This window comes from Choristoneura fumiferana, chromosome 16 (assembly GCF_025370935.1).
Source record: "Choristoneura fumiferana chromosome 16, NRCan_CFum_1, whole genome shotgun sequence".
Lineage (NCBI taxonomy): Eukaryota > Metazoa > Arthropoda > Insecta > Lepidoptera > Tortricidae > Choristoneura > Choristoneura fumiferana.
In genome coordinates, this window is record NC_133487.1 from 6,756,047 (window position 1) to 6,813,733 (window position 57,687).

The 57,687-nt window shown below is 35.8% G+C and overlaps 5 protein-coding genes across 5 annotated transcripts; 3 read left to right on the top strand and 2 right to left on the bottom strand.

Moving 5' to 3' along the window:
- Positions 1-256: 256 nt before the first annotated feature.
- Positions 257-1,486, top strand: LOC141436554 (uncharacterized). Its single transcript, XM_074099557.1, has one exon. The coding sequence runs from the start codon at positions 257-259 to the stop codon at positions 1,484-1,486; it is 1,230 nt and encodes a 409-aa protein (XP_073955658.1).
- Positions 1,487-4,502: 3,016 nt separating this feature from the next.
- Positions 4,503-5,762, top strand: LOC141436556 (uncharacterized). The gene has a single exon (XM_074099558.1). It carries the CDS (start codon positions 4,503-4,505, stop codon positions 5,760-5,762), a length of 1,260 nt encoding a protein of 419 aa, XP_073955659.1.
- A 5,528-nt stretch (positions 5,763-11,290) lies between these two features.
- On the top strand, positions 11,291-12,466 carry LOC141436557 (uncharacterized). The gene is made up of 2 exons (XM_074099559.1): positions 11,291-11,446; positions 11,975-12,466. The coding sequence occupies exons 1-2, from the start codon at positions 11,291-11,293 to the stop codon at positions 12,464-12,466; spliced, it is 648 nt and encodes a 215-aa protein (XP_073955660.1).
- Positions 12,467-16,661: 4,195 nt separating this feature from the next.
- Positions 16,662-20,977, bottom strand: LOC141436018 (protein takeout-like). Its single transcript, XM_074098853.1, has 5 exons — positions 20,693-20,977; positions 20,185-20,404; positions 19,439-19,563; positions 18,680-18,832; positions 16,662-17,125 (listed from the first exon to the last, which is right to left on the bottom strand). The coding sequence occupies exons 1-5, from the start codon at positions 20,772-20,774 to the stop codon at positions 16,962-16,964; spliced, it is 744 nt and encodes a 247-aa protein (XP_073954954.1). The 5' UTR covers positions 20,775-20,977; the 3' UTR covers positions 16,662-16,961.
- Positions 20,978-21,912: 935 nt separating this feature from the next.
- Positions 21,913-44,912, bottom strand: LOC141436558 (uncharacterized). The gene is made up of 8 exons (XM_074099560.1): positions 44,800-44,912; positions 40,871-41,237; positions 39,520-39,644; positions 36,080-36,138; positions 34,563-34,770; positions 25,030-25,405; positions 24,328-24,545; positions 21,913-22,244 (listed from the first exon to the last, which is right to left on the bottom strand). The coding sequence occupies exons 1-8, from the start codon at positions 44,828-44,830 to the stop codon at positions 21,988-21,990; spliced, it is 1,641 nt and encodes a 546-aa protein (XP_073955661.1). The 5' UTR covers positions 44,831-44,912; the 3' UTR covers positions 21,913-21,987.
- Between the last annotated feature and the right edge of the window lie 12,775 nt (positions 44,913-57,687).

Below are 57,687 nucleotides of genomic sequence, written 5' to 3' on the forward strand. Positions count from 1 at the left end.
TGTATTTTGTGAATGGCTACTCGACGATGATTAGCTGTGCAAAAATTACCCTGGAACAAATGGTAGAATTGTGTTTTTTTAAGTAATGTATTCGCGTCGGTATGGCGGGTTGTAAGAACCGCCATACTGGTACAAATCATCTTATATTTTGTGTCACCGTCTCCCGGTCTATGAACTTCACTACACCTGCGTGTGCGTAGTGAAGTGTAGTGAGAATTTAAACAACTTGAGAGAAGACGCCCGTTTAGTTACGAAAATGGCTGCCATTAACGAAAACGATAACGGCGACCGTAACAAATTAAACCCTACGAAGTCCAAAACCGATAATATCATTAATTGTATTGCTCCAGTTCTTGTTCTGGAACATGTTCTTGGAATATTCCGATTTCGCATCACGGACAATAATTTGGCACCTACAACTTGCGTAATGAAAATACTCGGACTAGTCATAACTATTGTAGTTGGTGTCGTTTTTGCCGCTGTTTTCAAAGAAAATGTGGATGTATTTGACGTGATAGAGGATATGCCGTCAATCGCGCTCCTGATTCAATACATCTCCTCCGCCATTATGACGTCTTGTCTACTAAATAAAGCTAATATTCTAATCATGACGTTGCTAGCGGACCTCGACTGTATACTTCACCTCAACACATGTGACGGATTTTATAAAAAATCGAAGACTCTTACCATTATTGCACTTGCAGTGATATCAAGTATTCGTCTCATTTCTAGTATTAGCGATTATATCCTTGCGGGTGACAAAAACAACTTTGTTAGCGTAATATCTGATATGCTATATTACTTGCTTAATTTTGTACAAGATATTGAAACACTTCTTTTCTTTTTGATGATTAACATGTTGAAATCAAGGCTACAAGTTATTAATCATTACCTAGTACATTTCATTCATAATGACTGCCAAGACAAAACCTCTGTTTATACTATTCGTCAACGGAGCGCTAAAACTGAAACTAAGTTCAATTTGTTTGGGATTATCCGTGTGACAAATCTACATGAGTTAGCTTCTTCATACGATATCATCGGTGAAATTTGTAGCTTGATTAACATGGTCTACAATTACCAAATATTCATGACTCTGATATCAGTCTTTATTTACATTGTAATAGCTTTGTGGACTGCGGTGTACTACTTCCGTACTGAGGAGTACGACAGCGATAACTTATTTACTATAATTTTATGGTTTTTTAGCCAGATTTTGACTGTAGCTTCAATGTCGTTCGTTTGTGGAGCATTGCTATCGACGCGCGATGACACCAAAGTGTTGGTGAACAAGCTAGTGATGGACTACGGGCTGCCCGCGAGTGCGCGTGCGCAGGCGAAGGCGTTCATGGAGCTGATCGACGCGTGGCCGCTGCGCATATTCGTCTACGACTTGTTCTCTGTTGATATAACTTTGATTTTAAAATTTATAAGCGTGTCGACTACTTATTTAATTGTAATTGTACAAATTTCTCTAGCGAAGTAGAAAAACCACGAATTGTCTGAATTTTGTGTTTTGAATCACGATTAAAGCAAAAGTACACTCAGTAGTCTGTTTTTTTTTTAATAAAAATGTATATTTTTCAGTAATTACTGTTTTTAGGGTTCCGTACTCAACTAGGAACCCTTATAGTTTCGCCATGTCGGTCCGTCTGTCTGTCTGTCTGTCTGTCGGTCTGTCCGCGGCTAAGCTCATAGACCGTTAGTACTAGAAAGCTGTAATTTGGCATAAATATATAATAATTCAGTATGGTAGTAAATACATCAAATTAACAAGGAAAGTTATAACCGCCCAGATTTCTTGAGAATTATTAGTAGTTTAAGAGTAAATAGCCATCTAAGGTATAAAATATACCTAAACTTGGAAGATTCCGTACACCATACCAAATCCTTAAAAAAATATTACTTTGTTTTTTCGTAATGGCTACGGAATCCTATCTTGGGCGTGTCCGACATGCTCTTGGCCGGTTTTAATGATATAATTGTCAGCGTAAACTATTTATAAAGTTATTTCTGTGGGAAAGGAAGATAATTTAAGTGAGAGTAGGTACTTCCATAAATTATTGGCTAGCTAAATAGCTTTGCTTGTTTGTACGCAACGTTTCTCAACAATATTTCATAAAACTTAAAGCTATAACCAAAAATGCCTAAACAAGTTAAAGTAATAAAAAAATGAGGATAATAAATAGGTACTCGGCCATCAGAAAAGTGAGAATGGGAGGATCAGCCTTCCGGTTCAAAAAGGCAGCTAAACTTTGTATTTCTCTCTAAACCGTATTATTAGAAAAGCAGTTCTAAGGGGAAGGTGACTTTTTTAACAATAATCAAAATAATATTAGTTAAAAAATATGTAGATTTGGTTGATAGGTATGTGAGGGAATCGACTATACAAAGAAGCAAAAAAAAAAAACTTTTGGTACCTAATTTGCGGTATACAAAATTATCTTGAAACGTTTAGAAAACCTGCACATGGTATTTCTTGACCGCGTTACGACTTCGAAGACATCCACAGTTGAGCCTTCCCGTTGGAATGGATACTTAAAAAAATATCTCTACCATCTAAGACGACTATACACAATTAAAAGAATTTTACAAATATAAAATTTTCGTCGCAAATGTGATGAAAAACATTGAATGTCGCACGGGCGGTACTAGAATTACGAACATCGACTCATTAAAGCCCTCAGTCTTCGGGCTTCTAATAGAATCTCGTTTGTAATTCCTTATTTACCGCCCTTACGACACAATGTACTATTCTTTTACAAATATAAAATTTTACTCGCAAATGTGATGAAAAACATTGTATGTCACACGGGCGGTACTGGAATTACGAACATCGACTCATTAAAGCCCTCAGTCTTCGACTTCGGGCTTCTAATAGACTCTCGTTCGTAATTCCTTATTTACCGCCCTTAAGACACAATGTACTAATAATCGTGTCAACTACTTATTTAATTGTCATTATGCAAATTTCTCATGTAAAGTAGAAAAACCACTGTATCGTCTGTATTTTCTGTACCTACTTATTAAATCACGATTAAAGCAAAAGTACCTACCTACTCAGCAGTTTGATTTAATTTTTTTTATAAGTTTGGTATGTTTAAATACTGGCTGTTTTTTATGATATAATATATATGTCAGCGTAAACTATTTATAAACTTTTATTTCTGCGGAAAATGTAAATTTAATTATGTGAGAGTATATTAGGAAAGTTTTAGGTAGGTACATAAATACATTTGTTTGTTCGAACGCAACGTTTTTGATAATTTTTCACAGAACTTGAAGCGATAATTATGCACACCAAAACTGCCTAAACAAGTTGAAATAATAAAAAAATGAGGATCAAAGGGGGGCTTTTGATCATCAAAAGGTCAGCAAAAATTGACTTTTTAAATCAAAATCCAAAAAATATATACTTAAGTAAAAATAATAACAACTTGAAAACTGTCCCATGACCACGGGAGAGTTCGGGGTGTGAAAAGTAGGACCAAGAAAAAATATTTTTCGAAATTATTTTCTACGAACTTCAGAGGATAGCCATCTACAAAATAATGTCAAGTACGGCAATTCTTAGTAAAAACAGGCATATGACTAAGGCTATTCTCTATAGTTCGTAGAAAGGAATTTCGGACAAGAAACTATTTGGTTTCTTGATTCATACTGCGAATGTTTCATATTCGTTATCGTTTTTAACACAGTTTTTATGTAAATTATTTATTTTTCATGTTTTTTTATATAAGAGAGGGCAAACGAGCATGCGGGTCATCTGACGGAAAGCATTCACCGTCGCCCATGGACACCTGCCAACACGAGGGGTATCACAGGTGCGTTGCCGGCCCTTTGAGAGACTGATAGGCTCGTTTTCTAAAGAATTAAAAACATGTCTATGAAAAACTTCATGCCATCGGCAAACCTTAGAAAAAAAAATAATCTACAAATAGGCTGCAAACTATCGAGTAATTATCGATCTATGTTACCAGCCACCTTTGAAGCCCAATTTAGATCTAGTCTAATACCCAATAGACGACACCCTGCTATCATATCTATTGCTAATGACATAGCATTAAAGATGCCAAATATATATATGATTTTAAATTAAAAGTCAGAAACTGACTCACCAACGTCTAACCCGAACTCTTGTCTCTAAAAAGCAAATAATTTTTGCATAATAGTTTTCCTTTCTGTAAGACGGATTTTGTAAAATCCACGATAGCATTTTGTAATGCGAACAAAGCCATGGGCGCAGGCTAGTCAAATAAGAAAATATGAATCAATATTTTCCGTACAGAAGGAAACTCAAATTGATTAATAATTTATCATTCTTTGTTTATCCATTAGTTAATTAGATTACTTATATAATATTATATGAACGCACTACTGTATGTACGTTTTAATTTATTTGAAGTTAACATTTGTAGACGATTGTAGTTTTAAGGTGTGTTTGAATGTAACTGTAACGTTTACAGTTAGCTCTTAAAGAACTCGCATTTATGATCATAAAAATGATTGCTGATAAGGAAGACGAAACAAATGAAAAAGAAAATCCCAAACCGACGAAGCCCAAGACTGTGAATATTACTAACTGCATCAATCCAGTCCTTGTTCTTGAACATATCTTTGGAATATTCCGATTCAGGATTACGAACCAGACGCTGAGACCTACATCCGGCCCAATGAAACTCTTTGGATTATTCATGACTACAATTGTTACCATCATTTTTATTATATCTTTTGATGTGACCAAGATACTCCTATCAGGAAAGCTGGAGTTAGTTGACGTAGTAAAAGATTTTCCGACAGTCGTGATTCTGATTCAATACGTTTCATCAGCAGTTATGACTTCTTGCTTGCTGAGTAAAGCCAACATTCGTATTGTGACGCTGCTAGCGGATCTCGACTTAACCCTTCATATCAACACTTGCGATGATTTTTACAAAAAATCCAAAAACTGTTCCATTATTGCACTTGTAGTAGTATTGACAGTTCACTTCATATCCAGCATTAGCGACTTCTTCCTCGAAACTACTGATGCGAGCGAAAATGTTACTGAGATCATTGGCAGCTTTGTTTATTACCTACTTAATTTAGTGCAAGATCTAGAAATATTACTTTTCTTCTTGATGATACACATGCTGAAGTGTCGGCTGAAAGTTATAAATCACTATCTTGTCAAATTTATTCATGATGATGATAGCCAAGACAAAATATCCGTTTATACTATTCGTCAAAGGAACGCTAAGACCAAAAATAATTTCAATCTGCTTAGAAATTTCCCAGTGTCAAATCTAGGGGAGTTATCTTTGGCATACGACATCATCGGTGATACTTGTCGCCTCATCAACACGGTCTACAACTTTCAAATATTCATGACCCTGATTTCAGCATTTGTCTATATCGTAATAGCTTTGTGGACTTCGCTTTACTATTTTCAATACTCAAACTACGCTGGTGCTAACATAATTGCTATATTCTTGTGGTGTTCTAGCGAGATGTTAACCGTAGCTTCAATGGCGTTTGTTTGTGAAACCTTACTGTCGACGCGCGACGACACCAAAGTGCTGGTGAACAAGCTAGTGATGGACTACGGGCTGCCCGCGAGTGCGCGCGCGCAGGCGAAGGCGTTCATGGAGCTGATCGACGCGTGGCCGCTGCGCATATTCGTCTACGACATGTTCTCCGTCGATATTACATTGATGTTAAAGTTTATAAGCGTGTCGACGACTTATTTGATTGTTATCATACAAATTTCTCATTTTATGTAAGAAATAAGCAACTTAGTATGGTTCACTAATAGAAAATTGTAATACGGTATTTGACTATTTTGTATATGTTTCATAAATTAAAACTACACAATGCCTGTTATCGAATAGAGAAACAATTTTTAAGCTACCTTTACAAATAACAAAGTTATAAAGGTTTGAAATTCAAGATTAGACAGAGAAAGACATACTGTCATGTGACGTCACACGCCAGTACCGCCATACTTGCTGCATAGAGAAAAGCGTTTGAGAAAAGACAGGTATATATATAGATTTTTCAAAAAACCGCTATAAATCCAATTTTCAACCGATTTCAGTTTTCTATTCGCTAAACACTGTCTGTACATCTATATTTTCATAAACATTAAGATATGGCAAATTCAGGAGTTTTCAAATACCGTATTTACGACCACACTAGTTTTTGTTCACGACTTCATTCGATAATTTATCTATTATTATCATGAACTTCTAAAATATAATTTAAAAAAGGGTTAAATACTCACGTCGTATGACTACTAACTGGTCGAGATGGTCCATCAGTTCAGAAGGACAGGACAGGAAATGATTAAATCTACTTCTATGCTATTTCCTCCACCGGCCAGTTTTGTCAAAGTCAAAGTCAAAGTCAAAGTGATTTATTTGTAAACATATGTATAACTAACTGATTACAGTGGTGGAAAAATTTGGCATGGAACATTATGTTTTGCCGGTAGGCGTACAATAATCAAAGATGAAATTAAAATTAAAACTAGGATTAAAATAAAATAATATTATAGGTACCTATACAAAAAAAGAAATAATTAAAATATAAAAAAAGAGATTTTAAGTACCTATGTCAATGCTAATAAAAACTAATTATTTAATTTAAATTGTCTGTAAAAAAGTCTGAAATTGAATAATAGCATTCAGAAATTAAGTGGCAGCAATCTCAAGGCAATAGGTACTTTGTTATAAATTTTGCTTGCTAAGCAGAATACGCTTTTCCGCATTAGTGCGGTGCGTGCTATTACCGAGCAGACGTCATGGGTGCGATGGATATTCCTCTCAGACACTTTGGATACCCTCTGCCAGGTTGTTCTGCCAGGGTTGTTCTAGAATATTTTAATATTTAAACGGGCTGTTTCACCATCCATTGATTAGTGTTAACTGGCGATTAGGTGTGGTGAATGTGTTCGAATAGACGGAGACGGCATCACATTTAACCGTCGGTTAGCGCTAATCAATGGATGGTGAAACAGCACCTAAATGTTTTTTGCACGTATTTGAAGTTTTATAGTATTAGGTATGTGATATGTATGAATAATCGTTAATTAAGCTCTTGTTTTGGTCCTAAAAACTCAGTGCTGCAGTGGTATTACTATTATTACCCGACTGCCCGAAGCAGGGTTATCTTTTTCGAGCGTATGTATGTATGTAGGTATGTGGGTATGTATGTCCATTTCTTTGGTCCTCGCTGCAGCCCTAACGGCTAGACGGATTCTAACATATGAGGTATCATTGGATTCGTCATAACTGTCGGAGTGACATAGGCTATATAATATTTCAATATGGCGAATGAGGAAGGAAAAAATATATATTTTGTATTGTAACAATATGGGTATCAAATGAAAGCTAATAATTAGCCGATTCTACATATATATGAGTTATAATACTTTTAATCTACCATTTTCAACAAAACTAAAACATTAAAGTAAAAAAATCAAAAAACCCGACTGCCAAAACTAAAAGGAAGAAAATAAGTCTAGTGGTCTAAAACTCTGTTAAGTAGCTAATTTAAAGTTCAACAGTCGGGACCCATTTCAATCGTGACGCTCAAAAACTCTTAGTAATGGGTCCCGACTGTTGAACTTTAAAAATTTTTTTAGCAAACAAGTTTTTTTGGAGTCGGTTTTACTTTTTTAAAAATGTTCTTTATTTCTCACTTTTTGATTGATTTGTAACCAAAGTACAACTCAGAACGATTCCATTAAGCCCAAACACGACTTAGTTGCTTTGTTTTATAACAGGGTTCCGTTGCCTACCTTCTGGCTTCAGCATCAGATCAGTTCGAAATAATCATTAACTTAAAGCTTCTTCTTAGTCGCTTATCTAGGTATATTAATCATGTTTGTTTATAGACGTGCGAGCATTACTTAGCTTTGATGAGTTCCATTGATCATCAATGGTCTTCTTCATCAGGTCCAGATTACCAAATGATACTTTCTGAATGTTAATGCTCATCTTAATGCTAAAAATGCCAAAATCGTCATAGGTGTGCCTATAAAATTTGAGGTTTGCCTTCGATTTCTCTAGGACTCCATCATCAGATCTTGACTTGGTGACAATAGGACCACCTCAAAAAAAATACCCTTTCGATAAAAAAAATACAAACATTGGAACATAGAACCTCCTCCTTTTTTGAAATCGGTTAATTAGCTACTTAACAGTTCTAGACCACTAGACTTATTTTCTCCCTTTTAGTTTTGGCAGTCGGGTTTTTTGATTTTTTTAATGTCCTATTTAGCCTAGATTTTTATGTCATACCTTCACTCGTATATTAAGAACCAGCTGTTGCCTGCAACTTTTATCGCCAGGATCAGAACAGTTAAGGATACTTAGTTAAGTTTTCGACCTTTAACGAATTTATAAAATAAATTCAAAACAATGTATGGCCAATCAACTTCTTTACCCACACTAATCTGTCCGCAACATTTTTCAAACAATTGCAGATTTTTGTAAGTTAACATGTTTTTTCTGTAATTTAATAGATGGTGTACATGAATACATGCCATCCTACGCAAGCTCAACCTATTAAACCGTGAAATATCTTGTTGAAAGTATGATTTTTTGGTAACGCCAGAGACAATTTTGGTAACGCAGGAGACTCCCAAAGTGTGGGTATATGTATATATACATACATACATATATACATACATGGATGTAAATAAGTTCGGTAATGTATTATTACAACCCAATGTAGGTTAGAGGCATCTAGCGTTAGCGTATATTAAATACACAAGTGTGTTGACAGACAATACACCATTAAATAGATTAAATGTTTTAAGCCCACCACGTGGTTGTTTTCTTTCATTTGACATATTGATCCATTTTACGACATAAATTAGTGATCAAAGTTCATTTGTTTCATGAAATACGAGTGCTTTTTTGCCGATTAAAATCATCGATTCATGTACTATGGCCTTCATCGAAGACTATGGCTTTAGAAAAGCTCTAAGTGCATTAATTTATGGAGCAAAAGTACCTAACTAAGTATATGTAATTAATTATGAAGTTTATGGGCATGAGGAACGCCATGCAGTAGATAAAGTTACCTTGTGCCTAATAATCGTTCAAGCTCATTATTTTCTATCATTGAAATATACATACATATCTTAATACATTAATATAACTAATCCATATCTGGACACACAATGATATAGGGTCTCTATTGTTTCCCATAAAACTTAAACTCCGATTTTAACAATCCATAACGTTATTCATCATATTTTTTGCAAGTCATATTATCTTAAGCCATAACATGAAACATTATAAAGTGAAGTTCCGATTTTCGCAGGTCATAATTATTGTAAGTCATAAAATTGGTTGGTCAAAACATTCGATGTCCATATAGTATGCCATTCCATAATATTAAAGGCAATAAACTAGTTTTTAATAATTGTTGTAAGGTCTTTTTTCGCAGGGATAATTGATAGTCACCTGATAAGTTACTCATAACATTTAACGTCATAATGTTAAATTCAATAAAAACACTCGTAATAATTATAAGAATGAATTCAATTATTTATGAAATACATAATATTTTAACTACCGAATGTATACCTAACTGTAGTTGTATGCATAATAATCAAAGTTCATAACAAACAATTTTTATAGGAACATCGAAGATCAAAAATCATTTGTGAAGCAATATTATACGGGCTGCTATAAAAAAAATACCTAACATCGAAGGCTAAGGCGGGAGCTACGCTCCGCTTCGCTCCCGCCTTAGCCTTCTAAACCTAACCTATCCGAGTCGCGTCTGCTCCGAACCGTCTTGCTTGCTCGCTTCGCTCGCTCGCACAAATCAAATTGTTTTCAACATAATTTCTATTAGTCATACCTATTGTCTAAAGTCGTAGTTAAATGAATTAGCACTTTCAAATGTATGCCTGGAAATGTTTCTGAGTAATTATCTATATGTCAATCAATATTTTGGATTTGGTTTCTTAGACCTAGACACTTAAGGCATTAAAACGATATGAGTAACAATCATTAGTACGGTGAAATATATGGCCTCAACTATTTCTGAATAATTCTCGTTAGATCTTTGAACGTTATAGTTACAACTTTATGACTTTTGTGCTTATAGAATTTAATATTATATGCCATTAATATTAGAGCTGATAAGCATTATACTGAACAAAAATTATGACTTGTGATGTTTATGTTTATAAATTATATGGATATCAATTTCTGACCATCGAAATTCGGAACAAAAAATGTATGGGAAACAAAGGGATCCCAATGATATTAAGGTCGGTAGTTTTTGTTGTTGTTCAGAAAAAAAACGTTGTTAGTGTCAGAATTATAATTTAAAATGGATTAATATCCATTACCTGCCTAATACCTGCCTGCTTGTGTAAAATGAGCCAAGTCTACGTCTAGGTACGCAATCGATTTTTGACAAATTTCAATTTGATATCTTCTTTGAATATTATTAAACTTTTCATATATTGATGCTCTTCAAAAACTCGTTTCTCTCGACAAATTTTGCATCATTATTCCATCATCCCAGCCTATATACGTCCCACTGCTGGGCACAGGCCTCCTCTCAGAACAAGAGGGCTTGGGCCATGGTTCACGCGTGGGCCCAGTGCGGATTGGGAACTTCACACGCACCATTGAATTGCTTCGCAGGTTTGTGCAGGTTTCCTCACGATGTTTTCCTTCACCGCATAGCTCGTGGTAAATTTCAAATGTAATTCCGCACATGAATTTCGAAAAACTCAGAGGTGCGAGCCGGGGTTTGAACACACGACCCTCTGCTTGAGAGGCGATAGGTCAAACCACTAGGCCACCACGGCTCAATAATTCTTGAATTTTAAATTTTGCATAAAATTCAAGAATTGTTATTTTTAGACTATCTGTATAATTTTTGCTACCATGCAAACATATAGCTTAACTATTAATCAAAGTCCGCTGCTGCCCACGTCTACTTCTGCTTACAAAGTACCTGAATAAAATAATTATTTGAAAATAATTCCTAAAAGTGTTTTGTATTAGTTCATATTCATAGCTAACTCGGCCATGGCACTTGCGTGCCCCTGTTTGTTTAAAGAAAATTGCTAAACATCATTTCTAATTCATAAATACGTTGGTTGTGTTTTTATCGAAGGAAAGGATCTGGACTGGATTGTCATATTGACGCCAAACACTAAACCACGTGCTAGTGAAGGTACTCAAGATATTAATAATATTTTTCAGATATGATTCACAACAGAAAAATTCAACCTCACTCCAAGAGCCGTGAAAAGAATTTCAGAAATTACATAATGCACAGTATCATTTATGTATTCAAACCCATTCTTATGCTGCAACAAATTTTAGGCATATTCAAATTCCGAGTCAAAATCAATGACGTTCTACCGACTGATGGGAAATTAAAATGCTTTGGAATATTCATAGTGTCTGTCTTTGTGGGGCTGCGCGTTACTTACTTTCTACATATACAGTCAGTTTCTGCAGCTACTTCAAATCAACTATTGTATGTTTATGATAATGTGTGTTTAGTATTAATTTTGACTGACTATATTGCTATGCTGGTGATACATACACTCGCAAAAAGTAAATACAACGTTCAGCTATTGTTATGTTTCGTACAACTTGATTTCAAACTACATTACAACGCAAGACACAATTTATATGAAAATTCAAGAAGCTGCACAATGTATATAATTATTTTTGTAATTATAATAAATACAATATTCGCTTTTTGTTACTATATGACAAGTAATGTAAGCTTAGTCCACATTTTTACGGTCAACACTATGTATCTCCTGCAAGATAATGAAACAGCTGTTGTGTGCCTTATGCTATTCATGGTTAAATTCAGATTAGCAACAATAAATATTAACCTTAAAAAACTTATCAGTGAACGCAGAAATACTGAAAAGGCTTTTCCTAGCACCGTCCATCATGCAAATATGAAAATAACATCTCAACTACATGCTTTTCAGTCAAGTTTTGTGAAAAAGCTTCACGATTTGTCACTGGCCTTTAACATTATTGGAGAAGCTTGTAGTCTTATTAACAAACTCTTCAACTTTCACATTTTCATGGTATTATTATCCATTTTTATTTACATTCTCTTTACTCTTTGGACGTTCTTGTATGTCTTTCGCACAGACATAATCAAAACGGACATAGTAACAACAATTTGTTGGTGTAGCAACAAGTTTTCTTTCGTAATAATTTTGTCTTTCGTCTGCGAGAGCTTGTTGTGGACGCGCCGCGATACTAAGGAGCTAGTGAACGAGCTAGTGATGGACTACGGGCTGCCCGCGAGTGCGCGCGCGCAGGCGAAGGCGTTCATGGAGCTGATCGACGCGTGGCCGCTGCGCATAGAAGTATATGACATGTTTGCTGTCGATATATCGTTAATATTAAAGTTCATTAGCGTTTCTACTACGTATCTGATTTTTATCATACAAATTTCTCATGTAGTGTAAGAAACTAATCAAATACCTAATAAACAAGTAAATAAATCTAATTGCTATTACTTTTTCCTACATACTGTTGTATTTTATGTGTCAACTGCAAGCCACTTTGTTATTAGGCCTGGTTCACAAGTACAAAATTGTTAATTCTTGACAAAGCTCTTCGTCCATTCATTTATCACCGCCTACACGGGAACTTTACAATTTTCTGGGATAAATTTGGAAGAAAAAAGATTTGTCTTCAAAGAATTCATCGAGATATTAGAGCGTAGGTACCCAATCTACCTTTTTAGGGTTCCGTAGCCAAAATGGCAAAAACGGAACCCTTATAGTTTCGCCATGTCTGTCTGTCTGTCCGTCCGCGGCTTTGCTCAGGGACTATCAATGCTAGAAAGCTGTAATTTTGCACGAATATATATGTAAACTATGCCGACAAAATGGTACAATAAAAATAAAAAATAAATATTTTTAGAGTACCTCCCATACGTGTGAGCTAACTTTGGGGGCGGCAGACGTGAACTTGCCTTCGAAATCCAAAAGCTTAATGGTTACTTGACCTAAAATGTATATTTCAGAACTAAATTATTGTTATTATTATTTTAAAATTTATGACGGTGGAAGCATTCTACACTTCCACTGAACGTAGATATAGTGTAGATATAGTTAGTTTAGTATTGTAACTAAGGGACCCCATACATCCCTGCATTTTTATTATTATTATTTTTTGTATTTTTTTTTAATTGTATAATATAGTTTTTAAGTATTTTATTTGTAATTATATTATTATGAAAAAATTACTTTCTGCCAAGTTTCTTGCGGCGCATTCTTCTTGGCAATGATGGTCTTTCCGAAAGCGCTGGTAGTTTAAAAAAATGACGTGTAAAAGTGCCCATTACGGCCTATTTACTGAATAAATCATTTGAATTTTGAATTTGAATTTTGCATAGACCGTTTACAGTGGGGGTGTTTTTTTTTCTCTCATCTAATCTTGTAGTGTGGGTATCGTTGGATAGGTATTTTAAAACCATTAGGGGGTTACTAATACGATTTTTCAATTCAATTTTTTTTTCAAAATATAAAGTTGAATATTTAAGTGCAAATTTTCATTAAAATTGAGAATTATTAGTAGTTTAGTTTAAGAGTAAATAGCAGTCTGAGGTATAAAATATACCTAAACTTGGACTATTCCGTACAAGATACGAAATCCTTAGAAAAATATTACTTTTTTTTTAATGGCTGGACGTTTTCAAAAAAAGTGTACCATTTCATTTTTTTTTGAAATTTTGGATAAAAAATAGTTTTCACACACATTCAAAACACTTTTCAAACAACTCAAATACAAACAATTCAAACACTTTTTTTTGAAAACGCCCGGCTACGGAATCCTATTTCGGGCGTGTCCGACACACTCTTGGCCGGTTTATTTATTTATATCTATGACTTCATGCGTGAAAGCGTGGTGGCGCTTCACTTGACATTGCGTGTTCGCGTCGTGCTATTGACATCTTCGTCACTCACGATAGAATTTATATAGTGCATCTCTTTTTCACACGTACTTAAATATTCCAACGAATATGCCGAGTGAAGTGCTAGCATTACAAACAAGAAATAAATAATTAGGATAATAATACTTTCAAGGTAGAAGCCGCCCTTATTCTGATCTAACAAGCAGTATAAATATAAATAGTCAACACATGATTGACGTTGACAAACTGATATTTTCATTAAGCAAGTAGATTTCCCTCATAATAAATTTAAAGAGGCCGAGCCCGTAATATTTTAAAAATGTTTTCTGATAGAACACTTCTTACCCCCTTATTCATAAACGACACTCAAACCTATTTTAGTTAAAATGCTGCTAAAATTCGTTTGTCCTTATCTGTCACTTCGACATTTGTATTTGTTAGAAAGGGACAAAGCATTGTTAGTTAACATAGGCTTGTTAAGTTTTATGAATAAGAGGGTTAGTATATAAGTTAATGTGTCTACTCCAATAATTATTTGAGATAGACTTTTATATTCCTTAAAAACGAATTAATGTTTATGACCGGTTTTTAAAGAAAATAAAAGTCTATAACAAATAATTATTGGAGTAGACACATTAACTTACATATTAAGAAGTATTCTATCAGACAACATTATTAATTTTCATCCAATTTTTATGGAATAATCGAGAAAAACTAACAAAAATGCAACGTTGCCAGCTCAGCAGAAGTTCCATCGTCGATAACCATACATATAAGGATGAACAGAAAAAAATAGATTACTGGTGTAAAGTCAGAAATTCTGACTCAGAACACACTGAAGGAAAATAGTTAGGCATAGGTATATTATTATAGTGCCACGAGTGAAGTCAATAATTACACACACAGCTACAAAAAGAACTGCTTGCACAATAGAAGAATGAATGAAATTAGTGAGTAAATTTCAAAATCCTGCTGTCATTACACGACATGTTGTAGCTGTGTGTGTAATCAATCACTTCAACTCTCATGGCACTACCTTTACCAATCTACTGTCAATATTACGAAATCTAGTTTGATTATATGTAGGTATGTCTATCTATTATTAATGTTAGTATATTTTATTACATAAAACTGACTAACTGACTCGTCAATGCCCAGCCCTTGGATCGAGACAGTTGAATTTCTGCCCTTCCCTTTATATCATCTAGATGTTTTTTTTTTTATTCGACTGGATGGCAAACGAGCAAGTGGGTCTCCTGATGGTAAGAGATCACCACCGCCCACAAACATCTGCAACACCGGGGGTATTGCAGACGCGTTGCCAACCTAGAGGCCTAAGATGGGATACCTCACGTGCCAGTAATTTCACCGGCTGTCTTACTCTCCACGCCGAAACACAACAGTGCAAGCACTGCTGCTTCACGGCAGGATTAGCGAGCAAGATGGTGGTAGCAATCCGGGCGGACCTTGCACAAGGTCCTACCACCTGCAAAGATGCAGATGTTTCTTGCTGTAGTGAAAAAATTATATGTATTTCGCTTTGCAGCAAAGTTTTTTACCGTGCCATGCCCTGAAACCCTCGCCAGGTTTAAAATTAAATATACTTATGCAGGTAAATATATATAAAATTAGTAAAACACAATTCTTAAAATAAGTGTTACAAAAACTTCAATTAAATGCAATGACCTCATTCAATGATGCCTATACCTATGAGATAATAAACATTCTTAGCTCTGCACGCAACGAATTGTTAGCTTAGGTTGTAATTAATCTGTCTATTGAAGGTAGGTGAGGGTAATATTTAATTGCACCGAGTAAAGGCTTGTTCGGACTAGACCTGTGAACTGTACACACGCGTCGCAGTTCGCCGCCAGCGTAGCACTGAATGAGTTTTCGCAACTGACGGTCAGCGCTGACGGTCAGGACGTACGATCAGGACGTACCGTCGGTCGACCTCTGTTTCCAGCCCAAAAAAATAATAGAATAAAATGGATTAACTCTACTAAATTACTAACTAATCTGCTCGCCTAATTTTATGGTGTTCAGACACATTTAGCTACTAAATTACTCGCTACTAGACTAAAATACTAGCCTAGTGCGAACAAGCCTTAAGTACCTATGCATGACGAGTACCTCTATACTCTCTCTTCTAAGTGTACTGTGTACACTACCCACACCATAACCACAAAAAAAAACGTTTTGAATTATGGTTTTTTTTTGAGGCGAAATATCGCTAGATGGCGTTAGTAGTATCATGAGGTCCGTTTGACGTTTGCTTGCGATTGGTTCATTTAATTTTTTAACCAATCACGAGCAAACATCAAACGGACCCCACGATACTAACGCCATCTAGCGATATTTCACCTCTGTGAAAACCCTCATTGTTTTACTGTGAACTTTTATAATGTATTTATATTGTATTTATATCGTCACATATCGGTTTTTTGCGACAAAACTGCGTGCTATCTCCAAAGTTGCGATATTACCAGATGTCACAGTTTTGTCGCAAAGATGCGATGTTTAATTAAATATAATCATAATTGTACCTACTACTTACCATATGTTCATATTAAGGCGTTTAAATAAAGAGTCATTGTATTATGTTGTATAATTTATTAAATAAATAAAAACTGGTTCAATTCATAAATTATCATCACAGATCTATCGAAGTCTGTGGTTAACATTATATCTACTAGGCAAGCAACCTAAGTAGTAGCTAACTTAGTCTGTGATTAAGTTAAACTATCGATTAATACATAACCTTATTGTTATTAGTCATTTAATTATTTGATTCATTAATATAATGAGTCGTTAACTAATGTCAGTGGTAAAATCTCTCGTTCTCACGAGATCGAACTAAGTACAATGCAGATGCAGCGAATAATGTCTTGCCTTCGTATTTTGTAAGAACAGTTCGTATTTCTCTTGCTGTCTCAACTAGCTTACCGAAGTTTACTGAAGCTAATTGAGATAGCAAGTTAAATACGAATTTATCCGACAAAATACGATGGAAAAACATTTTTAATAGATCTGTAGGTATCTTACAAATTGAGCGGTACTGGTGAAAGTTCTTTTTCCGGCATATTCTTAAGCAACATCTTAATATTCTTCAGGATGGCCGCCACACCGTAATCTACTATCGGTTTTCCAAATTCTTCCGCCACCATCTTCCAGTTTCGGTTCATGAAATCCAAAACTAATTTGCCTATAAATAAAAGATTACTTGAGCATGGATCAAAATTTACACGAATAAGTTGCTGGCAAAATATTTGCCAATTCAAAAGCCGTGAATGAAATTGTAGTATGTCACTCTCATTCGCATCTAAGGCATATCATTTTTTTTATACAAAACTGACCGTGATTGACGGTTACCTAATGATTCGCCGACTATTTTTAGGCAGATTATTGATTGGCAGACAAGGTTTCGCCGAGTAACGGTACGCCGATGAATTTGTACGCAGATGTATTGTTTCGCAGATTAACGTTACGTAACTCAACCTTTAGCAGAATATTTACTTGGCATATGAGTCAGTAAGCCGAACAACTATTTACAGAAATTCGTTTAGCCTATTAATCACTACATATTTTGCACATTTGGTGGAACAACATTTCGCTTTTGTAACGGTTGAACTATTATTCAGTGCGCATATCAACTTTACGCATCTTTTCGTTTCGCATGGGGAATGGCATTCAATACCGCGAATATGTGTGGACTATGGCGTTATTGGCATTTTTACACGCCGTGCTGACCGCGCATTATTTATGATTTTCTTATGTACCCTCACAAGTTTTAAACATATAACGCAAGTAATAAACGTATTTTTGACCATCATTTGTATTTATTTTGTATTGGAGTCTAAAAAAACAATGTCGCGATGCTAGCAGTTCGATTCTGGCACTTCGCCGGCCGCTGCCGCGGCACGCTCGCTTCGCTCGCTCGGCTCGTGCGTTGTTGGTCGCAATTCTACCTAACACTCCTCCTCGCTGACGCTCGTCGTCGCACCTAACTTCATTTTGATAAAACCTAGTATATTTATATAATCAACTCAGTAAAAACCTACCTGTCGTTTGGCCGATTTTATCTACGCAGATTACGAAACAAAAATCGACTGAACATTAAATCTACTTAACAATATGAATGCCATATGATAACTCTGCTTATTGTGTCTCGACGAACAGTTGCTCGGTTTACTGAAACAATTACGAAACAAACAATCTACTAAACGTAAATCTGCTTATCGCTGTTCTTCCTGCCGACTACTCGGCGAAACGAATAATAGGCGTAACGAAATTATACCCAACGTTGCTCAGCCAAAAGAAAAATCTGCCAATAGTTGTCTGCGAAACGAAAATCTGCGTAATGAAACTCGGCAAAACGTCAGGTCACCGTGATTGACCCCTGTCTCACCTGATGTAAAGTGCAGATGAGGCCAAAAATGTATCTCACTGGTTCAGTAACAGCCTTGAAAAGTCCTAGGTTGTATTTTTATATATTTGCATATCTTGGCAAAAAGGATCATAAAATGCGATTAGATCTTCGGAATTTCCCCTCAATTACTATGAGCCAATAATAATCTTAGATCTTTGTAACACATCTATTACACATATAAATACCTACTTATATTTTATAAAAATGTTGTTCGTTTATATATGTAGCGGGAAAATCGGCAAGTTACTGATGTTTTTCGCAAAACAAAGATTCTACGCATTTGATTAACTAGCTTATTGCGCATGATATTTAATGTAAAATAATACGTACTCATTTCCGGGCTGTTCTTGAAAAGGTTGGTCAGTTGGTAAAACACATTACCATCGAATCGATGATCCACCTTCAGACTCTTAATAACTACGTACTTCTGCCCGTTTTCCATTCTTGATCCTAACTTGAAGAATGCCATAAATTTTATATTTCCTGAAAATTAAAGTTTTATTTCATTTCATTTTAGGGACGAACGTATAGTTTCGTGGTTAGAGAGAACTAGAAATATATAAACTGCTCTAGTTTTGGATGTTTAATAAGTATTTATTTAGGTATTTTGCAAATTTATTCCTTCTTTAAATTCTGGCTCTAAGATAATAATTTTCATATAGAATTTAATAAAGGTCTAAGTTAAAATTAAATATACCCACATGTACACAAAGATTCAGAGTAGGTAATATGAGACCGCTGAAATTGAAATTTATGAATGGATTAATGATTAAATGAAAAAAACTAATTTAATGGTTAACTGAATGGTAAGTCTGCCTGCCTGGTCCATCATCAGAATCTAGGTAACATTATTGGTCAAAGGAACGTTAAAACGATTGCCCACACACGGCTAGGTTACGTTGTTTTTCCTTGTAGTTTTAGACGTTCCTGTGCACAACTTTCGGAATCATTAGCAGATAACTCGATGGTACATAAATACCATGTCAATTCCACAAAAAGAAGTGGGTGAAAATAAAGTTCAAAGATTCCAGGTGAAGCTTGATATATAAGCATGTTAAAGATTGTTCTGTTATTGATATAAATACTTACTGCATTTAATAGTAGAATCACCCTCTCCGTCAATAGGGAAAATCAGGAGACTACCAGAGGACCTGTACTTTCCTTTAATAGTTAAATTGCAATGCAGCTGCACCTCCAGGATATCTTTTACAATCCTGTAAGCATTGGATTATAGTTAACAGTTATATCTAAGAAAATATTGTATCATACATGTAACTCTTTATTGTACATAAAACACATGAAATTAACAAATAACAAGAGAATGATGTAAAAAGGCGGACTTAGTCCTTAAAGGGATTATGTTTGATGTACACATGTAAATATCTTACGTATGTACATCAAACAATTACCTAAGTAACTAATTCTGCTTAATATCTACCTACCTACTATTTACAAAAATGTTTGCAGTTGGTTTCATTGTTCTGTACAGGACTAGGTTAGTTTTTATCCCGTAAAATTAGTAAATTCAAGCGAAGTCTCGGGTAATTGTTAGCTTATGCTGGGCATAGGCCTCCCCAATGAACCTTCAGTTGCTTCAATTGGAAGTGGTCCGCATCCACCGTGAACCTGCGGCTTCTACCAGGTCATACGTCCATCTCATTGGTGTACGTCCTACGCTGCGCTTTTCGATCCGCGGTCAGCATTCGAGAACTTTTCGGCCCCAACGGCCATCAGCTCTCCGTGCTATAATGTCCGTGGAATGCCCATATTGCCACTTCAACGAGCTAAGTCTTAAATGGTTATTAGTTAGTTAAAAAATCGTAAAATATTCTTACCGTGCTTTGTCAATAATGCAATTCCTGAATCCAGTTGCGACGCCATCTTTGAAATTTATTCTAAGGTCACCAGGTAAAGTCAGATTTAGATTGTCAACAATAAAAGGATCCAGAACTTCGATGCCAAGTTCCGGAATACCTTTAGTAAAACCTGGGACTGTCGCCTGGAGTGATTCTTTAAAGCATTCACGTGAACCCTGGCGGCAGGTTTTGATTAAATCTGAAAAAACAAGAAAAGTAATTTAGTAAAAGTAGATATGGCAAGAGTAGAGCAGATGTTAAGCCTAAATTAAATCCTGCAAGAAAAAGCGTGCAAGTTGCATTACATTGCGGCGCTCGATTGACCACTACAAACTCGTTGGCTTAACGCTTGCTGTAGGTTGAATACGCATGTACCAATATTTGTATTTTAAACAATAAACATTTCTGATTCTGATTCTTAACGGCCTCGCAATGTAATGCAACCTGCACGAATTTTCTTGCAGATCTAAACCGGGTTAATACTTACTAGGTTTTGCATTTGCGCAAGTCAAGACGAACAATATTCCCGCGGCGACGAACGACGTTAAGTCTAGCCGTGAAAACTGCATTTTTACAATAAATTACTTATATTGATATAATAAAGTTTACTTAAAAATAAATAATCTAGGTATTGTTTATTGCACTTGTTACTGTCAATGGTACGAATAATTTTGTGGCAATAGAAATATCAGTGTTCTATATTATAGCAAAAGTAACACTGTTAGTACGTGTGGAACTGTCGAGCAACGGACGTTAAAGAGTTTAATATGCAGCAAATATGTAAATTTAACTGATTCCAAATTAACCATTGACAATTAAATGAACAAAGAGGGTAAATTTCTACAGTACTTTAGTAAGCGCAACCGCCCGTATGTGGGTAGATGTCGGCGTCAATGATGAACTACGTTACGTACTGAGATGTGAGATGAGAATCTCGTACCACTTCTGATTACGTAGTTCCTCATCCCATCATGGGATGGATGCGGTATAAGTCTGCGGTGAACGGTATGAATCAACCAATTAATAAGTTGGTAGGTGGGTGAAGATCAAAAAGTTGCACACCATTAAAGCTACGTTAGCAGGTATAGTTGGAAATTATCCATTAACTTTTTCCATTGTGACACGAAAATTATCTATACAAATGTATGATTAATTATCCTTACAAATGTATGATTAATTATCCATACAAATGTATGATTAATTTTCGTGTCACAATGGAAAAAGTTAATGGAAATTATAACTACCTGCTAACGCAGCTTTAACGGTGTGCAACTTTTTGGTCTTCACCCAGGTACCAATTCAGTCAAATTAAATTTTCTATATAACCATTTTTTTTGTTTTAACTGTAACTACCTGGACGACCGAGCTTTTCTCGGGCTAAGACTCGATAATAAGTGTTTTCCCAGATATAAAACCAAGCTATATAGATTTGTCATCCCCGAAAACACCACATACCAAATTTCATCGAAATCGTCGGAACCGTTTCCGAGATTCTGATTATATTAAATTAAATAAATAATATAATTAATTAATTATTATTATTATATATTCATTTAATATGTTATGCAATTTAATTAAATAAACTGAATCGAGTCAAATCCTTAATCATTTTGACTTAGGTAGTTCTTAATGAGAATACGCACATAGTAATTAAAACAAGTGACCCTTCAAAAGATCACGTGATAGAAATAATAAAGAACACTTCGGTATGCATAAAATGTTTATTGAAGTGAAATCGTATATTCGTTTTGATTATAAAAAATATAAAGTTAAAAGTTAGTTTCAAGGATTCCTCCTATCGATGTTGAATTCGCTGTCTTGATCGTTTTGGATGTTTGTAAACCGAGTTGGTGTCACGGTCGGTGGCAACGTAGTCCGCGCAGCGAGTTCTGATAATGATCTCCCGATTGGTGCGTTGTTCTTGTCGTCAACGACGGGAGAGTTTATGATTGGTTGTTCCGTGCTGAGCGTAGGGACGGATATGAAGTAAGCTGGCGGCGGCGGTTGAGGGCACGGGGATCGACGTTTTAGTGTCACATCTATAAAAAAAAACATGTACATATTTGAATATTTGAGAAGGGCTATTCAAAAATATTAATTTTATTTATTTATTTATATTATAATATTTTATATTCTACAGTACAACAAAGATCTTAATGAAGGAGGGTGACATTTGCACGAAGGATTATTATTTTCTTTATATCACTAGCTGTTGCCCGCGACTCCGTCCGAACTATGCAATTTTCCGAGATAAAAACTATCCCATGCCCTTCCCCAGTACCTTAAATATTATTTGTATTTGTTTACTGAAAGTCAGGTTAGGACACCATTATTGTAACTCAAAAATAGCTAGACCAATTTTGATGGATGGTGCTAAAATTTATCGATGAATGATCTGGGATGATGAAACCAATCGATTAGACAGTTGTAATGAGATGGTATTATTTCCGTACTACCCGCAACTTATTAAATATACTGAAAACATTACCCTCCTTTTTTTTGGAGCCGAGTAAAAAGTAACCTATATATTAATCCAGGGTGTCAGCTAACCTATATAATATACCAAAATTCATCAAAATCATTGAGATGGTACTACGTCGCGGCTTACCCGCAGTTAATAAACTAATAAGATGCACTAAAACATTACCCTCCTTTTTTAGGTAGTTGGGTAAAAAGTACCCTATATCTTTGTCTTGAAATACATACGCATTACAGTTGGTAATAAATAACTGCTATTTAATTAGAGAAAAGTACCTACATACGGTTTACGGTTACGGTGAGTCAGTAAGATCAATTATCACCAAGGGTTGAAAATTATCATAGTAACCACTAATATCGCTATTAAAAGTAAGTGGTTAGTGGTAGAGACGTAAAAATGTAGGGTTGTATGTATGTTTTAGTGTAAAATCATAAAATTTGTCCAAAATATAAAAAAAATTGGGCGGGGCACCCTTAACATTTAGGGGTATGAAAAATAGTTTACGTTCTAATCCCAGACCTACCGAATATACACAAAAAAAAACAAAAAATCGGTCCATCCATTTTGAAGGAGTTTGGTTACAACTTTGACCTGAGAATTTTATATACCTATTAGATTGCTTTAATCTCTAAAAAAAAGACCAAAAACCACGAACAAGAGATACAACCAGCGACATTTACGGTGAACTGTAAAAACTGATATTTTGCAAGATATCCGCATTAGTTCCATTTTATGCCGCTATCATTAAGATCTTTGCCACGCTGTTATAAAATTACAGTGTCAAGTAAAGTATCGTCTTCAATTTGTGACAATTTAGAACGCTTCGGTCTCTACTCGTCCGAACTAAAAACAAAACAACAATATGAAATTCTGGTCGCACCAAAACATATTTTTGGTCGACAACATCCGCCAACCAGAAGCAGTCTCATATGAAACTTATTTCAAATTCAAATTTATCACGACATCTTTTGGTAAACAAATAACATGGTGTGCCTCATGAGTGTACATACGTGTCCATAGCAATTCAACTTACAACAAAACTGATCTGTAAGGGTTAAAATAGTAATCAATTTAATTAAAAATGTTTGCTTTCGTATTATTATAATATATAAGACACTGTAAAAAATCTATATATACATGTGTTTTCTGGACTGCTAACTATGCGTTGGTATTCAATAAAGAGTTATTGTATTGTATTGTATATTGAGATAAAGATAATAACGCCTCAATGAGCGACAACTTGCTGTATATTTGCTAGTCCGACCTGTCCAGTTTTGTTAAGTTGAGAATGTAATATGTGTGTGTGTCTATTACATATACCAAGAAGCGGGCTTTTGTGTTTTTGGATGCACCGGTAGCACGCAACTCTCACGAAGTCGTCAGTCCACCTAGTGGGATACCTGCCAACGCTGCGTGTTCCGGTTTGTGGACAGCAATTGCTCTCCTATCGATTATGAGTTCTTCGAACGATGTGACCTACCCATTGCCACTTCAACATATTCTTCGAGTCTCAATGGACACATGTAGCAAGTTGTTGTTCATTATGGCGTTCTAAGGGGGTGACCTATTGTTCAAGAGTGGATATTTTCGGGCTGATGATGATGAGATATAAATGATAATAAATAATACTCGGCAATACTTACTGACTCCACAGTTTCTATCACATGCAAATTTATTATAGTTATTGTAGGTGACGTTATTTGTGCCACAGACGGGGTTGAACTCTGGAGTGACCGGACAGGCGCGTATGCATCTCACTATGTCTTGTAGTGCCAGAGACGAAATGGTGGTACTCGTTGCTGGAGGCTGCGTCACAGCGGGAGTTGATGATGATGTTGATGATGATGGGGCTGGAGGAAACCTGAGAACATAAGATTGCATACATAAATTTATATTTAAAGAGATGCAATTGAATAAAATATATGTGGATGAAAAATGAGATCGAGTTTCCCCAAAGCACATAACGGTAGCTTTACTAGAATAAAATCTTACAAAGCTCGATGACCGATTAAAAAGATTTAAGTGATAGGTACAATAAGCATCTTTATTATTAATATTTTTTTCTTCAGATGTTACGTACTTACTAGAAGTAGTTATTTACAAGCATGATAGGTAGGTAAATGATTAATGAAAAGATTTAATGTTTCACGAAATGGATCACTGCGCACTGGGGATATATAATTTTACTTAACCCGTCACGCCTCCTAGAGACTACATTAGTCCCTAGACCTAGACTACTGGTAGTCTCTAGGACATTACCCGCACAAAAAAAGTTGGGAACTAATGTAGTCTCTACGAGGCGTGACGGGTTAAAAAAACCGCAGCTGTTTAGTTCAGTGACATACCATGTCGTGCTTAAATCGAGAGTTTGACTATCCTCCGGGAACACGAGGCGGTCTCCATTATTTCTTGGCAATTGGTCTATATTTTGACTATTTTGCGGTATAGGTTGCTTTGTTACTGGGTTTTTCTTCTTAGGCAGTCTTACATTATTGTGTGCATTGCCTTTATTGTTTTGAGGCAAACCAAAACTAGGAGGTACAGGATTTCCAGGTCGACTGTGATGTCCGTGATAGTCATGTTTGCTATCTGAGTTATGATGCGCGTGTTCTTGATAATTAGGCCATTGATGATGATGATATCCATAATCCCCATGGTCCTGATGATCACCTTCATGATTATGGTGGTACCCAAAATGATCAAATTTATCTTTGTCATACCCTCGGTTGTAGTCTTGATAATCATCGCGACTTTCCCAAGATTCTTCTTCACTACTGCCAAAATCATGTCCCCAGCCGTGGTTTGATCGATGCTGAACGCCGTCATTGGGTTCAGCTGCCCATGATTTTTCATAGTGGTTATGTTTTACATCATACGTTGGATCATGACTTCCGCCCCAACTTCGACCAATTGATGGAGTGCTCAGGCAAACAAGTGCGACTGTAAAAAATAATAATAAGTTAGATTGAGCTTTTTGCAATGCACCAAAATTTGTCTGATTTTGATATCAACACAACTCATTTTCGTTGATTCGATTTAAGTATAATAACATTCGATTCGCCTTGGCATTGCTCTCGTGTAAAGGACACTTACTTATGTGCAATGTGCACTGAACTCGCATGCGCCGTCACCGGCAGTGCATTATGTGGTCATTATATCTACCGAAGGCTAATGACATATCAACAAAAATAGTTTACTTAATAATTGTATCCTGCCCAAGCCCTCTCATTCTGAGGGGAGGCCTGTGCCCTGCAGTGGGACGTATATAGGCTGGGATGAAGATGATGAATAATTGTATCCTTATAAGTATTTACCTGATTATTATCAAGTACCTAGCTTAACAATTTATATCTCATCATCATCATCATCCCAGCCTATATAAGTCCAACTGCTGGCCACAGGCCTCCTCTCAGAATGAGAGGGCTTAATTTATATGTAACATACTCGTATTAAAAGTATGTTATTAGTTAACGTATCAACCCAAAGAAACAGGTATAAGAAGTTATACCTAGGTGTATATTCGTTTGCTAAGAAAAGACATCTGTTAAAAACTGTGTTCATAATAAAATATCAAGTTTGACCAAAGAATTTATGCGAATTTGCTAAGTTTTTGTAATTAAAAACGGACTTAGAACTTGTAGGATTCATATTCATTAGCTGATTCGGACATACTTTACGTCTGTCACACATAAGGTGGGCTATTAAAATAAAGATATATATATAATAGAGTGGCTAGAAATTAGTTGTTATATAGGTGAAATGAAAACAAGCGAAACCAACTTACTAAAGTATATATTATGTATAATGTGTTTTTTTTCTTTACTTTAAATTACTAAATATTATAGTAAAGGGCTATTGTACGATATAAATACATAGATTACTAGCTTTTACCCGCGACTTCGTGCGCGTAGACAACATAAGTAATACAAATATTGTTTTTTTTATGGAAGGTGATGTAACAGTTTTTTATTCTAAAAACCCAATTGACCTACCTACAACAAAACAACCACCAATATCTATTGGAAAATATCTTTTTAAAATCAACCCCAATGATGAATTTACTTATTTCGATCCTGCGGGAATTTTGCATTCTTCCGTAGAAAAGCAGCCTATATCAATCAGAGAAACATTACTATAAAATTAGTGAAAGAATTTTTAAAATCAGCTTCGAATTTGGATTGTCTTACTTCTATCCTGCGGGAATTTTATATTTTCTCAAACAAGAGTCATCTATACCAATCAGCAATAGTGTATACAGCTTTATATTAGTGGAAGAATTTTTAAAATCAGCTCTGAAGTTGGGATGGGAATTTTAGATTTTCCGAAAAAAAAACTGGCCTATGTCAATCGAGAATAGTCATATTAAAGAATTTTTAAAAGCAGCTGAATATACTTATTTCTATCCCGCGGGAATTTTTCATTTTCCCGGAAAAAGTATCCTATGTCAATCAGGAATAGGTACTGTAGCTTATTTATGGTGAAAGAAATTTTAAAATCAGACCCGAAGTTGAATTCGCTTATTTCTATCCCGCGGGAATTTTGCATTTTCCCGAAGAAGAGTAGTCTATACTAATGACGAATAGTGTAGCTTTCTATTGGTGAAATAATTTTTAAAATCAGCCCCGAAGTTGAATTCAGTTTTTTCCATCCCATGGGAATTTTGTAATTTCCCGAAGAAAAAGTAGCCTGTCATTTGGGGATAGTCATATCACATAATATGTAAGAATTTTTTAAATCAGCTCCGAATTTGAATTAATTTATTTCTATCCCAAGGGAATTTTGCATTATCCCGTATAAAAAGTAACCTATGTCAATCAAGAATAGTGTAGCTTACTAACGGTAAAAGATTTTATTCAATTCGGCTTTTTAAAATAGTTTCAGAGATTCGACTACAAACAAAGAAACGAAAAAAGTTTAGATATTTACCTATCCCGTGGGAATTTCGGAAAATCCTTCCTTAGTGCACCTGTACAACACTCGAGGTACATGTAAGCCAAATTTCAAGTCTCTATAGCACCAGTAGTTTAGGCTGTGCGTTGTGTGTCAGTCAGTCAGTCAGTCACGGTACTGTTTTATAGGTATAGATAGAAGAAGAAGATAGATAGATAAATAGAAGATGTGACCAAAATATTAATTAGATATTTGTCAAATATGAAGAATTTATATGTTTTATGAAATCAATTATATTGATGAAGCCGTGGTGGCCTAGTGGTTTGACCTATCGCCTCTCAAGCAAGGGTCGTGGGTTCAAACCCCGGCTCGCACCTCTGAGTTTTTCGAAATTCATGTGCGGAATTACATTTCAAATTTACTACGAGCTTTGCGGTGAAGGAAAACATCGTGAGGAAACCTGTACAAATCTGCGAAGCAATTCAATGGTTTGTGTGAAGTTCCCAATCCGCACTGGGCCCGCGTGGGAACTATGGCCCAAGCACTCTTGTTCTGAGAGGAGGCCTGTGCCCAGCAGTGGGACAAATATAGGCTGGGATGATGAATTATATTGATGATAATCTTAAGAGCCGATCAGGCTAAACACATGGGTATGGCCAAGCTAAGTAATTAAGCGGTATTTGTATGTGCTCCATTAAGTTCATAGAGGGTCCAAATGTATTAGTCGAAGTAAACCTACATGTAAGTATGTAGAAAATAATTAATGATTTGATGCCATTCGACTGAAGGTGACACACTTTTGTAAATTACAAACACGATAAAGTCTACGACATAACAACAAACAAACACCCATTTAATTTTACCATCAATATCATAATGTTAAAATCTACTTATATCCCACATATAAATTATTAAGTAAATATTTGTTCCTGATGAAATATTTGGAAGAGTAGATCATCATTACTTTTAAAAATGCTCACTTTGAATAATTATCCATTTTGATGTACGGACTCAAACTATCTGTATACCGAATTTCATCTAAATCGGTTCAGTTGCTTAGACGTGATGAAGTAACAATCAAACAGACAAATAGACTTACACTTTCGCATTTATAATATTATACTGGGATGTGATTTCAAGGGTATATTTTGCTAACGTATGGATTTGAGATACGATGCTTTTTCTAAGTAGTGACGAGATACTGTTTAAAAAAAAACTTACCTAAAACTGATTCAAATTTGAACATTTTATGTTTTTTTTTTTTCAAAACTAAGATACTGTTCACACGCACTGAATTTCCTGGCCTCCAAAGGTCTGTTGTTTCTCGTGACCGAGACTTGTTATAAGCGAGTTTTATATACAAATGTTGAATCCCCACCACGCACGTGCGTTATGTATCATACGGAATCATTTAATCATCATCGGAATCGATTGTGCTCTTAATTCTGAGTAGGAAAAACCATATTTTTTCCAAAAAATCAAAAAAAAGGAAAGGGTACACTTTTTTTAAAAACGCCCGTAAGCGAGTAACTGTTCAGCGCTCGCTCGCTCGCTATGTTTATATGTACACACCGAGTATTCGGCCGAGAGCACTGTCTCGCCCGTTTACTCGGTACGTGCGATCAAGGCATTATAGGTTTCCTTATAGTTTGTGTCGGTCTCTATAGTGTGGGGTATCGTTGGATAGGTCTTTTATTTATTTATTTATTTCATCATTGCACTTTGTACAGTCACCTTAGATCTAAGTACAACCCTGTTTAAGGGCATAGTAATATTAGCAATATGTCATCATCATCATCATCCCAGCCTATTTACGTCCCACTGCTGGGCACAGGCCTCCTCTCAGAACAAGAGGGCTTGGGCCATAGTTCCCACGCGGGCCCAGTGCGGATTGGGAACTTGGGTTTTGGGAGCAATATGTATTTGTATTTAAATATATTTCACTTATTCAAACGTAGCATGAATAGGTTATAACAAATTAATAAAATTCATGCACATCAGGTACCCAAATAGAAATAATAATAACAGTCACATGATCAAACAAAATGTCAGTAAAAAATAAATAAACGTAAAGTTAAAACAGATTGAACAATATAATTTCATTATTTGAATTTTATTCAAAAGTATATCTATACCGAACAAAAATATATAATATTGATGAAATTGAAGGAAAAAGTTTAATCACAAAAAAAAAGAAAAGAATACAAGCATGTCAGTTGAAAATAAAAAGACAATAATAACATTACTAATAATAACATTATTAAGACAATAATTCTAGTTGGGAGGTGTGTCAGATATATAGGTAGGTATATGTACAGTATGCATGCGCGTAAGTTTCATTCAAGGATTGTGTCAGACATAAACTCTTCAATGGAATATTTAGTAAGATTTTTTAATCAAAAGTGATTTAAGCCTATTATGCCTTTTTATTGCCAAATATGTTTTTTTCTTCTTTTTTAATGATTTCCGGTATTTTATTATATTTTTTTATGGACTTAAAGTACGGGCCGCGTTTATAAATATTTAATTTAAGTTCAGGTTCAGGTTAGGTTTTAAAATCATTGGGGATTTTTCGATTCAGTGATCTGTTTGCGGAATATTAAACTTTAAAGTATATTTTTTATCAAGCGTCCTCCCCATCTAAAAGCTAAACTATTGGTTTGAAAAGTTTTAACTAATGCCATGTTGACATCGCAAACATTTCCCAAAGAAATCATAGCGAAATTGATTATGCAAAGGTTCCACCCTGTTACGTGATTCCATTTCCTTGACTGTACTTCCGATCACTAGGTATGTTCTACGCTTTGTTTTACGCAATATAAATGTATTAAAAAAATAGTAGCCACCCGCTCCGGTTTGATACCGGTAAGTATACTGATATTCCTGATGATTGTGTACTGATGTTGTAATTGTAATGCTGTAAATTTTAATTTGTTTATTAATAAATAAATAATAAATAAATATGGAGATATATATTTTTTACTCTGGCTGACAATGTTTTAAATATTGTGCTTGAATACAAACCTACTCCTTACAGGGCAAATAACAAACACAATTAAATACGAGTAATCAACCAATATAGGTGCAGCCGTTCTGAGTGATGCGCGAGCATACCTACATATTTAACCGACTTCAAAAAGGAGGAGGTTCTACGTTCCACTGTTTGTATTTTTTTCATGTATGTTCACCGATTACTCAGTTAATTGTGGACCGATTTTCAAAATTCTTTTTTTATAACATGAGTAAGCCCCTAAGTATGTTGGCGCGGACGGCTAAGTTTTATTGCGCAATAATTGTATTAGTCTATTATATATTCAATTTTCTACACAGGTGAATTACCCCTTAACAATCCCAAAACATTAATATGTATATATGTTTGAAATGCCGTCTTGTTGTTTAAGGATAACTACGATATACAGAAATTCCGTGGAAACCTGTTAGTCCGGATTATGGCAGATTATTTATTAATAAAATCCACTTTATACAGGCGGGATGGACATGGGAAAACCGATGGACAATTTAGACAAAAGTAATCGTGTTGTATTTATTTGATCCTATCATGTTTATATTATTAAATACGATAGTTGGGTGGATTCCTGGATAAAAAAAACAGTTTATATTATATGTATAATCAGTTAAAACACACAAGCTATAGGTAAAAACCTGTTGTAAGTAGTAGTGCACAGAATTGATATGGAGCTTAAGTCATTTTTCGAATTTGGAGCGTCAATTTGTTTATACGGACACGTTACTACTACATACAACAGGTCATATATGTACATACGTTCTTCACCTATAAACCGCCGAGGCTTCCAATTTTGTATAGGACCTACCTACTTACATTTTTTGTTTTGTATGTATTCATTGTCATAGAGCAGGCGTTTTCAACCTTTTGGTTTTAACGGCACACCAGTAAAAAATAGCCAAGTGCGAAGCAGACCGGCGCGTAGAGGGTTCTACACGCAGTTACCTGACAACGCGAATCGCACACGCTACCCCTGTCAGTTGTTTCGTACTATTTTCTCATTAAAATAGCTATGCATGATATCAATGCAGCAAATACTTCGCGGCAATCGCAGCACACCTGAAGTATACGCGCCACACTGAGGTACCGCGCAGTGGCGTAGCCAGGTAACCAATGGGCCTGGGGCCAAAAAATAAACTAGGGCCCCAACTATTTATTTATTAATTTAAGGAGAGCAAACAGAAGTAAGTGTAAACATTATTTTCTTATAAAATAGTTTTAGAGACTAACATGCACTTTCTTCCTACCCAGCTCTCATTGATTTATATAGAGCAGTAAAAACCACCGCTTACTTATTTATTTAGTTTGCTATTTTTCGGAAATCGATTTCCATGGGGAGTCAAGTTAAACAGGATATTTCTGTAAATAGCCAATCACGGGAAATTGTTTATAATGTATATAAATATTTTGAAAAGAAGCTGAAAGTTTCAAGAAAAGTGTTGATCGTAAATGTTTTAGTAAGGTTCAAGACCGAGTTATAGAAGCGAGGGGAATTTCTAAAAGTACATTAAAAAAATATTAAACGAAAGTAGAGCAAAAAATTCATTTGACATACCCAAGAAAAGTAGATACAGTACGAGTATAACAACAGCTCTATATGTATAAGTACTTCCAAATAAAATTAGTGTGTTAAGGCGGGGTATGTTCTCTATTTAAATTAACGATAGCAGAATTCGAAAATGCTGATTTTGTTTTATTTGTATCATGCCAAAAAGTCATATTATGTTAAAATTAGAAAAAGATAAAGAAGCGTAATATTATTACAGTAAGGTTTATTTTGTAGTGATGGTTATTCTTTACACAATTTTTTACGGTAACTTTAAAAAGTTTTGCAAGTTGATAACAGAACAGACAGGACAGGACCGCATATCACGATCGCGTGTCATCGTCAATACCCGAAGCATGCTTCTAAAATCCGAAAGCTCACGGAGTGTAAAGATCTTCTAATATTTAAACGATCAATTCATTTATACTTATTTATTTATCCCCCTGGGACCCGACGTAAAATTTCTGTTTTGACAATTTGAACCGAACATCAATCAAGTAAAGTTCAATTTTTTTTTATGTCCTCAAGTGAGGACCGGGGCACTCAGGAGGTTAATTCAGGAATAACCTGGGAGAAGGGTAGGTAAATTTTTATTCGCGGCCCCTTCAGCTACAAAAGTAAATATTTTTAACAAAATTTTGTACCGATGTTATATAGGTATTTATGTGAACAATATTACATTTTTGTTTAATTGAATTATTCCAAAATGTTTTTCTTTTAAATAATTGAAAACATTATAATGAAATAAAACAAACCAACCTTAACTTGCTTAACTTACCTTAACTTAACTTCGAAAAAAAATATTGGTTGCAAATCAGTGTCGAAGATTTGTCACCACCAACTACCTATTGCGTATTCAAGTTTGAAACAACTTAAACAAGTAGGTAATACAAAAACATTAAAAAACTTACCTGAAACCAAAACTCACCTCATTTTGTATCGTGATTCCACCAACGAATACCTAAAAATACTCCTACTTGACTTAGTCTGTATCTTCATGGGTCAGGAGCCTCACCGCCCATACAGCCTTACACATAGGAATCATTGAGCCAGCCTGTCCTAATTTATCCGTGTTATACATTTTAGCCGTCAATTTCTTAACGATTCTGTGAAATCTGCGCAACACGGCCGAATTAAATTGTTAGGTAGGTACACAACATTTATTTAGTGTCCTATTGTACATCCCCACCAAGCCCCGTTAACCGTAGGTATTCCCAGAGCAACTTGAGATTTGCATATGAACTCAGAGGTCATTTTTGTGCATACATACATACATAAAAATCACACCTGTATTCCCAAATCGTCGGCCTAAATCGCATACCTCGTAACTCCATTTTTTTTGAAAATTATGTTTTGACACTTTTAGATAGTACTATTCTGAACGCATCTAACGGCAAAACTCTTAAATACCAAGAGTAAACCGTTTAAGTTTAAAAAGCAAAATAGAAAACCTCGCAACTCCCGACCTCCATTTTTGTAAAAGATATACCACGTATCTCCCCCCGCCACTCCCTTCAGTACCTACAGTTTGCGATGGCGGTGTGACTGCACGTCAGTTTTGCGTAAAGATTTAAGAAGAAAACGGGTGCAGACTAACAGGTGTGTAATAAGGTTCTGCAATATAAACTGATTGTGTATTCTTGATAGATTGTATCATATTTAAACACATTAGACTATTGAAAATGTAGTTTGTTTGCGTGCCGTGGACATGCGAGGTTTGCTTCGCGTGTATCTTTACGCGTGAAGATAAGTTACGTGGTTTTCTACGCAAATTATTTAATCTAGTACGTAGTTGTGATTGTTCGAATAGGCATTTGTTTTGTTTGTTATTATAATTTATGTACCTACCTACTAGCCTGTTACCCCCGACTCCGTCCACGTAGCATTCAGTTTTCACTATCCCGCTGGAACTATGAAATGTTCCGGGATAAAAACTATCCTATGTCCTTCCCCGAGACTTAAACTATCTGTATACCGAATTTCATCTAAATCGGTTCAGCGGTTTAGACGTCATGAAGCGAAGTAACAAACAAACAGACTTACAAGCTTTCGCATTTAAATTATTATAGTGGGATGTAATCGAACTCGTCCCAGCTGCTTTACTTAAGGTTTTTTACTTATCACATTGTTTTTTCTGCAGGCGGATACTAAAATGAATCAACAAAGGGAAGTAAGACTGCAGAAAATAATTTTTCAAAAATAGGAAAAAACGTATGCATGTTACAATTTAGATGCAAATCAATACGATGGATCTTTAATTTTAGTTCAGGAAGAGCACTATTTAATTGATCTCAACGAGAGATTTGTTTTAGAGCGCAGAACCCTACAACACCTTGTATCTCACTAACTACTATTACTACTACTACTACCAGGGCGCTGTGACCCAAAGTGAGTCTTGGCCTCCAAAACCAGATTACGCCACGGTTTGCGGTGTTGAGTCAGCTCTTGCAAGTATTCGACCCTGAGGTCCAAAAGGTCTTTCAGGACCTCGTCCCTCCAGCGGTACCTGAGACGACCAACCGGCCTCTCGGTCATCCCAAGTGCGCTCTCTTCACGGCTCGACCCTCTCTTAACCTTTCTTAACCTTTCTACGTTCTCGAGCCACCGGAGTCTGGACGCCTTGATCTGTCCTATAACATTGGGATACCAGGTCCTCAAATTCCCTATTACCTCACCAACTGTGCAACATGAAATTTGTGTGTCACGAAATCCACTTATCACGTCATAAACCAGCAGTTCTCAGAGCTTTCCTGAACAAGAAAAATGTCAACAGCCTTACAGCATGAACATTGTGTCGCCCGCTAGTTTGCATCAAATTAATTCAGCCAAAAATAATCATGCTTCATTATCTTCACCTGGCCCAAACTCATGTACTTAATCATGTAAATTATTACCTTGTTCAGATCAAAAGATTACCTCTATTTTTTATAGCAAAACTCTTAACTCCCGATTTGCTTTATAAAATTTTCAAGAAAAACTCTTAACTTCAAAATTTCCAGGTTCAGGTGATTTAAAAAAAAATAGGTCTTAACAATCTGACGGCTAAATTTAACTTAACATCATGTAAAAAAAAACTTAGCAAGTCTTCATGCAAAATTTTTGGTAGTGAAGTTTTTTGTGTCTCCTGTAAAATTTGGTCAGATTGAGTTACGAGGTTTGCGATTTAGGCCGACGAAATGGGGTAGGCAGAGCACACGAAACGTTACCGCTTCGGAGCCACATTTAGCAATTTTAGGTTTTAAGTTTGATAAAAACGGTACAATAGTGACAGGTTGCCAGCCTGTCGCCTACGGTGTACCTTAACCTATGTCCTCAGTCGCCTCTTACGACATCCATGGAAGAAATGGAGAGGTGTTAATCGAACCCGACACCACACGGGCATACACGGGCATTGTGCATACGCATTTGATATTAATTCCAATTTATGTATCAACCGGACACCATTATCCTTTATTCCTACTAATAATAAACGCGTTTATATACCAATCAACAAAACTAAAATTCAACTTCTTATAATGAGGACCCATTCTGTTTTGCCACCCTGGGCCTCGAACAATCTGTTGCCACAACCAGTCTGCCACTGTTGTAAATAAATTAATAAAAAATCAGATTTGGCATCTAATGTCCACTGCCGACTCTTGGTGCAATCAAGATTTACCTTGATGGAGAAAAGAGATTTTTGAAAACAATTTCCGATATAATCCAAAACCTGCTCTACGCGTAATGACTATGAATAGAAGAATCCGAACACGGTTTTAGTAAATTAAAAGGACACAATAATCAAAACTATACATTTAAATTAATGAATGAACCCCAATAAATTAATTGACAAATACAATAAGTTTAAAAACAATTTTATTTTCAAATTTAATATATACACACACAAGAATTATTTAATAACTCAGTCAGCGGTTTTAAAACTACTAATCTATACAGTAGGCGCCGCAGTGGTCGAAGGGGGCGGGCAGGGCGACGACCTCAAGAGTGAGACAGCTGAAAACAAAAAAAAAGAATGTTAAGCTTTTGTTAGAAACTCAATTTTTAATACAGTCATTTTTGCTGACAATATCTTTACTTAACTGAAGGGACACGCATCGTCATCGAAGAAACAGTACAACTAGTTAGAATGTTCATGGCACTCGAGGCTTATCGGTTTCCTTCTTTTTCCTAAAGATTCAAATAAGCAAGAAAAGGAAAACTGATCTTTTGTTTCGAGTTCCAAACGACATTAGCAAACTAGTTTAAGGGTACATTATGTTGGTATTGTTGATACTTATACCAAATTTCAAAGTTCAACCACTGGAAGAGCTAGATAATTTCGACGTCGAGGATTTGCCCCATTTGATTTGACACAGCAACTTCCATAAAAGTTTGTAAAATACCACAGGCCTCCTCTCAAAATAAGTGGGGATGGAAAACTTCACACACACCATTGAATTACTTATGTTTTGCTTCGCCGTAAAGCTCGTGGTCAATTTCTAAAGTAATTCCGCATAGGATTATCGAAAAAATCAAAAAGAGCCCGGATTTGAATCCACGGCCCTCTGCTTGAGAGGCCACAGGTTCAAACCACTAGGCCACCACAGCCAAGAGCAAAAAAAAAAAAAAAAAAAAATTATGTGTCTTTGACTCGTTCGTTTTGACGGGTGACACTCTTTACCGGCCCGGATAATACCGACATGGAAACACCGATCCTGTTTTTCTGTACACGCGCATAGAAACTGACATGAGCTTCTATGGTCGTGTACATGAAAAACAGGGATGTTTTTGTTCTGAGCTATGAAATAACCCGTAACCGACCGGACTATCGTAATTTGGCGGTAAAGAAAACTCATTCACTCATACTTAAAAATCTGATATTTCTTCTGTTAATTAGAAAGGTTATTCCTATCGATAAAAAAGTTACAAGCGTTTCTAAAATTTTTTTAGGGTTCCGTACTTTCGTTGGTAAAAGGGAATACATTTAGGATCACTTTGTTGTTCATATGTCTGTCCGTGCATCAATTTCTCAAGACCCTTTTCCTCAGGAACGCGTCTAGGTATCAAGCTGTTTGAAAAGCGTGAAAAATCTTAATTTTTAAGTATGTCTGTCTATCTCAACCATCTAAAATGACCTCACACTGCGTACATTTTCCTAAGGTTTATTTTGAGAGTAGTTCAATTTTGATCTGTAAGATACTCCAAGCATGACATCTAATCTGGCCTACATAGATGTCAATGAATCTGGTAGTTGTCATGCAGTTACTTGTACCTATCTAAGGCCGCAAAGCAAAGCAACCAGTTTTCCTTATGTGACAAATACTAAGACTAGAGTTATATTTGCGTATAACGTAAGTGCTAAGTGTTCAATCATGTATTGCCATTGTTCGCGCTAATGTCCTATGATATAAATAAAAAAGTAAGACTACATAACAAAAACCCGAAGGTTAACCCACAAACGGAAATACCGTTGCTTCATGTGCACTGCGCTGTAAATTAGAAGCAGTACGAATAAATAATCCCCCTTCGGGCAGTCGGGTAAAAATCCTACTATTATTATAAATGAGAAAGTTTGAGATTATGTATGTAGTGTGTACGTTTGTTACTTCTTCACGATAAAACGGCTGGACGGATTTGGATGACATTTGGTGTGTAGATAGCTGAACGTCTGGAATAACACATCTAGGCCATTTTTTATCCCGATATTCCCTCCGAAATGTCTACCGCTGGGCTTAAATTTATAACATTTTGCACGGCTGTTTTCAATGCTACGTCAATGAGAAACCACGATGTAATTTTTGGGAATTACATTACATCGTTGTCCTTTAGAATTTTGTTAAATCCCAGAATTTCAATTCAACTGTCAGATCTACGGATACCTACCTACGAAGCCGTGATTAAAGTCTAGAAGATGCATAAATAAATACCTACGTGAAATTAACTTATCATACAGCTCAAACTAATGAACTATTTCATCTGTTTTGTTGTTAACTGCTTTATCAATGATGTCATGACATCCCTTATCAATCACGCCAGATTTTTTATTTATATAATTATATAAAGTAACTACTACGGATTCCTGAAATCTTTTTTATTTTATTTATTAAAAAAACATGAAAGCTTGCGAAACTTTGTACGTGCGTGTGTTTGTTACCTTTTACTCTAAAATGCCTAAACGGATTTGAAGTTAATTGGGTATGTAGATGGCAGGAACTCTGAAGTACGTAGAGTCTAATTTTAATCCCGATATTCTTGCGGGATCAATTTAAAAACCCAAAATATCAACCATTATGACTAGAGACATGAAAAGTGCCTTTCATTCAACTTTAAATGAAGACCATGAAAGAAAGAAAATGAAAAAGAAAGAAAGAAAATAATTTATTTATAACAGCAATGACACATAATAAGTAAAAATAACAATAGGAAATGTTGCCGCTATAAAAAGGTCCCGGCTCAGCATATCGCTGGTTGAAAACCAGCACTGGTCTTCCGCCGGGCCACAGGAGAGTGCAATTGAAGTGAATTGAAGTTGATTGGAGTGAAGTTTTGAGAATTCCCATCAGGATTTACTGAAGTCTCGGAATTTCAATTTGACTGCTAGACCTTACGATTTACGCGTGTTTGTCTTTTTTCTCTGAATCCAATAATTGTTCAGAATTGTTACAAAACAAACCTAACCTATAATTTTCTATACTTTGACGACCAGATGGCCTAGTGGTTAGAGAACCTGACTACGAAGCTTGAGGTCCCGGGTTCGATTCCCGTGTCGGGGCAGATATTTGTATGAAAAATACGAATGTTTGTTCTATATAATTATATTTATCCATTGCTAAGTACCTATAGCACAAGCTTTGCTAATTTATTTATATAGGATGACCGTTCAAAAAATTCAGAAGAAATGTTTCATTCGGAAAAAAAAATGACAAACGATGATTCGGACAAACAATACGGTATGACTAACAAAGAGTATCCGAACTTTGGCGCTCCCGTGTTAGATAACCTCTGATCAGAGATGGACAGCAGCGATTTAGAAAGCGCATTAGAATGCCAACTATAAACTCTGATCTCCAGCACTACGGTGTGGAAGCCAAATAGAAACCACCGCACCTTTTTCGATGTTCGTCACGAGGGTTCGCTATTGATCCTCAACGACAACGACCACTCTGCCAAAGTGTAGCGACTTAGAAGGGTCACCACCAATATTTAAAAAGAAAACTGGTAGTATTACTTAAGTGAAATACCCGATACTTAAGTATGTAGTAGATTCGTAAGTGTTGAATGCCCAGTTATCGTGATGCACCAATATGAATGTGATAGTTTTCGATACAGTATTCGCTCGGTTAAGTACCTATAATAGGTGTAGGAGTTTCTAGATTATAAGACCAAGATACTTACTGACACCGCACGCTTGCGCGCAGCTCAAGCGCCCGGGGTTGGTGTATGTGACTCCATCGGTGCCGCAGACAGGGTTGTACTCCGCCGTCACTGGACAGTTGCGGATGCAGTCTCGAACGGTGGTACTGAAACAGCCAATAGAAAACTGTTTAGCAGTGCTGGGGCAAGTACAACTTATCATTTTCAAAATTAACCCATATTTTCTACAATTTTCTTTTAAATTTGATATGACCATTGTTACATGTCCACTCTAGAGCTACTGCTTCCAGTGATGTGTGTCCAAAAAGATACGAACTTAATCAGTAATGATCTATGATAACATGTTTTGACGTACCTACCCTTATTATTTTTAATCATTTACCTAAAATATGTACATGTGAAGTAGGGTGAAGCGTCTATGTATGGAGAAAAAAAAAAGTTGTTTAAGAGCGTTTATACGTGCTGAGCTGGCAACGTTACATTTTTGTCAGTTTTTCTCGATTATTTCATAAAAATTGAATGAAAATTAAAAATGTGGTCTGATAGAACTGTTCTTAATATATAAGTTAATGTATCTGCTCCAATAATTATTCGTGATAGACTTATATATTCTTTAAAAGCGAACTAATGTTTATGACCGGTCTGATTAGTCTCTGATACCTCTAAAAACTTGCATATGGATTAGTTTCTTACATAAATATTTTTATATTATTTTTTCGACATTTATGTTTTAGCCCTCTACCTTACCTCGAAGATTTTGATTCTTGTATGAAAACTTCGTAATTTCACATAAAAATAAATAAATATTTTTTATGCTGAAAAGTGACGGGACATTAGCTTCAATCAAAAATTGTATCAATACATACAGTGTCGTATTACAAGTCACATAAACATACTTGAATGAAAATTGGTGGTATTGGTAGTTTTGCCAGTCTATTTAATTTATAATTTTGGTGGATTTAGTGCGTTACAAAGGAGTTTTACTTAAGCTAAGGTATATTTTGAATAAGATGATAACATAATTGTAGGGTGAAAACACAACATTTAACGGAATTTAACATAACAGTTTTTTTTTTCAATCTTTGATCATTCAAAGCGCTCGTAGAGCAGTAGAGGGCTCAAAGTAGGTTTGACTATTTTTATTTTTATTTTTCTCATTACCTAACCTTTGAACAAATCGCAACTTTTTGTCACTATTCAGCATTTAAAATCCAAAAAAAAAATATCGCTCCACCCTAATGTGATGTTGTCTCGTTCGTTTATTCGGCTAAAACCAACAAAATATGGCAACACGGATATCGGTCACATATTTATAAATGAGTGGTAAAACAGGCCGGCGCCTGAATGTAAAAATAAAGAAACATTATCTTACTCATTAGGATTAGCAGTGGTTGAAGGCAGCACCTGCTGCTGATTATTCAACCCTGGGTTTTGACTAGGAAACCTTCCGTTGTTTTGTCCAGGGAACTGATTTTGCCCCGGGAGTTGGTTCTGCCACAGGAATTGATTCTGCCCTGGGAACTGGTTCTGTCCTGGGAACTGGTTCTGTCCAGGGAACTGGTTCTGTCCAGGGAACAGGTTCTGTCCAGGGAACTGGTTTCCAGGGAAAAGACCAGGGAATGTGTTCCCGTTCGGCCTGCCTTGCCATGGTCCGTATCTGTCTTCTAGATCATTTGTGCCGTCGGGCTGGCTGGATTGACGTTTTTGCCTGATTTGCATCGCCAAAGCACTGCCAACGGCTGAAACAGTAGATATTATTTTATCAAAAGCTTTCAATTAACTAAATACTTAATACTATGAGTATGCTATAAACAGTAATATAAATAAAACATTAAATTAAATAAATCAAAAAACCCGACTGCCAAAACTAAAAGGAAGAAAACAAGTCTAGTAGTCTAGAACTCTGTTAAGTAGCGAATTTAAAGTTAAGCAGTCGGGACCCATTACTAAGAGTTTTTGAGAGTCACGATTTAAATGGGTCCCGACTGTTGAACTTTAAATTAGCTACTTAACAGAGTTCTACACCACTAAATTTATATTCTACCTTTTAGTTTTGGTAGGCGGGTTTTTGATTTTTTTGAATTTAATGTTTTTTTACACTTTTTTGATATTTATGTGAAAATGGTAGATTAGAAAGAAAGAAAAGTTTATTTTGGCTTCAAAAAGTACCACCTAAAACTAAGACTAGAACTAGCACTAAAACTATGTTATTAGGTGACACGGCAGGATACCAAAAAGGGTCTCCACTCAGCATGTGTTGCCGCACATTATGTGCAGTAACGCTGGTTTTCTGTGATTAAAAGTATTATAACTTATATACATTTACAGCCTTATTCATAAAAAATCCTTAATTGAGGTTTGATCGGTCTGTTACTTAGCAGACTGATTAAGCTTAATAGACGGTTGTCAAGAAGTATGATTCATAAACACTTGCTAGCAGTCTGCTAGTTGTTAAGCTGCTGATAGACGGATTAGACGCGTTATGTTGGCCACCTTGACAAATCAAAGACAAAAAATGGCCTAATCGATAATTAAAAAAAAAAAAATTGACAGCAGTGACAGCAAATTACCAGGAAAAAAATAAAAAGCGAGATGTTTGTTTTCCCGCCATTTCCGATCCGCATGTTTATGTTGTGCAAAAAGCCATAATTATGTTAATCATCCTTATTTTTATTTCATATTTATTGTTAATTTATTGTTGCTAATTTAGAGGATTTTTAAATACAAATTCCTGAAAATAAATTTTCCTGTTTTTTTTAATCTGCGTAGCCCTGCCTTCACTATAAATATCTTCGGTACTTATGGTTTTTTGCTCTAGCCAAAGTCAGCTGTTCAAACTTGTGGCGGCCATTTTGTCACTTAGCAGAGAGATAAAGGAGGGTCTACGGTCCTCTAACTTTAGCAGAGCCTTGATCGACTGATTAGCGCTAACAGACGTTTATGAATCATGTTTTTTAGCATCGGGCCTTCAAGGAGCCTTCAAGGAGGCTCTAACTTTTTATGAATAAGGCTGTTAGAATGAGCTTATTATTAGGTTTCATTTGATACCCATATTGTTACAATACAAAATATATATTTTTTTCATTCCTCCGCCATATTTTTTTTTCTCAGACGACATATTGAAATATTATATAGCCTATGTCACTTCGACAGTTATGACGAAACCAATGATATCTCATATATTAAAATCCAAATCGCGAGGACCAAATAAATGGACATACATAACCACATACATACATACCTACATACATACGCTCGAAAAACATAACCCTCCTTCGGGCAGTCGGGTAAAAATAACTTATGTAGGTTCGGCGACAATACAATCTGGTCACTGGAATTCTAGTGCTCTGGCCAGGATCGTCACCGCAGGAGGGAACATGCATGTCAGCATGTCATCGACTTGAAACTTAGTATGGCTAAATAGTTTGAATGGCAATGCAAGTTTCTTTTTTTATTGTACCACTTTGTCGGCGTAACTGATAATAATAAGTATTATCATGTCAAATTACAGCTTTCTAGTACTAACGGTCTCTGAGCTTACCTACCCGCGGACAGACAGACGGACAGACATGGCGAAACTATAAGGGATCCTAGTTGACTACGGAACCCTAAAAAGGACACTCAACAAAAAGTACAGTTAACAAAAAACTTGATGAACGGTTTTTCCCAAAAAAGTTTTTTTTTATCAAATAGCTGACAAACGAGTATGCGGGTCACCTGATAGTAAGTGATCACCGCCGCCCATGGACACCTACAGCATTATTAGTACTGCGGATGCGTTACCGGTCTGAAAGGGCCGAGGACCGAGTAATTTGATGTTAAAACGTTATTAGTGTAGCTTATGCACTCCAGAGGACAATATTATAGGACGGTAAAACATGGTCATCTCTTTTATTTAAAGCGCTAGCAGTTCAGTTTATTCATCCTTATTTAGAAATCTAATGACTGGGGCAATCCCTGGTTGAGATATGAATCATGTTTTCACATGAACAATCTCACCTGCTTCTGACGTATGCACCATTAACTTCGTTATAAGTTAAGTGGGCATTTTAAAAGGCTGTTTAGAACTGAGTCGGTGTAAAAACCAGTTCACCTTAATGACGAAGCTAAGTAAAGTATCAACATGATATTTATCAGTTTGTTAACATACAATGTTTACATACGAATTTAAATTTTAAATAAAACAATAATTTTTAACTGGTTTTTCGTCCGAGATATCATTATATCTAGACGATAAAGCTTTTTCTTAAGTTAATATTATTTAAACACTTTTTAAGCGTTTTTTGTGATGTGATGATCACGATTTGAACATACCTAATGCAGTGCTAATGATAAAGTAAGCACTTATTCATGTCATCATTCATAAAAAGGTAGTCCTGCGGTTTCTTTATTAAGTGCCTAACAAACAACAAAGTAAGTTTGTGTACTAACAAAGTTTTTTTTTTATAGAAATTCCATAGTGAGTGTATTTTGAAATAATTTAGAAATGAGATTTTGAAGAAAATTTGAGTATGTGGAAAAAGGATCAATATTTAAAAAATATATAGGTAAATATTGAAAAAATGCGGCGAGCGTCTTGGGAATTATGGCCCAGGCGTATTCTCTTTTTTTATAGTCTAGAAATGTAGTTATTTTATGGGATATCCCGGTGAGAACATGACTATAAAACTAGAAGTAACTACGGGTTCACGGGTTTAACATGTATTTAATTAAGTATATTTTTATCTACATACGTATATTTATCCGTTGCCTAGTCACAGGACTTAGCTTTAATTCGTTTGGGACTAGGTCAGTTGGTGTAAATTGTCCCATGATTTATTTCAACTGGTAAAATGTTTTAAACGCTTAACATTGTTACATTTATAATACTTAACTTAGGTATTAGTAGGTACGTTATGTACCTAAATTTAGAATGGAACCTAAATGTATTAGTAAACGTTTAGAACAATTCGGTATTTATAAAAGCTATACCAAAGAAATATATTAACAAAATTTTTGCTCGAAGATTACTTATAATCAACAATATATTTTCTGCTCCTACCCTCTATTACGTTAATGTTCCATTTAGGGGCTGTTTCACCATCCCTTGATTAGTGTTAACTGATGGTTAAATGTGATGCCGTCTCTATTTGTTTTGTTCGAATAGACGGAGATGGCATCACATTTAACCGTCAGTTAATACTAATCAATGGATGGTGAAACAGCCCCTAAAAGTGGTAATTTTATTGTTATTAAATTGTTTATTTTAGTACTAACAAACAGACGACTAGTAAACGCAGCAAAAAGGTTGTTTAAACTTACCTAAGACTAAAAACACGCAAGTAGTCTTCATTTTGAGGGAGAAAAAAACTTCGAAACTCAAACTGTCCGCACCGCCTCGATCAAGTCGACTGATGGCCGACGCAGGCGGCGTCGTTTATAAACGCCCGCGCCTCGTTCGAACTATGCGATCCTGTTGAGCAGCAATACAAGACGTTAGGGTTGTGCACTGTAATTTTATTCACCCGAAAATACAAACTGAAACAAAGATGCACAGAAAAACCAGAAAATAGACCAGCGCTGGGAATCGAACCCAGGTCCACGGCATTCCGTGCCACGTGCTATACCGCTACACCTCCACTGGACAGGGGTACAGGCACGAATTTTCTCCTATGTCCACATATCTCAGCTTGTTTGTTTCTTATTTAGTCACTTAAGCAGCGACATCTATGCTGTAGCCCTCATCGAGAAACTTTCAGCATTCTATTGGAACTAACCGCTCACCCGGACAAGAGATGTCGTTATTAAGCAATCAATTTGATTGATTGCTTAATAACGACATTTCTTGTCCGGGTGAGCAATTGATTGCTTAATAACGACATCTCTTGTCCGGGTGAGCGGTTCAAATTGATTGCTTAATAACGACATCTCTTGTCCGGGTGAGCGGCTAGTTCCAATGGAATGTTGAAAGTTTCTCGATGAGGGCTACAGCATAGATGTCGCTAGTGTCGCTGCTTAAGTGACTAAATAAGAAACAAACAAGCTTAGATATGTGGTGCATAGGAGAAAATTCGTGTCTGTACCCCTGTCCAGTGTTAGTGTAGCGGTATAGCACGTGGCACGTAATGCCGAGGACCTGGGTTCGATTCCTAGCGCTGGTCTATTTTTCTGGTTTTTCTGTGCATCTATGTTTCAGTTTGTATTTTCGACAATAAATAGGTACATACTTAAATACGAGTACATATTAAACATCCAAGACCCGAGAACAAACATTCTTATTATACATACAAATATCTGCCCCGGCCGGGGACCGAACCCGGGACCTCAAGCTTCGTAGTCAGGTTCTCTAACCAAGTAACCACTGTCGTCCCACCACTTGCCGAACCATTTGCTGAATTATTCCATATCCAATAACAAACCGAAAATGTTAATATCAAATTTTTATACTTTGACACAGACTTTGACGACATCAATGTTGAACATTTTAATGAACTAAAATAATTTCCTTGCTTTTAGTTCATTGATATGGACCTCCGCAAAGTAACGCCTGATTCAATAAATTGTTGAACATTTTAACCAAATTAATAACTAAGATGACACAAATAATAGAAAAAATTGCTAAGGCTCACGATCAAACTCAGACTATGAGCTTATCAATAACAAAACACTTATTTTAGGTTTGGATTAAATTCAATTTTCATGTGATATCGCTTAGGTAGAAACTGAAATGTACATATATCTCCTCGAATAGTATTTAGTAATGTGTGTATCTATCTATAGGTATTAAATCAAAATACTTATATTAGTTTTTCATTGTCATTGAATAAATAAGTTTCTTTCTAGAACATGTTAAATAGAAAAATAAAAATAATAAAGAGTACCCTAGCCTCTTGTATCTCCAGTAAAATAAGTCAATAAATTAATGTATTGAACTTTCGCGATTTTCACTCATAGTCAAACATCATAAACGTCATAGTCTACTCGTGACCACGGCCACTGTAATGTTGCCGAAATGTCGAGGTAAATAAATATTACTCGTGTGTGTTAGCGTGATAAGTCCTGTGCGTATTTTGACTATAAGTCAATAAATTAACTGTGACAACCCTCGGTCATAAGACTTACTGCATGTCATCGCAATTGACCCACGGGAGCCAGATATTTTCCTTTACCGGGTAAATCCCTATAGCTCATAAAGCTATCTCAAAAAACATCGCTATACTGATAATTAATTATGAGTACAAATAAAGCCAATCACCTCCGCAAAACATCCATACTTACTAATATTATAAATACGAAAGTGTGTGTGTTTGTGTGTATGTTTGTCCGTTTTTCACGCCGTAACGGAGCGACGGATCGACGTGATTTTTGGCATAAAGATAGTTTATGGGCCCGAGAGTGACATAGGCTACTTTTATCCCGGAAAAATGCACAGTCTCCGAGGGAACAGCGCGCGATAATCGAATACCACGCGGGCGGGGCCGCGGGAAAAAGCTAGTATAATATAAGTGACCCATCAGTTTTGCTCGGCAGTGTAGTATTTGCAAATGTCATTCTATTATAATCCAACCAACTGTTGTTGCTTACTTAAAGGTTGCAAAAGTACCGTTAGTCGTTGAATATACCTGACAGTACCTGACGTTGAATATACCTGACGAATTCTTAAACTTAAGTTGCTAGTCAATCAAATTTTATTTTAGAGAAATCTCAACGTAAATCGTTCGCACGTAAGTATTTATTCCGAAAAGAAAATGGAAGAAGCCACATCTTCAAGTTTCTTTCTTCCATGGGCCGGCAATATACCAGCATTTCTCCGTTGTAATCGCTGTCCATGGGCGGTTGGCATCGCTCTCCATCAGGTGACTCGACTGCTCGTTGCCCCCTACCTCATAAAAAAAATGTTAGGTACCATCAGCCAAACATACGGTCTACCACCCTAAAGTTGATAATCGTTTGCATGTCATAAAACAATAATGCCAATAGACGTGTCTGTCAACTTGAAAGTTCGACTTTAGCGACACATTCATTTGATAGGAACTTGTTTAAAAATTGATAAACCACTTATTTGGCTGATGGTACCGCTGGGGGGACGAGGTGCAGAGAGATCATACGGATCTTGAGGTCGAGCTGGCAAGAACTGGCCCAAGATCACAAAGTATAGTGTAGTTTTGTGTCGAAGGCTAAGAACCACTTTGCAAAAAGACGGTTTAAGGAGATATGTACCTAATGCTGGCTTACTGTTGAATAGAGGAACTGATTTAGTACATGAATCAAAACTATTATAGTGTATAAAAACGTTGTTGAATTTACAGACACGGTTTTTCCTTTGATAAGCTCTGTTCTATCTGCGTGACCCATTCACCCCGAGAACGTGTCTTACTCCAGAGCGATACCACGACTCTACATATACATATATATACAGGGTGACTGGCAGATCGTGTGCCATATGATTAGGGTAGGTAAGTTTAATAGGGACACATGCAACATATTTTGGACCAATTAACAGTCCTCCCACCCACAGTGTTTTTTTATACATTTTTTAGTTTTATTTCAGTGTTTCCCAGAAGGTCACCACTTTGTTAACCTATCTTTTTTTAGAGTGACAGCATAAAAATATTTATGTAATTTTGATTGTGTGTGTTTGCATTAACAAAAACGTTTTATCTATCTATCTATTTATATGTTGTTTATCTCCAATGTATGCATATTCAATTGAAATTTTATTTTTATCGAAATAGTAAATAAATAAACAAATATGCAACAACAAAGTATGAAGGACCGAAAATAAAAATCGTGGGGTAAGTAAAGTAGAAACCCCTCACGTCTTTAAACGTCACAAAAACTTCTCCAGTTCCTGCATATTCTAACGGTATACCTATCTCATGCCTAGATTACTTTCAATTTCCCAAAAAAAATGTTTCTGTCTTAAATGGTGGTTTTACTCGGTCAATAGTATCAGCCAGTTCAATGGGATAAATGCATACGACAACACGCAAGTTGATAAAAAACGTATTTATATAAATAACTAGCTTTGGCCCGCGACTTCGTCCGCGTGGAATAGTAACTTTGGGAAGTATTTAAAATTTATTTAGGATCCCTATTTTGCCAATAATAGCACATATAAACTTCTACGGTTTACTGAAAATAATCTATTTTAAAACATTGCTAAGTATAGGTAAATACCTATAAACTATTTTTTTTTGTTCTTCCATCCATCCATCCATCCATCCATATTCTTTGGTAAAACATAAATATTTTGCGGGAAACCACATTTTACCAATACGACGTGTATTCTACCCTGTCAACATAAAAGGACTAAGTACTTAATTCTTCATAGTGAACTCTTGACACCTTACGTCCTTTATTGTAAATTAGGAGGGTAGGATTATAATTAAGACGCCATTTTTACTAAGCATAGCTACACATATTTCCGATAAATATACTTATAGTAATTTGTTTGAAATTCCTTAAGAACTTTCATCCCCATATTTTCAAGTAAACAGGTCGAAATTTGAAAGCGCCGGAACAAATGTTTTTTAGGGTTCCGTAGCTGAAAAGGAAAAAATGGAACCCTTATAGGATCACTTTGCTGTACGTCCGTCCGTCTGTCTGTCAACCCCTTTATCTCCTAAACGCGCGGAGTATCGGTATCGAGTTGAAATTGAAACCGTAAACTCAGGTCAATAGTCCCGAAAGCTGTGAAAAATCAAACTTCTAAGTCAAGGCAATCAAAAGCTACAGTCATTAAAAAGATATTTCCATGTAAATCGCCTTAACAGAAAAAGTTATAGGGTACTTCCAGAAAAATAATTGTTAATAATTGTATTTTTTTTCTATGTGTATCTGTTTTCTGTATCGCTTTACTATGTCTGGTGTACAATAAAGAGTCTTTGTATTGTAGGTATTGTAAATAAGAAAAATCTGAAAATTATAATTTTTCATGTCTGACTGTCTATGTCAATAAGCCATCTAAAATGACCCCACATTGCGAACATTTTGCTTGAGCTTACAAGGCTCTCTGCTCTCCGCTGCTGTTAGGATCTCCTCTACTAACATCACCTCTCGCAGGTAAAATTTTTTGAACAAATATCTATTTATCGCTTATCACGTGCCCAAATGCCAAGTTTCATAAAGAACCATCGATTTTATCTTCGACAATGACGATCTTTCATATAAACTTTCATCCCTATTTCACCCCCTCACAGGAAGAGTTTTAAAAAACGCGCGAATAAATATCTATTTATCTCTTATCACGTGCCGAAATGGCAAGTTTATCATCGATAATGACGACCTTCCATATAAATTTTCATTCCCTATTTCACCCCTCGCAGGTCGATTTTTAAAAAAAGCTCAAACAAATATCGATTTATTTCTTATTAAGTGCCTAAATGCCAAGTTTCATAGTTTTATCTTCGACAGCGACGAACTTCCACCTTATTAACTTGCATCCCCTATTTCCAACCCTTAAAGCCTCTTTTTTGCGATAAAAGATAGCCTATAGTCTTTCCTAAGGTCTATTCTATCTCTGTACCAAATTTCATCAAAATCGTTTCAGCGGTTTAGGCGTGAAAGCGTAACAGACAGACAGACAGACAGAGTTACTTTCGCATTTATAATATTAAGTATTCTTATTAAGTGCCTAAATGCCCAAGTTTCATGGTTTTATCTTCGACAGCGACGAACTTCCACCTTATTAACTTTCATCCCCTATTTCAACCCCTTAAAGCCTCCTTTTCGCGATAAAAGATAGCCTATGTTCGGAAAGAAGGTCTATTCTATCTCTGTACCAAATTTCATCAAAATCGGTTCAGCGGTTTAGGCGTGAAAGCGTAACAGACAGACAGACAGACAGACAGACAGACAGACAGACAGAGTTACTTTCGCATTTATAATATTAGTATGGATTATTTTAAATTTTGTTTAAATTAAATTATATTTCTTCACAATTGATACATTTGCGACATCTTTTTCGTATTTCTACAGTTGTTATTCTGAGTGTAACTTCTGGTCACATTATCGTGAACGCGTCATTAATTTTTGCGATCAAATGCTTTTGTTTGTTTATACTCTTTATTGTACAAAAATGAAATACAAAAAGGTTACAAAATAAGTACTTACAAATGCGCCCTGTTTTCTACTTCTGTCGCGTACACAAAGGCCTTTGGCCCTTCCCTAGACGTAGAAGTCAATTGGAGTTAGAGCCATTGAATAGGCCCATCTCTCCTAATCCATGCGTTTGGGAAGGCCATCTTCAAAAAAAAGATAGGTAAACAAAATGACTAACTTTTGGAAAACACCGGAATAAAATTAAAAATAATATTAAAAATGCAGTGGGCAATATTTTACAAGTGGCCCTACTCACCCTAATCATATGGCACACGATCTGCTAGACACCCTGTATATCCTATATTATCGCCGTCAGATAGATTATCAGAAAATATTGGAAGAGTCAACCAAAAAAAAATTTTCAAAGATGAAGCGCGACTAAGTTCGGGAGGGAGGGTCCGTGACGTCACCCAGTGCGATAAAGCGATAACGTCACCCAGACAGAACTAACTGTAACAGGCTATATCTTAATTTTTAGGGTTCCGTACTCAAAGGGTGCCAACGCGACCCTATTACGAGACTCCGCTGTCTATCTGTAATTCAGTCTGTCTACGTATTATTATCTCTTGAACCGTAATACGTAGACACTTGAAATTTTCACAGATTATGTATTACTGTTAATACTAAAATAAAATTAAATTAAAAATGAAAGGGGGTCATCGTACAAGAAACTTGTTTTTTCATCTTTTTTGTTGCTAGGTGTTGTTATTCGTTGCTAGGCAGGCAAGGCGACAACTGACAGTTGCTAGGGGCTAGTTGATTCGTTTAACTTTGGTAACCACGGGCAAAAAGTACAATCAACAAAAAAGCTTGTATTAGATTTTTTAACAAAAACTTATTACTGAACTGTTTTAAAACATTGTACGGAGGTACGGAACCCTTTATGTACGAGTCCGACTTTTTTCTTTAATTGACATAAGAAAAAATAATTTATCCAACATTATATTATCTGACAATCTAAAAACTCAAAGTCACTCAGAGGGCTATGGAGAAGGCTATGCTCGGGGTTTCTCTGCGGGATAGAATTAGAAATGATGATATCCGTAGTAGAACTAAGGTTACCGACATAGCCCGAAGAATTGCGAAACTGAAGTGGCAGTGGGCGGGGCACATTGCTCGCAGGACTGATGGCCGATGGGGTCAGAAGGTTCTCGAATCGCGTCCACGGACCGGAAGACGTGCTGTCGGTAGGCCTCCAACAAGATGGAGCGACGACTTGGTAAGATCGCGGGATCGCGGTGGATGCGGAAAGCACAAGACCGGTCTGAGTGGAGAGCCTTGGGGAGAGGCCTATGTCCAGCCAGTGGACGTCTTTCGGCTGAAATTAAGTTAGTATATAAAACATATTTGTTTGATTGATAGATCAGTATTCACTGAACATTCGATGGTTTCACTTGTTCTCCTATATCGCCTCTCTATATGGCGATCCTGCCAGTCCAACCATATTTAGGTGCGATGCTGGGCATTGAAATTTGCGCGTGTGACTAAGTGCATGTAGTCCTGAGCTGTTGAGAGATATTTTTTTTCGAAAATGTGCAATTCCAAATATCCATCACCGCAGGTGCAGAACGACGAAGTGATCACGCAAGTAGGGTACAAGAATGAGATTCGGAAGACAACCAACAATGTAGCTGATGACTGATTTAGTTAGACAAATCTTTACAGTAAAAAAACATCAGCCAAACTGTTTTACTAGATTGCTTATTTCAATTCTTTACGCTTGTTTCAATTTTTGCATAAATATTGGCCTATAATAGAGATTATTAAGTAATAAAAAAGTATATAACTGTCTGTTATGAGCAAGAATGTTCTGACAAACGATATTATGAATTCAAATATGTTCTTAGTAATAAAATTATTAATAAAAAAAATTATGACAACTGTCTGTTATGAGTTGCGATGGTAGTCATAAAATATTATGAAACGAAAAATTATGATATAAAAATTGATGACAAGTCATGATTATGAACGAATACAAATCGGTAGGTTTGGGGGGAGCTCCAGATAGTCCTGCAGAATTTAATTTAAAAATATTTATTAGTTTGACATTTGGAGACCTTATACATCTCCATTTCTTTACTTTAATAATTATTTTTAATTTTTGACATTTGGAGGCTTTTACACCTCTGAAGATTGTATAATTTAATTAATTAAATTAGTGTACTTTGACATTCTGAGACTATATACATCTCTGAATTACTTAGATTAGGAATTTTATTTATTATTAACTCAGGGACTTTCTACATCCCCTTGCTATATAGTAATTTTATTTTTAACTCAGGGACTTTATACATCCCCTTGCTATATTTAAGGCTGTATATTGTTAAGCTTATGGATTTTAAACTTGTATATTTTTAGTTTAATTTCTAGTCACAGGCTCGCGACGTCGAAGTTCCCAAGACGATCCCATAGAGCTTATAGGAACGGAAGCAATACCATGCCCTCGGTACCGCTCTGCTTTCAGAACATGACATGAGTTCGTGTGAGCTAACTTTGGGGCGGCAGACGTAAGCTTGCCTTCGGAATCCAAAAGCTTAATGGTTACTTGACCTGAAATGTTAATTTCAGAATTGAATTATTATTATTTTTTAATTTATGACGATGGAAGCAGTTTACACTTCCACTGAACGTAGATAATAGTTAGTGTTTAGTTTTGTAACTAAGGGACCTCATACATCCCTGTATTATTATTATTATTTTTTGTATTTTTTTTATTTAATTGAATACTGTAGTTTTTAAGTATTTTATTTGTAATTATTTTATGTTGAAAAAATTACTTTCTGCCAAGTTTCTTGCGGCGCATTCTTCTTGGCAATGATGGTCTTTCCGAAAGCGCTGGTAGTTTAAAAAATGACGTGTAAAAATGCCCATTGCGACCTATTTACTGAATAAATGATTTGAATTTGAATTTTGAATTTGAGTCAGATCTCTCTCCAGGCAAGTGCTATGCCTGGGGACCGAAGTCCGATGGAAGACCGTCGGAACTTGTATATATGCATCCGAGTCCGAGTTGAGAAACTTCGATAGCGCCATGTAGAGTAGAACATGGTTGGAGTTTCTATAGTTGGTCACTAGATGGCGCTAGGAACCGCTACAGTAGAATAAACATTCGGAGGATCGATTTTATGCGAGTCAATATGGACCCGTATTTTTTAGTATGTATTTCTGTATAGTATAGTCTATTCGTTGCTTAGTACCCTTATTACAAGCTTTGCTTAAATTAGTAGTTTAGGACTAGGTCAATTGGTGTCAATAAAATTGTCCCCTGATATTTATTTTGATTATTATTTTAAATAACTAAACTAATCGACACACTAGTTAGTTGGTCCACGTATACAAGCTTAAAAGAAGTGTGGGTATAAGTGTACCTTACAGTGTAAATGTAAATAATAATTTTGTAAGAGATACGAGTAAGTTTACCTGTTCAATGTAATATACCTACCCATACTCGTATCAGTTATTTAAGGCCTTTGTTCAGCAGTGGACGTCTTCCGGCTGATGATGATGATGATGATGATGAAAACTGTAGAGTCCTTATAAGTTGAAAACTTAAATATAGCCACGCCTGCCAGGACAGGAACATCAATAATCGTAGGGCAACAGGTCAATACAAAATCGTTCCGAAGATAAGACCAAAATAGTTCACTAGATTAAACAAACGTACGGTCCAACTTTAAAATCTAACAAAAGCTATCGAGTGCATACGTAGCTGCAATACAGTTACGTATAAATCCGCCTTCCATAATGAAATAATCGTTATAGAATATAGCATAATAATCCAATTGCGATGTCCCAATTTTTGACAACATATAATAAATCGAAAACCATTTGGAGAAATAGGCTTTGTGAAGCGTTTTCAGAAATCAGATTCCAAAAATGTGATAAACTGAATTAAATAAACAAAAATTAAGTAATGACCCTCATTTGACCCCTGCAGTGTCTCGTCACAAAGGCAGTTATAAAGCAGGTCTACACTCTTAAGCAAATTGTCAGTTTGAAATGTTGCTGTCCTGCTTATAATAGCAAAGAGTGACAAAGATAGAACTTTAATCACATGATGCGCACCCGGCTTTAAACAGTTGTCATTTATCGTAAAGTCCGAAATGTATACGAGTATTTCCAATGTATTTTTACAAATTAAATTATTAAATTACTACGTTACAAATAAATACAAAAAAAATTAAATATCAGATTTAAATAAAGATATCTATTTACTATCACACCATTTAACAAACATAGGAATAATCGAAGCTAAAAGAAGAGAAATAAATAGAACTATTTGTCATGGTTCATTTAGGACCCTAAACTGTGCTTGAATTATTGTCAAATTGTAATGCCACAGATTATGTTATGTACGACCTGATTTTTTCTAGGCAATGGAACGTGGCTGTCTCACTGTGACGTCATCCAGCGTATTTCGAAAAAAAAATATAAAAAATTAAATACTCATCTAAATTCAAAAACAATGAAAATGGTATCTTAAAATATCCTATTCTTTCCAAAAATAAAATGAAAACTATAGGTTTTTTTTTTTGGTGCATTCCAATTGGTTAAGATCTAGTTAAAATAGATGATCTAATTGTCGACTGCGTATCTTTACAGTAGATGATATTTTTAAATAGGTACTCGTTAGTAAATCAATATTTTTGTGTCAGGAGGTATCATCATCATCATCATAATATCAGCCATAGGACGTCCACTGTTGGAAATAGGCCTGCCCCATACACCTCCAGTTACCTCGGTTGGAAGCGGCTTGCATCCACCGTGAACCCGCGACGTAAGAAGGTACGAGTATATCAAGGGTCTATTGCAGGAACTATGCTTTTGTGAAACTAACTGAATGATTCGAACTATGATTGAAACTAATACTGCTCCTACTTACGAGTATATTATAAATGCAAAATTTTGCATGCTTGTGTGTACGCGGGTACTTGTAACAAACATTGTTACTCTTTCACATTTAAATTGGATGAAATTTGATATGCAGGTTATTGGATCTCTGAAATAACCCATAGCAATAGCATAGTACTTTTTAGCCTATTTTCACGGAATTTACAAAAGTAAAGTTCTAAAATCTTGACTGACTTAGAGACATGAAATTTCACTGACGCTTTTAATGCGACGCAAATGAAGACTGGGTACGTTGTATGTGACTTTTGGGAATTCTCATGAGAGTTATGTAAAATCACGAAATTTCAAATCCACTGATCCTAATGGAAATGATCCACGGGCAAATGCTGGTCCAGAATATTCATCGTAGACTAGGCACACAAAACAGTAGACCAAATCTGAAAAAAAAATCGTTTTATCGAGCACTATAGAATGGTCGCTCTCGTTTGAAAGTCTGCTCCGTTATCAGCAGCCCGTCCTCCGGGCGCGGAGGTTATCGCTCTCCCCTCCATCCTGGTGCCGCACGATGCCGATGCACCAGTAAAGCGAAAAATATACAACCAACAACACCATCTCAAAACAATACTTGGGCATTCTTGAGCTAGGTTGCGCGTTGGCTGAAATCGACGCGAGTGCGCTTGTGGCGAGCAGTTCAATTTTCGGACATAATTAGGTGGAAATGTTAAGCGGGAAGATCCTGTTTTGCGTGATTTTACTTGCTGGTAAGTTTGAATTGGTTGATTTGTTTTTGTAAACTTCAATGCTGTACTTACTGTTAACTTCGCTTTTTAAGTCTATTGGATCATAAATGAGACTAAAATTAGATTAAAATACGAAAAAATAATGGTGATAATTAAGCGTTGGTTATAATATCTTTTGTGTATTGCAATAAGTTCGACTTATTGAACAATTACTCTATGATTACAGAGAAGATACAGGTAAAGCATTATAAGAATAAGAATTAGGTGAACCATATAATACAATGGTCCAACAAGACTTTACCGCAGTTAATGGTAAACCTTTATTTTCTATCTCCATAAACGAGCCATTTTCCAATTCGACAATTAATTACGTAGGAATCAAAGTCAGTGGAAAGATACGTACTATCCTCGACTCTTTGTTTAGCAATGATATCATCGTAAACAAAGATGGCCTGGCTTTTGCAAATCTAGATAAACTATATTTCATTCCAGTGATAAACAAACTTCAAACGAACTTACTACTACATCTATTACTTCAATAATGTAGCTCTGCACACTAGCAGACTAAACGTGATCACTTCAAAAAAAAAAGGTTTGAATTCTTCCTATTAAGAGTTGCTGCTTTCAATAATCTTCTAGACTTCAGCGACAAAAGTTTCTAGGACCATAGTTGTGTTAATTTTGCGTGCATTAGACTAGACGGACTGGCGACTTGATCTGTAGGTTATCGGTCCCGCCCACCGACGCACGATATTATTACACGTGAGTAAGCGAACAGGCAGACTTCAAGACGACTAACTTAACAACTTTGTTGGTAATGAAAATGTTTTCAAAGATACCTTCGCTGAAAATTGTCTTCCCGCACTTGACGTATCACTGCGTAACGTTTTGTCACTGGAAAAGAAAAAGCCGAATATATTCCAAATAAAATGAAAACCGACCACTATTAAGTGGCTATCAATGATAGAATCTATCTAGATATCAGTAAGTACTTCTAACTATTCAAACAAGAAGTAAACGTTTTGGATAAAGACCTCTTTGTATTGTAGTGACCTCAGTAAGACCTATTCGTAGTAAGACACTATTCATCATTCCTTTATATATAGACGCCACGAAATAAATTACTTAGGCTAGTAATCAATTATACCCAAAACTATAAACAACTGACGATAAAAGGTAACGGGCCAATCACCATACAAAGGAAAGGGATCAAGCAATACCCATACGAGCAAGAAATGTGTTCTAAAACAACCCATTACAAAAATACACAGTAAGCTACATCATTGTCAATAACCAGCATAGCCAATGGTAATGTAAGTTTTTCTGCTAATCTAGACTCAGGATTACGGTGGGTATTTAATACTATTAGGTGTGCACACTTCCTTTACGTCTTTGGAAGCTCAAAGCTCAACACCATCAACAGTAACACTACTAACTCCCGCAAATCATCATAAACTGCCTGAAATATTGCTGTTCCATATTAATGATTATCTAAAATAATGAACATTCAACCAAC

What these genes read in the sequence shown, in the direction of transcription:
- LOC141436554 (XM_074099557.1), top strand. Translation starts at nt 257, where the DNA reads ATGGCTGCCATTAACGAAAACGATAACGGCGACCGTAACAAATTAAAC.
- LOC141436556 (XM_074099558.1), top strand. Translation starts at nt 4,503, where the DNA reads ATGATTGCTGATAAGGAAGACGAAACAAATGAAAAAGAAAATCCCAAA.
- LOC141436557 (XM_074099559.1), top strand. Translation starts at nt 11,291, where the DNA reads ATGCACAGTATCATTTATGTATTCAAACCCATTCTTATGCTGCAACAA. An exon ending in CTGTCTTTGTGGGGCTGCGC is followed by an intron (nt 11,447 to 11,974) that starts GTTACTTACTTT and finishes CATGCTTTTCAG; the next exon opens with TCAAGTTTTGTGAAAAAGCT.
- LOC141436018 (XM_074098853.1), bottom strand. Translation starts at nt 20,774, where the DNA reads ATGCAGTTTTCACGGCTAGACTTAACGTCGTTCGTCGCCGCGGGAATA. An exon ending in TGATTCTACTATTAAATGCA is followed by an intron (nt 18,833 to 19,438) that starts GTAAGTATTTAT and finishes TTTAATTTTCAG; the next exon opens with GAAATATAAAATTTATGGCA. An exon ending in CAAGAACAGCCCGGAAATGA is followed by an intron (nt 17,126 to 18,679) that starts GTACGTATTATT and finishes TTTTATTTATAG; the next exon opens with GCAAATTAGTTTTGGATTTC.
- LOC141436558 (XM_074099560.1), bottom strand. Translation starts at nt 44,830, where the DNA reads ATGAAGACTACTTGCGTGTTTTTAGTCTTAG. An exon ending in CGCGCAAGCGTGCGGTGTCA is followed by an intron (nt 36,139 to 39,519) that starts GTAAGTATCTTG and finishes TTTTGTTTTCAG; the next exon opens with CTGTCTCACTCTTGAGGTCG. An exon ending in TCAACACCGCAAACCGTGGC is followed by an intron (nt 25,406 to 34,562) that starts GTAATCTGGTTT and finishes ACTACAACCGAG; the next exon opens with GGTATGACAAAGATAAATTT.